Source organism: Triturus cristatus, chromosome 4_2 (assembly GCF_964204655.1).
Source record: "Triturus cristatus chromosome 4_2, aTriCri1.1, whole genome shotgun sequence".
Lineage (NCBI taxonomy): Eukaryota > Metazoa > Chordata > Amphibia > Caudata > Salamandridae > Triturus > Triturus cristatus.
The window spans coordinates 805,384,969-805,457,057 of record NC_140586.1 but is presented as its reverse complement, the minus strand read 5'-3'; positions in this window follow the sequence as shown (position 1 = coordinate 805,457,057).

The following is a 72,089-nucleotide window of genomic DNA, read 5'->3' as shown; positions in this document are numbered from 1 at the left end:
GAGACTAGCAGTGTTATGGTCCCTAGGGTCATTATACTCTACTCGTTACAAAGTTAGCCTGAGACATGCAACCATTTTAGCTTCATATCTTTTGCGCATGTTACCTCGCAGCTTGTTGTGCAGTAGACGCCTTTGAGCCCACATGAGCTCATACAGCTACTGTCTGAGCGTTGTGTACAAGAGGTCGAAAAACATGCCACTTTGTTATGGAGTACGGTTAGTCCGCATTGCTTAGCCATGTACATGTTACACTTTTTGGCATGACTGAGAAATGCTTGCATTATACTATCTAACACGCACCATTTTTCTCATAACAGGCGGAAGATTCCCTTCTACGAATCAAGAGATTTGCAGAGCTTATGATGCATGTAACCAGTACTTCTATGTTCTACAGTGAGGGGTCTCCCAGAATTCGCACAGATTTTTTGTCTTCTAGCATGCAATTGTAACAATGTTTATTGTTTTAATCTTATGCATTTTGCTGTTGGAGCTGGCTGAGGTACACTGAATTTTATAGAACAACGTACAGAGCTTGTTAGTTGAAGATAAACCTTTTGAACTTACACATAGACTCTGTGGTATTGGTGTGGTGGTGGACTTACACGAGTGAGTGAGTGAAAGGGTGTTATGTTCTGGGTTGTGTAATCATTGGGTATCTTCTGGTGGGGGTTCGGGGACCTAATGAGACACTATAGCTAGTCGGCCAGGGGATTGTGGGTTCTGACTGAGGTGTGAGGAAGGTCCAACCTCCCATCACCAACATCCTATTTTCTTGTGCATAGTTCTGTATGTGACTGTGCAGAATCCCCACAACAGTAGTAGTATGTACTATATCCTATCAAAAATAGTCAAATATCTGGTTGGGCATTTTGTTGGTTGGAATTGTCAAAGCCACAAGATTAAGAAGACTAGAAGAGGACAACCTAAAGGACTGGACTCAGTGGCTAGAGCTATTGGTCAATCTGAGTTTTATTCAAAACCTTAAATAAAGACTGGCCAACAACTGGGCAAGCTTAGCTACAGACAGGCTAATAGTAGTAGTGCAGAGAGTCATAGCAGAGGCAGTTAGAACTTAGAGAGGCAGGGATAACCAGAATTTAGAAACAGATAAGTCAAGAAGATCAAAGAAGCTTTTGTAAAAAATAGAATTAGGAAGTGGAACCAGAATTAATAGTTCGGAAAAAAAAAGTTGCAGTAAAAGTTAGGGAAATATAATTGTTAATATTAACCACTGGAGGACTTACTGGGGCCAGCAGCAGGACCCTCAGTAGAGGAGCGGTCCTCTGGTTGTCCCGCCGACTCGGACCCCGTCTTCTTGCCCCTGGGAGCTACTCATGTAAGATATAATAAAGAAAGAGACAAACATTAATGATTGCTGTGATTGTGAAACAAATAAATTATTTTAAAAAACGCTCAAAAAATATTTTAGGAAACAACAATTTCAATAAAATTGACCTATCTAATCAGATCGACTACTGGCTTGCGGGATTCCCAGACCGTTTACTTATTTATGAACACTAATCCAGTGTTCCATTCTGATTCCAGAATACTAACTAAGCCTAAGTACCACCTGACCTAGCCCACCTATTCCAGACGGGCCAAATGTTCACTAAGTCTGTATTTCCATTTTTTTTAACCCTCAAAAATGCATAGGTGAGATGGAGGACACATGCACATGCATACATTTGTGCATACACCAAATTGTTGGTTGGTTGCATCTGATGTTCTGCTACTGACTGACACTGCTAAGCCTACCACTCACTAAACAAACTCCAATAGGTTCTACTAAGGACTGGGGTAAGCAGCACTCAGTGACAGAGGATGCGTCACGCAGACCGCTAAAACATTATCAACTAATACTAACTAAACCTAGTATCAATCCATCCTCCACTTTTTGACATGAGGACAACGGAAGGACAAGAGAGTCTCTCTAGCCCAAGCGAGCGCACCTGTGTCCTACAATCACAGAAGAATTTGAAATGTAATTTACCTGCAATGTAAGCAGCAGTATTCTTGTTATTCGTAAAAAAAATTATACACAATACTTATACTACTATATATTAGCTACTCCCCAAGCCCCACGACCTCGACACCTAGCAGGTCCAACAGGTCCTGCTCCCGGTCCAGGATCTCTGACCACCGGTGGGCCAGCTGGTTATGGGTGTGCCGGACCCCTGAGCAGCGAAACACTGCCCGGCGCACCTTCGCCCACTGGCGGTGATGCTCCTGGGTAGGGTACCCTTAGCCTGGCCTGCCGCCTGCTGCCAAGGTCAAGGGGAGGTGGCGCTGCACAAAAAAAACAAGGGTGGCTACCTCCGCCTCGCCAAAAAGCGGACAGGCATGCACCCCTGCAGGGCACAGTCTGACGCAAGGCAGTCGGCTCTTGGGCGCAGGCGACTTGCCCTTGGAGCCGCTAGTGCTGCTGCTACCCTTCGCCATCGTTCTGGGGTGTGTGGGAGGCGTAAAAGAAAAGTTAGAAGGAAAATATAAAGTTAGGGGAAGAAGTAGGAGCTTAAAGAAGAAAGTAATATAAAAAAGTACAAAAGTAAAAAAAAACACAGTAAAAGTAGAAATAAAATGCAAAATATAGACTTAGGGACAGAGAGAGATAGATAATAAATTTTAAAAAATAAGAAAAACAGTGTAAAAAACTAAGGATTGCAAAGATTGAGGGAGGATAGAAAAGCAGGCCCAGAACCATAGCATAGAATGAAAAACAGGATGGCTATGCCCATCGCGACCGCGTGGGTAAGTTTGCGCGATATTTTCACCCGAGCACGCAAAAGCCGACGCAAACAAGTAAAACACGCTCCCGAACATGAAATGCACATTGCGAACACGCTATACATGACCCGGAACAGAAAATAAGGCATCGCGAACGGGCGGGACAATTGAAAAATAAGATGGCTGCGCCCATAGACGACCGCATGGGCAAATTCGCGAGATACTATCCCCCAAGCACGCAAACAGAGTCCCGAACATGCACAACGCGTTCCCGAACAAGAAAAAAGCAGTGCGAACGGGCGCGACAAGCAACTACGCACGCTCGCTTTGCGTAGCTTTCCGTAGCGCAACTACGCGAACTACGCCCAGGGTTAGTCCATAGTGTGCATGTTCAATAGGACGGCGATATACAGACGGCCAATCTGACATGCTCGCTGGCAGGGGAGCTGTCATCCTGCAATCGCAGGATTAAGTCCCGCCCCCACCCTCGCGCTGCACAGTGTGAGACGGTGGTAAAATAAAATGCCGTTGACGTGCCATTTTATTTATTTGTGTTTGACTGCTGTGCTCGCAGGAGGAGGGGCGACGCTCCTCCGCCCTTTTGGAGGAGCTGCCTCTGAACTCCACCTACTGTTAACCATTTTCACATTTATCTCCCTCCCCCTTTTCCCCACTCACCTTTACTTCTCAAATAAAGACCTCGGCATGCAGAGTTCTCCACATTTCCAGCAGAGAACTCCACACATAATATACATAGGACCATCATAGGCAAAGATCTATTGCCAGAGATTTGTGAACAGAATTTGTGAATATAAAACAGAATACCACTCTATATATTCAAAAATGTTTTATGAGCAGGCCCCTAAGTGATTATTTTGCCTGGAGGGCAGTCTTGTGCTGCCTTTTCTAAACATAAATGCAGGGTGGACACTTTTCATGATTTCCCTCTGTTGGTGGCCCCACCAGTTTTATATGGGGCCCTTTTATGCCCAATTTACAAACCATTTCTAGTGAAACCACTAATGTTATCACTGGGAAACACCATATCGCAAATTAAAATTCCACCAAGAACTTTTACTGCTGGCACTACACAACCGCAGAGAGAGAAATGTCTCCACCATGACCAGCCGATACCACTAGTGAACTCAGATAAAGCTGACACCACAATGCTTCGGCAATTCAGACTTTTATCCTACAGTGCCATTTCCGGCAATTTAAAGGACACTGATGCCAAATCTGAGCCATATACCTTCATGGCATGCATAGAAACTTGCAAGACAAGTCTACTTAACATTGTGCTTGAAAGTACCATATCAGAGATAAAACCAAGGCGCCAGAGATTATCACTCAACTGAGAAATTAATAAAAAGGTATTGTTTGTGTACCAGCAATAACAGGCAAGTAGGAAGAAATGTGCGCCTCATGAAAAGAAAAAAATCTCCTTCATTATTGGATAACGATACAAAATGAATAAAATCATAGCATTATATTATGATTTAGCCTTGTGGGGCTAATTTAATCATCACAAAAGGAATATGAGAGTACTGAAAGCTGAAGTGAAAGAAAGGTTATATGGCATCTAGCAAATTGGCAGATGTAGTATGGACTATGATGGAGCACAATGCAGAGCATTATTCATAATTATCAGAGTGTGCTGAGGGGATGCTGTGTGTGTGTCTGTAGCTGTGACCCCACTCTGACTCCTGCGAGCTCTCTGGGGCCCTGACCCGCCCACAATAAGGAATCTGATTTACAGTGAGATCCTTGGCAGCGGCAGCTGTGAAAACACTGGAGCAGGAATCATCTAGGGACATCTATGAGGCAACTCTGTCTTCGTGAAAAAGAACAAATGCGATGACTGTCTGCCCCCGTGTGGCAATGGACAGAACTGCGTCCCCAAGCCCGTTTTTCAGGCTCGTCATTTTTTTATTTCGAAAGTTTTATAGAGCGCAAACGTGACCCAGGCAGGTATCAGAGCGCTTTACAGTTGATGGGGCATATTAGCATGGGCGTCGTCGCCGCTTTAGCGCCACTTTTTGCCGTTAAAGCGGAGATATTTTCATCGCCCTATCAGCAAGCTGTCACTGACAGCTTCCTGGGGAAAGTGACCGGTTTGGGTGCCGCTTTGCATGTCAGTGATATTTGTCGCTAATGACGTGAAAAGTAGGCGTTCCCAACTTCAAGGCAACTGAAAGCAGTCGCTAACTCACCTTCCCCCTATTACCAATGGCTGTGAAGCGATGAAGTAACTTGCGCTAACCGCGATTATCGCTGCTTCCTAATGCATTATAGAAACCTGACTTAGCCATTTTTCCAATAGGAGATGGATTGTCAGGCTGAGACCACCTCGGCTTATTACCAAGGATTTCACTATCGCAGGAATTTCACCGCTGGATTTCCAGCAATAGGCATTTTGCCGCTATCGCTGGATTTCTGATCACCTTGGAGATACGCGTTGCTGATAACGCGCTTTCTCCGCTATGAAAACCAGCAATAGCCGGCATTAATAAAATGAGCGCTAAGCGCGCTTTGCAATATTTATCACAAAGCGTTGCTAATATGCCCCAGGATAGGTGGGGTGTGGAGGTGGGAAGGACTCAGCATAAAGCATCCATACATAAAGCATTACATACAATACTACATTGCACAGTGTTACCCCTTGCACGTAATTTACACAGTGGCATCTCTAGAAATTATTTTAAAGGGGGGGCCCACTATTTATTTATTTATGCATTTTTATATAGCGCGAGCTTTACCCAGAGGTGTCAGAGCGCTTTACAAAAGAACGAAAGGGCATATCAACAAGGGCCTTATCTCCGCTTTTTTGGCTTTAAAAGCCAAAAAGGAGAGATAAAACTATTGCCCTATTTACAAGTGGGTGCTAACATGCATTAGTGCATGTTAGCACCCGTTTTCCAAATGCCTCACTTTGCATCTCTAATGAGATGCAAAGTGGGCGTCACTGGGCAGTACTGCTTGTAAATTATCGCTGATGTGTACATCGCGATATTTACAAGGAGGCCCACGCATTTTAGCAGATGTTAGTTTTTGGTGAAAAACTAACGTCTGCTAAAATGCTGACTTACCTATACTTTACATTGGGGTGAATTATGCTGATACGACCGCAGGGTCGTATCAGCAAGGTCATCGCCGTTTTCCATGGAACATCGCTGAAAAACCAGCGATGTTCCATGGAAAACACCGCTATCGGTGGAATAATTATCGCCATTGCGCTATGCATTGTTAATACAGCGCCTGCGTGGCGATAATTTCCAACGATAGCCAGCGATGAAAAATCTCACGCTAAGCGCAGCCAGCGATAATTATCGCTGCCGCTTGATAATATGCCCCCATGTACATTACATAAGGAATGAGAGTAGCATGAAAGTAGGTGTGACTACTTATAGGTACTCGTGGTGAAAGTTACATAAGAGCCAAAAATACATTGTCCGATTCACTCTCTCTTTTTTCCCTTTTCTATCATTTACCTTATCAACCTTTCCTGTCTTCATTATTTTTTTAAATTTGCTATCATATCTCCATTTTCTTTACATATAGCATGGTTTTTTCCCCGTCTACAGCCCTGCCTTCTCCTGCAGGCTTATTTTGAGTCCTGATTTCTCTTAAAATGTCGCTTGCTTTGCCCAATAATCTTAGTGGTGGTCCACCGGTGGGTGGTGGTAGGGGAGGCCATCCTCTGGCCCAGGGCCGGCTTTAGCACTTGTGGCACCCGGTGCGACAATCACTTTTGGCGCCCCCACATCCCTTGACCGCCTCCGCGAATTCTCTCACTATCATGCAAAAGTGTCCATCATCCCTCATATCATAAGATATTGCAAAACATAGCGCCCCCCTGAGGTCACAGCGCCCCCTCCACAGGTCAGCGCCCAGTGCGGCCGCACCAGTCGCACTGCCCTAAAGCCGGCCCTGCTCTGGCCCTGTCCCAGCAAGCAGAGTTAGATTTGAGCCGGTGATTGTCAGTGGGTGCCACAGGCACTCATTTTTGGGGACCGAAACGTATTTTTGCGCATCAGTCATCAACTAAAGAGCAAGAGGGGGGGAAAAACACAAAGTGGGTAGATGGAGGAAGGGAAAGATGATAAAACCATCCCAAACGGGGAGAGAAGGAGCCTACAAGAGTGAGATAAAGTGGCAGGGAGTGCCTATTAGCGCATTAAAGCAGCATCAGGTAGTTTTAGGCTACGCAGCCTTGTATTCCATGCACTGATATTTCATTGCACCGGCCGCAGGCTTCTGAGTAGAGCTTCAGGCACCAGCACTCTTTCCTTTACAAATTAAGCACTGCAGTAACAGTAAGCCCTTGATAAAGGGGAACATCCTTTACATCGCGGTTAGTACACCGCGATGCGGTTACATCGCAATCGTTACAACGAACGCGATGTAACCACGCTATGCCATTACAACGCAAGTCTTTACATCGACTTGCGCTAGATGGCGTGCTAACATTACAAATAGTGTAGTTTACTATAACAACACCTTCCCTACTGTTAAGTGGACTGGAGTTGGAATAGTAAATTACACTTTACTAATGTTAGCACGCCATCTAGCGCAAGTCGATGTAAAGACTTGCGTTGTAATGGCATAGCGTAGTAACATCGCAGTCGTTGTAACGACCGCGATGTAACGGCACGCGTTGTACTCACTCGCGTTGTAACATCATACATCCCTTGATAAATGTCCAGGGTGGCTGGGCAGCTTCAATGTCTGGCTGCAAACATTGATGGCAGCATTCAAAGGGCTCCAATGGGTTTTCAGGTCCAAGGTAGGGTGCTAAAAAGAAGTTATGAGTCGGAGAGGCGCTCAGTGAGCCTGCAGCCTAATCCATACTGGGCTTGGCCACGCCCCCCCCACCCCCCGATTTTTTTTTCTAAATACAGTTTGCAGTTTGCAAGTAAGCAGGTTCCTGAATTGATTATGGTGGGTATAATTAACATTTGTTACATAGCAAGTGTAGAGAGAGCAGTCTGCCACCATTTGGAAAATATGAAGGATATTTATGACCCTCATTCAACTGCGTTTAAGCGGAAGACATTGGTGAAAAGGTCAAATAAAATGATTTGTGGATTAAAAAACATTGGGGGTCTTCCACCTACAGTGAAAGTGCTGGTTTGCTTGTGAACACTTTGGGGCAAATTTACAAGCCCCTTACGCCAGATTTGCATCGCCGTTGCGTCACTTTTGTGACGCAGCGGCGGCGCAAAGCCAGCGCCATGCTGTGGGCTATTTACAATGTGATGCATCTAGGGAGATGCGTCACGTTGTAAAGCCCTGCGCCACATGTGGGTGTTCCTGCATGGGGGGACGCGTTCCAGCGCAGTAACACCTCCGAAAAGTGGCTGAGTGAAATCTACAGTCACTTTTACGGCCATGCTGCGTCAAAACTCTGCGCCTGCTTGAAGCATGCATAAGGATTGACGCAGCTGTTGCAGGGATTCTGCTTATACACAGAACTATGCGTAGAACCCCAGGACCTCAGTGAGTTGTGGTGTACCAGAAACTCACCTCAGAACCCAGAACCCAGTATCCGACTAGCATAAGTGTCCCATTCGTTATCCGAGATTCGGCTCAGAGATCCCAATGAAAAGACAACCCAGAACAAGCGACTCAGTACATACTCAGGAATGGTGGGAATCGGAAATACCTGTTCGTATATTATTCTCACATCAGTCCACAACAAGAATCAACAGAGACACGGTGAAAATAAAAAGAGTTTAATTTTATAGACCACGTGTCCTAAGATGCAGTACTTTGGCTAATACAAGCAGACAAATGATTAAAATCAAAACCATCAGCATAGTTACAATTCCATAGAATATAAAAGGGGTGATCATGTTATAATGACAGTGGATACTACCACCTTCCCTTTACCAAGAAGCTAATATTATTATTAGACTAACAGAAGGTCTCTTAGGCTTGAATAGCAATGACATGTGAACGCAGTGTCGTGTGCAAAAGCAGCAAGATGGCTTTCTAACTTCTAACGTGGTTATGCTAACTTAACAATGTATGTACGTATTAAGGGAGACCTTACTACATGCCCCCTTGATCGAAGCACTACTTAGTATGCAAGAAACAGAGAACGCAGAGTTCAAGCGCGACAGAGCAGAACAAGGCGTATCCAATTTAAAAAACACTGATCAGTTCAGGTAAAGTCCGAATAGGAAAAAACCAAAAATGGAAGGAAAAAACAAAAAAACCTCAAACGTGTCGTGGGGGGTGAAAAAATGAAAAAACGCCTCCCCGGGCAGAAGTGCAGACGGACAGGGATAGTTCAAGACACGTGAGGAAAACACAGTGGACGATAGTTCACTCAATCCATGAAAGTATATGCAGCATACGTGGCCACCGCTTCCAGCAGAAAATCATTGGCACGGCCACTGAAGGTTTCAGCCATCCAGTTAAGTAAAGAAAAGGAACATACGTGTTCTTCTATTAGCGGAGCCTCTAGCACCATCAGAGGGCAACCAGCGTGTACTTCCAAATAACTCATATCCAAGAAGTCATATGCCGCTCTCACGATGTCCCAATTACCCAGGATACCATGCGCCGCACCGCAGGCCATAATCCGAACACCAGAACAGGCAGACTCGTGAGACACTAAGGGCCTCATCAGTCGATCATAATCCGGGTCCGGAGACACCATGTTGGATAAGCACAAATCCATAGGCCATTCAAAGGGACAATCTAGGCAGTGGAAGACAGGTTGCACGCAGGTGAAGTAGGAATACCGGAAGGATAATCCATATGCCAGGCTCAAATTCGCCAACGGCAGGACACCATAGTAATCAAGCATCCTGTCACGAAGAAGCTGCAGGCGGGACAGGCTGTTGTGTGGCACAGAAAGAGCAGCCATTCCGCAAGATGAAAAGTAAAAGCAGCACACCTGCCACTAGCGCCAGAATTAACGGGACACCTCCAAAGACGCTTGAGAAAATAGAATGAAAAAATGCCGGAATCACACCAAAAATAGTTTGGAAAGAGGTCACGAGGCCCGAGCCCACAAGTTTAAAAAAATGAGCCAGGCCAGTCGTGGACGAGGCATTGAAAATTGTTTGGATCAAAGCTCCAAAATGCAGGGGGAGGTCAGTATTCAAAAGCGCCTGTACCTCAGTGCGCGTATTCGCTACGTGAAGGACAAATGTTTCCCGGGAGGTAGTCAATGGCACCTCCTTTTGGGACAATAGCGCTCTTATTCTGCTCATCGTGTTGAACTCTGCTTTCAAGGTTGGAATCGAAGGCCAGATGGAAGCATCCAGCCTCCCATGCGGTGGTGGAAACAGGACGTTATTGCAGCAGACAACCCTCTGTGATACAGTTACTATATACGGGATCCCTACTAACATCCCGCAGCAAGCTTCATTGTTTAAAATTAAATAACTACCGTTTGCAAGCAGCGTGAAAGATGGCGTAATCACTGGTACCGGGATACCTTTGAGGACGCAGGCCAAATTCGGAGCGTGTACATTACAAGCGCCGTGTAATTGAATGTGCCTACATACAACAGAATGATCAGGTGACGTTGTACATTCTTCACCCTTCAGATAAACCTCAGTACCGTCCCTTGTACATCTATACGTAAAGGGGAGGGACCAGACTTCATGTATGAAAGCGGTACCCAGCTGTTCATATCTACCCAGAGCATAGTGTTTCATACAAGAGGTAAACTTAAAAAGTGCGAACGGTAGAGTTATCAATCCGTGTAAGAGCCACACAGCGGAGTCGACTTCCGCTACAGAGAAAGGTAACGGCTCCAATTTTTCAATATGTAGCAAGGAATATGTAGCATCCTTCATGGACATGAACTGCTGTTTGTCAGTAAGGTTAAAGGGAAGAAATAACGATGTTGTATTCAGATAGTCCCAAGGGACCTTCCCTGCCTTCAATGTTTGTAATGTCCATGCAAACTGCATAACAGAACGCAACTGGTTTTGACCATGATACAACACAGACATATCATCCTGCACAATATCCACAATTGAAGAAACAATATTATCTAATGTATAAATGCGAGAAGAAAGAGTGTTAATGCTGTTATCAATAACTGCTAATACTTTTTCCATATTAGCCTGATCAATAGCTCTCAATCTTGAAGCTGCCTCAATTTGCGACAGTTTCCATACTTCGTTGTAAATAGCATACGCCCATCTCCTGGATCTGCCACCCACAGGACCTTTAACAAAATCATTCAAATCAATTCTGTCATGTAACTTTGATAAATGAACTTTGACAGATGCCAAGGTGGAATGTCGCAGCCAGGACTGACATAATTTCCCTACAGAGTATGTAGTTACTGTATGTGACGACTCAAACCGGGGGTCCACGCGATCTTGAGTATACCCCGGTTTCAGTCCTAGAAAACGACGTTGACAGGTATCAGAACTGCTTTGCCAAATTAACCATCCCTCACTATTAAATTTCGAAATATTGAAAGATGAATTAGAAACTAACAACTGCAAAGCAGGAAGGGACAGATCTGTGTGATTATTCCAATTTGGGTAAGCACCCAGATCCGGCACAGAAGGCGAATTTAGTTTTTTAGAAGTGGCCAATCCGAAACAGGTGGTTTGGAAGATGGTTGCATTTAAAAACAACATATGATTTGGTACTAGACAGGCACGGTGTAAAGCTTCAGTTCCCTGAACCTGCCACGGTTTGGAACCCCAAACCGACTTAAGATCAATAGTAGCCTTCCATAGATCATAACCTTTGATTGACAACTCATCCATAAAGGACTTAGAATATAGCAATTTGGTGTGTGTCAGTCTAACCTTGGAGGCAGACTCAGGCTTAACTTTAAAATAAAAGGATGCCGGGGCTGAAACACCGAAATCAGTAAAATAAGTAAACTTATCAACTAATGTATGTGAACTGCCAAACGAGGGGGTGGGACAATGTTCCCACTGGGTAAAATTCACAAAATTTCTAAACAAATTCGATTTATGCAGGAAATGATTGCCATAATGTTGAAAACAATACTGTTCCGCATAATTAGCCGCATTTTCATACAAATCCTCAGCATCAAAGGCGGCATAATATTTCAAATCTGAAAACAGTGCTTCAATGGCGTGTACATCCCAATCATCAGAACGTATGTTCTGTTTAACTACATCACCCATAGAAACACGAAATACATTAGGCACATTAATGACCTCTGTAGGCCCCTGAATTTGAAATTTAACTGCATCCCATGCGATTCCATCCATGACGGGCCAGGCAGTAATATTCACAAAAGTCTGGTCCCTTTTCATGATGTGGGATGAGGAGTGGGGGGCCAAAGTTCCATTGATAAGTCTAATTGTCGATCTCTCTTTGAGATAATGGCCATCCACCAAACGGAAGAAAACTACAACAAATCCAATGGACATGAACAAAAAAATACCAAAAAGCATCAACCAGATGTATGTCCAAGGGGCTATCAAAAATGTTTCTTAAACCAACTTACAAAAACAGCAATGTTTGATGGGGAGTTGAGGGCAAAGAGTTAGTGTCAAAGGAAAAACGGGACTGGCCAAGCGCTGTAGATTGTAAAACAGGCGAGGGTCCACGTGTAGGATAAGCATACTCAGTCTCTTCGGGCAAACCACCAGCCGGTGGTATCAGCAAGGGATCAGTAACTGAATGCATCTCGATGGCAACATCAGACAAGGTGGTAGAAGCAGGAACCAACATTGAATTTCTTTGCATTGTCTGGCATGAAACTGCCGGAGTCATACTAAGAAGTATCGGCCACTCGCTGAAGTTTGACATTGTCAATAGAGATGTACCTGTTTTCTTTGCGACCAGGAAGTGGAGGTAAAATGACTGTTCTTGTACCCTGCACTCCAAGCACTGGAACTGGTGCACGATAAGAGGGGCCGAACTCCTTCTTGTTCTCCACCTTCTCACGGACCAGATCTCCAACTCGGGGTAGCCAGCCGACTACCGGAATCTGAACCTCAGCTTCAGATGTGGAGGGCAAATGTTCTTTCGAAAGAGAGTCTCTGGCTTCTTGTAGAGTCTGCAAAACAGCACAGTGATCATCTACGTCAAAGGGTGCGGTCGACGCCGCAATGTCTAGACCATCAAGGTCTGGAACAAACATTCTGATTCCGAAGAGCATCATGTACGGGGTCCGCCCACCCAGAGACCTTCTAGGGAGATTATTAAGTGCACGTTGGACGTTATACAAATGGGCTAGCCAGTTCCGGCCTGTGCCTAAAACACGTGCTGTCAATGATTGCTTTAAGTCATGGTTCATTCGCTCCACCACACTATTACCCTCAGGTCGGTAGGGAGACGAAAATTTGACAAGGACCCCCAAATTTTTCATAGCCTCCTTGTAAGCCTTAGAGGCGAACGCAGGGCCCTGATCAGAATGGAAGGTACCACACGCAAAAGTTCCCACAAAGACACGCAAATCCCTGATGACAGTCCGCGAGTCAGCACTCCTTTGTGGCCATACCCATAGAAAACGTGTGCACGAATCCACTGCAACCAAGATGTACTTGTACGCAGTATCAGAAGAAAAAGGACCGCAGTGATCTAAATAAACACAACCAAATGGCTTATTAGAGATGTACAGCTGTGTCTGTGGTGGGCGCGCAACAGTAGAAGGTTTAATCTGTTGGCAAATGTCACAATCAAGAACATAAGTGCGCGCTTGTTTATATAAACCAAACCACCAGTAACGTTGTTGTAGCAGAGATATTGTAGCTGACACACCGGCGTGGGCTGACGCCAACCCCTCGTGCGCAGCTAGGATCAGTGCTGGTCTGCAGTCCGCGTTGGGAATAATTCTGTCACCAACGTCATTAATCCTCACTAATGGGACGTTATCAGGACTTAAATGATAAATATAACGAGAGGGAAAACCCTTCGGGTAATCACCTCCCTTCTCTGTAGCAGCAATAGCTGCCAAGATGTCATCATCAATCTTACTTTTGGATCGTGTAACTGCTGCCACTAAGTATGTAGCCACTGCTGTTTTCGCTGCCTCGTCAGCCAAGCTGTTGCCGACAGCATGGACACCAAGTCGTTGGTGACCCAGAGTGTGAATAACACTCACGAGAGGGAGACGTTCTTTAAAGTCTGCCACTCGAACCCAAAGCGTTTTATGCTTAATTGTGCTACCTTTAGTGTCTCGATACTCATTCTGAGACCAGAAGTGTAAATTGTCATTGTAGGACTGGACACAGTAGAAGGAGTCACTCACTATAAGAGTAGTGACTCGGGGATCAGAAAACTCCAGTGCAAGCACCAGAGCCCGGAGCTCCGCTAATTGCACGGTACAATCACCCAATGACTGCGTATGCACTGCATCAGATGGGAATTCACCATTTACGAATGTACCTACGACAATTGCGCAAGCCGCTGAATAAGCGTGCTTCGATCCAATAGCGGGTTGCGCAGACCCGTCAGTGTATATGACACAATGGTACTCTTCGAGCGGGCGCAAAGACAGAGGTGCTGGATGAACGAATTCATACTGCAAGTACTCTTGAGTCTGTAATGAGGCATCAAAGATGTAAGTGACATCTGGCGACGTCAGTGTTGTGGCCCATTGTATCCACCGTGGATGCAAAGCTTTAGAATTCGGTACACTTGCTTTAGTCACTGCCTCTAAAGCAGGATATGGTGTTACCACCAGAATCTGTTTCCCATGCGACAGTGCGCGTTCCTTGAGGATCGCCATCTGCACAGCAGTCAGAACTTTTTCGACCGTGGAAAAACGTAATTCAGCAGAGGTGTACAAGTGGGATTTGTACGCAATGGGGACTGTGTCGCCCTCATTAAACGTCAAATACGTGAACCCCACGGCGCCTGGTACAATTCTTATTACCAGGTTAGTGCGGTTATCACGTGTCAGCAAGTATTGTGAAGCAAGAAGGTCAGCCTGTAAAGACTGTAAAATTGCAGAGTGTTCTAGCTTCCAGCTAGACTTCGAAAATGAAGGTTGCACCAAGGCGTAAAGCGGCTTGATACGCTGGGCATAATCAGGAATGTACGTACGGCCGAAATTCAGAAAACCCAGCAGAGATTGTAATTTCTTCAGTGTCGTAGGAGCACTTAAGCGTGCACACTTTTCCAGAAAGTGGGGGGCTAACCCCTTACCTTCATTGTTGAGCTCGTAGCCCAAAAACAACACCGTATATTCTGCGATGTGTGACTTCGCAAAATTGAATTTGTAGCCATAGTCAGCAAAACTCACGATAATATTATCGACTCGAGACAGATGCGGCATCAGCTCATCATCCGTAAGATAGATATCGTCAACATAGGAGTATGCGTCGGGGTCTATTCTTTCTAATAGAGAAACCACGCGAGCAGAAAAGACGCCAGGGCTATTTTTATAACCCATGGCTAATCTTGTAAACTGTTTTTGTTTGCCGCCCGAAGTAAACGCTGTCCACTGGCTACTCAGTGTGGACAGGTTGTGGCTAAAAAAGCCATTGGAAATGTCAAGTGTCGTTTAAAATCTTTTACGCACGAGACTGTCGACCAAATCCGAGCTATGTGTATTTTGTACCGCGCAGGTCCGGCAATGGGAGTTTAGGTGCCGGTAATCCAAAACTAAACGGTACGAGCCGTCAGGCTTCGTTACAGTGAATAAAGGGTTATTCATAGGGGACACACAAGTTTCAATAACACCCTGATATTCCAATTGTTCAAGGATTGCCGCGACGTGGGGTCTCGCTTCACGACGCATAGGATATTGAGGTTGAGGCTGGGGCATAGACCGCAATGGAATCTCATGGCAGGGGGACAATCTGTCCCATCCCACCTGAGTACGATACACCGCCGGCGCAAGCGCAAGCGCCCACTCCCCAGCATACACTTCAGCTTGGTCCTTAGGCACTGTGTGCGCAAAGGACGGGAGGATTACTTCCTCCCCTCTAGGAGCCTCCAAAATGAAAGCTGGGGGCCAATCTGCCTCCGCTAGGAGGATATCATAGGTGGTGGTCAGATTATCCCAAAAAATCCCTTTTATTGTACGTTGTATGTCACCCTCAATTAATAAGACTATTTCATAAAGTCTGTCAGGGGGAGCCACTCTGGTGTCAGCTGTTTCAACAGTAACCGATATATCAGTTGCTGTCACCGCCAGAAATGGACGCAGAGCTTGACGGACTATGGTAATTTCCGCTGCGCTGTCCAGGAGCGTCAGCGCCCATGTCCGGTTCTGAAGCTGTGTCCGCACTATCTGAGGCATATCTTGCCGTCAGAGCCGCCACTTTCTTCTTCTGAAACGGGGGTCTTTGTCGTGCAAATTCGTCCTGCTTGCCTTTACCCTCAGTCTGTCGGGGTTGGTCACGCTGTTGTGGAGCACCCCGACCTTTGCCACCGCCTCCGCCACCGGACTGTGTAGCCGATGTTTCCTGTGAAGAACGAGGAGAGCGTTGTTCAGAAACCTGAAATCTATCAGGAGACTTTATAGTAGCACGATCGCGCAGATCATAAGTGCGTTCACTACTTGACTGTACGGGAGAGGCAGGCCGAGAGCCCTGTTTCTGTTGCTGCTGCTTTCCCTGTTGTTTAAACTGCCATTTTTGTTTTGGAAAAATGGGTCGTTCGTCCTTACCAGACGCTTCTGCCTTACCCTGTTGTTTTAGATCGGGATTCTTTATGACAGGCTTAACTCCTAAAGAGCTACGACCCAAATCCCGATATGCTTCTGCGATTATCTTCGCAAATTCCTGCGGTTTGTCCTCCTCAGCAACTCGCTTTAGTTCATTACGAACCTGGAAATGCATCACCCTTTAGGTTTCCAATTATCATGGTAGCCACCAGGTCAAATTGACCGAGGAGCCGCATCCCTAACTCTATCGCAGACTCCGCACCATGGTTCTCTTGAACTCTTTTGATAACGGAGGGCAGCTGCAACATAGACGGAGTGCCAAAGCACTGCGCGTACGTCGCTGCAAAGACCTTGCCCCAATTTACACAATCATCTATGTGGGGGACCAAGTCTTTAGGCAAACTAATGGTGAGGATCCTGTGTTTCTCCACAGGAGTAGTATTCGGGTAAACCGCTTCTATTTGGTCAAATTTTTCAGCAAGCCAAAAGGGGAAATCATCCCTATTTTGGGGGCGCTTGCCCATAACAGAATTAACCATAACAGGACTAATGACCACCGCGTGATGATCAGTAGGCTGCCCCGCAACAGCAGGTGCCCCCGCCTGCATATTGTGCGACACGTACTGCACCAACGCCCTATATACCGTAATTAGGGCAGTGTGTAGTACACGCAACTCAGCTACCGTCACCGTGAGGTAACGGGGATGAGGCGTAAATCCGGCTAGTACCGGCCAAGTGGCCCCCGCAATTGATAAAGGGCCCATTCTCGGCGGTATAACCACATGGGGAAGGGCGCCATTAAACCAAATAAGATGCTGCCAAGCAGATATTGGTATTTCCTGTGTCCTATACGGCGTATAGTTCGCTGGCACGGCAGCGGCAGTGTAAGAATGAAAGGTGTTATCATCCCCTACCGCCGGAATCGTCACCCAAGAGTAGAACAACTCATAGGGATGAGCCGCATCGGCTCCCACCACAAAGATGACGTCCATACCAGTGTCCGGCACCCCATACTGCGTCAAATGATGTTTCAGAGCTGCACGGCTATGCGCCGCAATATCCACCGACATTAGGACAACACACACTTGAAACTATCAGTAGCACAAGGGTTCAATAACCTTTTTAATTATCAAGCTTGAAAGAACCTATATCAATAGACCTAGGTAGGTTTTAAATCCGTCAGACTTGTTATCCGGAAACAAGAATGAGGGTGTTGTGGACAAACGCGAGCACTACTAAGGCGTTTCAACTCATAGACCAAACGTTAGGTGCGCCATGTTGCAGGGATTCTGCTTATACACAGAACTATGCGTAGAACCCCAGGACCTCAGTGAGTTGTGGTGTACCAGAAACTCACCTCAGAACCCAGAACCCAGTATCCGACTAGCATAAGTGTCCCATTCGTTATCCGAGATTCGGCTCAGAGATCCCAATGAAAAGACAACCCAGAACAAGCGACTCAGTACATACTCAGGAATGGTGGGAATCGGAAATACCTGTTCGTATATTATTCTCACATCAGTCCACAACAAGAATCAACAGAGACACGGTGAAAATAAAAAGAGTTTATTTTTATAGACCACGTGTCCTAAGATGCAGTACTTTGGCTAATACAAGCAGACAAATGATTAAAATCAAAACCATCAGCATAGTTACAATTCCATAGAATATAAAAGGGGTGATCATGTTATAATGACAGTGGATACTACCACCTTCCCTTTACCAAGAAGCTAATATTATTATTAGACTAACAGAAGGTCTCTTAGGCTTGAATAGGGGACCCCATACCTCAAAGATCAGCTTAGTGAAATCACATCACAGGAGCATCAGGAGTCTTCTCGCAGGAAGGCTCGTCTTCGGTCTGAATAATAAACATGATGTCCGTGATATTAAAAGCACCAACTTTCAGGTATGTGCAGCTGCTCGTGTGTTATGACTAAATAGTGGGTCGATCAACCTAGAGTGGAAAACATGCATTGTCTAACAACTCAGACTGTTTGTCACATCATGTGCAGACCAAGGTCGCTTCGCAGAGCTCGGGATGGTAACAACAGATTGCTCTCGTGTGAGGCAAAACTCGAGTCAGCAGTTTGTTTAAGCAATGACATGTGAACGCAGTGTCGTGTGCAAAAGCAGCAAGATGGCTTTCTAACCCCTAACGTGGTTATGCTAACTTAACAATGTATGTACGTATTAAGGGAGACCTTACTACACAGCATGTTAGGGATAGGGGCACCCCGAGCCTTGCTGGAGCTGCGGCGCGCTTGTGACGCAACTCCAGCATTGCACCGCCTTTCCGCGGGGAGGATGCGACACGCATCTGCCCATCCGTGCGCCACAGTGCGCCGCATTGTAAATGCGGCACATCAGTGGTGGCACAGGGATGGGCAGATGCGTCGCAACTCTTCTGGCTCATCCCTGCTGATTAGCAGAGATGCACCAGAAGTAGTAAATCTGCTCCTTAATTTACTAGTGGCCTCCAAGCTGCTGCAAAGAGGCATGTGAACACATAGAGGGAAGAAAGATGAGCCTTGTGATATACTGGTGACAATGAGAAACAATAATGTTCTCACTGGTCTGCAATGTACGAGAATGTATGAGTGGGAGGTATGAGCTCATTGTGCCAGGCAGGCCATCTCATGCGAAGTACATGATTATAAATGCTGCTAGAAATTGGGACCCAGGTTTACTAACTTTTTGCTACAGGTTTGCGTCACTTTTGTGACGCATGCCCGGCGCAAAGCGATGGGGTGGGGTTTATTGTTCAACGCAATACACCATTTGTGTTGGTAAGTATCCTAAAGTGATGGAAAGTTGCACTATGTTCTACTCCGTGCTATTTTGCATCCTGGTGGTGTACTATGAGAGGTATTTGGGTGTTTCCATGCAACAACCCATGAGTTTTGACTTACCTCCCCATCTACTAGCATTCATAGACAAGAACTTGCACCAAATCCTCATCCGTCTTCGAGGCAGGCGTAACACTTTCAGCGCCTGCATAAGTTTATTTATTTCTGTCAGTTGTAGGTTTTACAATGAAGTACTCACCTTGTAAGTTGGATAATTCACAGTTATCCATTCTGTCACTAGCCCTGTCATCACATGCCAAATAATCAACATTTTTGGTAACTGCAGACAGTTGTCACGGCTTTAAAGAGAGTCTTTTTCCCATTTTCTCCTGTCATTAGTGGGCTACATTTTGATGGTCAGATTTGATATACCAAGCTTTGCTTTGTCCCTCTAGGAGTGGTTTAGTTGCTGCCTCCCCTGTTATCTGGCACTTTTTCAGTAGTTACCTGGGCTATATTTGTTTCCTGAGACACAAAGGCAGGTGGGCTTTCCACCTTGAATTTTTTGGTGACTGAACACCTTTGTACATCAGTAGACATTTTTAAATAACAGCTAAAATCAATCCTCATATCTTAAAAAACAGCCGCTAGGTGATTTCCAGACTCAGTGCACATAGGCCCTCTTCAGTGTTTAGCTTCAGAAGAGCTGTGCACCACGACTATATTTTGGTTTCCTAAAGCAAGCTCCATCATGAGATGAATGTGGCCTAGCAACACAGCACACAAAATAAAGGGGAAAGAGGTGCCTCTCCTAAACCATCCTCCTAACTGCATAGCCTCTAACACACACAGGGGAAACGGAGGAAAAAAGAATAGGTCCGGATGTGCGTGAAGCAGACAAAACACAAGGTTTGTTAAAAGTGCCCTCACCCACTAACAGTGGCATGCTTCATCATTGAGCTTGCTACCAACATTCCAGTGCAGACCAACATCTTGGATGGAGCAAAACGGAGAGGAGGACAGTACAAACATAGAAGTCTAAGGGATCTCATTGGGCAGAAACTCAGTGTAACTATCATTAAAACTGCCTCGGTATTATCCCCAGCAGCATTTTATTCTTGGATTTCCTAGCCAGGATTAAAAGTTCTCTAAAGGACAGTGATGATAGGGAAAGTTATAATCCCTGCATCCCTCCTAGCTGAAAAATTGTTGACATGTTTCAGCTGCTATAGCTTGCCCATAAGGGACAGTCGGCCTTCATCAGGACTGCAGATCCAACAATGTCCCTATTTTCCCTACCTGCAATGGTCGGTTGAGAGAGGTCTGACTCAATGTGGTCATTAAGATGTCATCACACTGCAGTAGTTCAGAGTTTCATCAATTCATCCTCTGAAACAGGTGTGTGAGTTGGAGTGTCTCCCTATAGTCACACAGTCTTCAAGATCAAGACTCCGCCACCATCAGCCGCTTGCCTCAGCATGTAGCAGCTCTAGTGCCTGTCCTTTGGAACCTGAGGATCCAGTTTTAAATCCTGGCCTCAGTGCTTGCCTTACCATTGTGTGATTCTGGCAAAATCACTTAATCTCCTCATTGTTCCTAAAAAAATGTGCAATGTAATGCGTGAATTGTATTTGTGTAATCTCCACTTGATGTACACGATCTTGTAGAGTGTCTTCCATTCCCCCATGTAACGTTTAGTACTCTTTTGCCAGGTTTGTGCAATGTAAATAACAATAAAAACAGTCCTTTTTTTTTAGCTGATGATCTTTCCTGTTTCTTGTCTTGTAAATGAGACATTATATATGGACTTCTTGCAGCAGTATCGTCCTCTTATTTCTTGAAGATAGTCTCATACAACTCCCCACCTCCTCTTCTTCTGCAAGCTCTCATAAACACTCTTTCTCCTTCCATCCCCAAATTGTGCAGAAGGACATGCTATTTCATTAGCAGTGAGGACCTCTCACCTTCTATTGCAATTAAGTATGATTCAGATAGTTTTATCCATTAGTTCCACAGTGAATTAGGTTCTCCAATTTCATTCAAAAACAAATGTGGTTCTGACATGCTGGCAGCTGCACTCAGAAGCAACTAGTACCAAGAGTAAAATAAGCGGCGGAGACTGGAGGAACCGTCAAGTTTTCACACAGCGCTCTGACAATGGACCTGTGAGTATTTCTGGTAAGAATTTGTCATATTGCTTGCTTACTTGCCCAAACCTTAGTGTAAACAGCCTAGTGGTGGTATTTAAATACAGCGTTTCTGGGTGGCATGCTACTACTGGTGATCAGGTTTAGGGAAGTCACTAACAACCCCTCGTTTGTACAGTACCATGCTGGGATTGGTGTGGAATCCCCATGTGACTGGACGATGCTATTGCAGATGTGTGATGACCGTGTCCTGCACGTTTGTATTTTAACTCTCTTTACTGCATGTTTTTGAAACTGACTCGGTGGAACAGGAAGAGGTGGAGATACATGGCAGCCTAGTGTGGTCTTACCTGACCCTAACAGGCGATGTTATGAAGGGAGATGGTTAGATCCGAGGGAGAGGCTTATTTCTTCACTAAGACCTATATTTCCAGGAAGGGTAGTTTTTTCAGGGGACAGTGTTTTGCATTAGGTCTTTTTCTTGACCAGGCTGGTAGTGGGAGGCGGCGTTTACTTGCTAATATATAGAGGAGTTGATGCAAGTGAGCGGAGGATTATATATTCCATATACACAATGTGGATCCCTACTGCAAAGGTTGCCACACATGGCAGGAAAGGTAAAGTTTATCAAGTGGAAGGTACATGGCTTCAATAATTATACAAAGAGACAAAGGGGCACTTTTATTCCCTAAGAGACACTGGGTTGGGATTGCTTTTCTCTAGAAAACCTACATCCCGACAACCTATCTAAGATTGGGAGTGGCACCTGTATTCTTCCTCTTGCACTACAGTCTCTAGGGGAGTGGCCATAGGGATAGATGCAGGGATCCCATTTGGGTTGTCTATAGAGAAGGTCCCACAAGGATGGAATGTACTGTAGAGCGGAGTCCGAGATACACAAGACTTATGCTTGCTAAATATACATGCCTGTACCTTCTTTCCAAAGGTTACTTGATGTAGTGCCACCATGGATTGACACTGAGAAGATTTGGGTTGGAGATTTCAGAACACCAGTTAGTATAATTGTTTGAAGTCTGGAGTGCCAGATAGATCCCTGCCTATTATAGGACCTATAAACAGACTCGCTGAGAAATTGACAGATTTTTTTCACGTTCTTGGCCTGACTGATGTATTGTGGGAGTATTGGTATTCTCCTTTTATTCACCTCCCACACCTCGCATTGTTATATTACACATTACTGTGTGATAGGTGTTCAGCGACGCAGTATATGGGAAGGGTTCTATCTGGCACCTCCTATCATAGTTCAACAAAGCCTGTCTTTGATAGAGACCTTGTATCCCAACATGTGACCTGAGGGCTGAAATGGTAGCTGGCACTGTTTTTCACAGGCCTTTGCAGAAGGATTGAGTAACTATTCTGTTACTAAATGGAGCACTGCCTTCCCATGCAATGGAATGGGATGCAGTTAAAGTGATAATGAGGAGTGTATGTACCGTAAGGATATGCATAGTGTTTCAGCGATTGAAATGAGATATTTATAAGCCTGAGGTTGATATTGCTTAAAGGGAAGGTGAGATTGTGCAGAGGTCAGAGTTGCTTGGTAAGGTTGTGAGTGTAAACGTCGGTATGCTAAGCTACATACCTACTTAGGCAATTTCTTGTACAAGTCCCATAGACAGAGACTTCATAGAAAAGAAGAGTGATCAGGGCGAATGTTAGCTTGTTTCCTGGAATGTGAAATATAGAGAACCCCCATATTGCAAATTATGGATGGAAATGCAATAACAAAATGTACCAAAATAGTAATAAATCAAGTTTTAAATGACATGGGGACTCCCCATATACAGAAGGCACTAAATCTATAGAGACGATCTGTGCTTAACTGGATAAAGCATCATTACAGAGTCTTGCTGCAGAGCATATAATGAAGCAGGATGGTGCCCTGAGTTGAGAAGGACCATAGCATGGAGCAGGACGATACCTTGCGTAGAGAAAGGAAAAGGCACACAGATGATGGACAGAATGCAGAGAAAATCAAACATTCACCCCCAGTCAATAGATATGGGGTAAAATCATTGTTCTTTTGCTCACCATGCCACCCCCAGTTTACACCCAGTAATATGCGAATCAGTCTTGATCATGTGTCTCATGGGAACAATCCAGACCGAACTGTCAAGCCGGGTCCTCCCTGGACAGGAAACAAGCATTCTGGGACCAGTTTCGGGGCAACACCCCTCATCAGCCAGGCCAGTTTGAATCCAGTGGCACAGTGAGCCCGGGACCAACATCTGGGCATGCCCAGTGCACTTAGGGCGAGGAAGCAAAAGACACACCGATGATGGACAGAATACCACCCCAGTTTAGACCCAGCCATATGCTTGGCAGTTCGGGCTGGACTGTTCCCATGAGGCACAGGGTCAAGACTGATTTGCATATGGCCAGGTCTAAACTGGGGTAGCATGGTGAGCAAAAGAATGATGGATTTAACCCAGATCTCTTGAATGGGGGTGAATATTTTGATTTGTTCTGCATTACGTCCATCAATTGTGTGTCTTTTGCTTCCTCGCCCTAAGTGTGCCGGGTATGCCCAGAGGTGGGTCCCGGGCTCACTGTGCCACTGGATTCAAGCTATCCTGGCTGATGAGGGGTGAAACCCAGAAACCGGTCCTAGGATGCTTGTTTCTGGCCCAGGGAGGACCTGGCTTAGCAGTTTGGGCTGGGCTGTTTCCATGAGGCACAGGGTTAAGACTGATTTGCATTTGGCCAGGTCTTACCTGGGGTGGCATGGTAAGAAAAAGAATGATGGATTTAACCCAGATCTCTTGATTGGGGGTGAACAATTTGATTAGGTTTCACCTGCCTTCAAGTTGGTAGATGAAAGGCCAAATCAGCCCTGCCATGATCTGTATTGCCCATTCACCTTCCTTCAAGTTCAAGTTAGAAGATGAAAGGCATAGTCAGCCCTGCCTTACTTCATATGTGTATTGCCCACTCACCTACCTTACGCTACTTTAAAGTTGGTAGATGAAAGGCAGAGTCAGCCCTGCCATACTTCAGACCTGTATTGCCAACTCACCTACCTTACGTGATACCATAAAGTTGGTAGATGAAAGGCCAAGTCTGCCCTGCCATAATATGGATCTTTATTACCCACTCATCTGCCTTACGCTATACCTTAATATTGGTAGATGAAAGGCCGAATCAGCCCTGTCATATTTTGGATCTGCATTGCCCTCTCACCTGCCTTACGCGATACCTTAAAGTTGGAAGATAAAAGGCTGAGTCAACCCTCCCATGATCTGTATTGCCTTCGCACCTGCTCTACGTGATGCCTTCACGTTAGTAGATGAACTGCTGAGTCAGCCCTGCCATACTTTGGATCTGTATTGTTCACTCAGTTGCCTCACACAATACCTTAAAGTTGGTTGATGAAAGGCCGAGTCAGCCCTGCCATACTTTGAATCTGTGTTGCCCAATCACCTGCTTACGTAATGCCTTAAAGTTGGTAGATAAAAGGCTGAGTCAGCCCTGCCATGCTTTGCATCTGTATTGTCCACTCAGCTGCCTTACACAATACCGTAAAGTTGGTTGATGGAAGGCCGAGTCAGCCCTGCCATACTTTGAATCTGTGTTGCCCACTCACCTGCCTTACATGATGCCTTAAATTTGGTAAACATCATGATGTCACCTCCAGGAAGACAGGCAAATTTCACCATGCACTGGTTGATAAATCACCTGCGGTAACTGTGCTGTTACTGGGGATGCCATCATTTGGGGTATAATGTGCCAATAACAAGAGCCCCCCTCCTCCTTTGCAGGAAAGGGGGTCCAGCTGAAGCGGTGTCTCCTATATTCCGGCGGCCACACCTTTAAACATTGTGTACACCCCTAGGGCTGCGTTCAGTTCTAGCAGCATCGATCCGGAGTACCGTGTCTAGACTAGGGACACTGGAATTATGCGGCTGGGGAGGACGAAATTATGCGGCAAGTCCAAGGTCAGGATGGGACTGAAAACACGCTGGGGCACCACAACCGAAAAGGCCCCCATTTAAAGCTAAACCAGTGGCCCCCGTTCTGCACCTCAGGCAGTTTAAAATTGTAAGTACACATGGTACAGGTTTTTTGCATGGTTTAGGAGAATGAATGCAGGTGTGCTTGCTGCATGCGGTGTTTGTGGTAATATCAGGGAAATCAACAGTAAAAGTCGCTCCACCAGATTAACAAACAGGTCCAGAAACTGCCAAAAACACACATGCACTGACCTGTGGCCAGATTGCCTAATACGCCAGTCCGACCTTGGAAAGTGTTGACTCAACTATGCAGCAAGAAAAGGTAAATTATGAGGAGTAATGCACCACATTTTGTGTGTGCGTATTACCTTGTTATTTTGTGTTTTTTATCCATGTTAATACTGCTTTAGCAAATGTTTCACCTTATTAGTACAACCCTAACCTTTAAATACAGCAATAAGCTACTGAATATTGACTGTTAACCTCCATGTAGGGCCTTCCACTGCCCAGCAGCACACATTGCTTTGTTTATGGCAACCTTCGATCTGGTTGAGATAGATACATAACATTGTTTTCTAAAAATCTGCAAATTATGCAGCAGATGAAGGATGATGTGGCAAATATGGCAAGTTCATAATTACGTGAAAAACAGCAGGAAAGCACAAACGTACAAGACCAGTGGCCTGGCCTAGTCATAGAGGCCTTGTCTGAAGTATTGTGCCCAGCACTGTGCACCGCATCCAGAGTATTGTGTCCAATTCTGACAATTTCATTTGTATTTGTATTTGTATTGTGTCTAGTCCCACAGGCTTTGTCTGAAGTATTGTGCCCAGCACTGTGCACCACATCCAGAGTACTGTGCCCAATTCTGGCAGCATCAATCTGGAGTATTTGGCATTGTAAATGACAATGCCTTTAATTTATGTTTTAAAAACGTAAACAAAAACAAAGGGGATTGTTATTTGCAATGTAAATAGCTGAAACTTGCGTAAATGCGAGACCTATTGCATTGCAAATGCTTGTTTATGGCTAGGGTGAGCCCATGCAGTATGGCGGGTCGCTGGCCTGAGAGCTCTTGACTGGCATGGAGAATGGGGGGCCCCCTCCATGTACTTTGCAGGGAGGCCCTCTCAAGTTTCGTTACGACACTGGTGGCATGGTAAGCAAAAGAATGATGGATTTAACCCAGATCTCTTGACTGGGGGGGGGGGATGTTATGATTTTGTGTCTTTTGCTTCCTCACCCTAAGTGCGCTGGGTATGCCCAGACGCTGTGCCATTGGATTCAAGCTATCCTGGTTGATGAGGGGTGAAACCCCAAAACCGGTCCTGGGATGCTTGTTTATGGCCCAGGGAGGACGTGGCTTGGCAGTTTGTGCTGGACTGTTCCGAAGAGGCACAGGGTCAAGACTGATTTGCATATGGGCAGGTCTGAACTGGGGTGGCATGGTAAGCAAAAGAATGATGGATTTAACCCAGATCTCTTGACTGGAGGTGAATGTTTTGATTTGTTCTGCATTCCGTCCATCAATTGTGTGTCTTTTGCTTGAGTTGAGAAGGAGCACAGTGCCTTGAGTTGAGAGGGAGCATAGCATAGAGCAGGACGATGCCTTGAGTTGCGAAGGAGTATAGCATGGAGCAGGACGGTGCCTTGAGTTGAGAAGAGACGGTGGCCGGACTGGAGAAGACAACCCCAGGCACTGACAGGCTCCTGGTGGAGTTCTACAGCTCCATGCCCCAACTCCTTCCTCTTCAAGGTGCATAAAGAGGTCCATGCAAGAGATTAGCTTCCTGACTCAGTGAATGAAACTAAAGTAGCAGTGAGCCCAAAACCTACAAAATATCCATTGGTACTCAGATCACATCGTTCCCAAATGATGTTGAATGCTGTGTGAAAATATTTAGAGGGGTGGTTACGAAGAGGGTATCACAGGTAATATTGCAGATACTACATTCGACTGGTTAGATTTGTTCTTCATCAGAATACCATCATGAAGTTGCAGAGAGTGGGCAATATCAAATACTTCTTTGGTTCAGACAAAGGTGAACATTACAAGCCTGAATGCCCAGTGGGGATTTGACAGTAGTAATTGATGCTTGGTGGCTTTCCCTGTCCTGGTGGCGTATTTCTCTGTCCAGGGTGGCAAAGAACCACCGCTGAGAGACCACACCTGTAGAACTAGTGTATTTCATACACGCCCTTCTCTTTCCATAAACTACATAGCACCTTTTGAATAGACACAAGGAAAGGAACCCATTGTCCCAAGGAATGATCAAGAATATTTATGCTTTTCCGAGAGGGTGGTTTAGAAACATGTAGCGTAACTAAAGAGATGAAGTGTTTCTAATACCCCTCTTACTGGTGACACTATAATAGCAGACAATTAAAGTATAAATAACCTACTGATAGACATTTTTAACAGTTGAATGATGAAAGATTCTTGAAAAAGGATCAGTTTCTCTACTCTAATTAGGCCACGTCTACAAGAGCTCCAGGAGAAGTGAATAAGACAAAAGATCTTGGTGTCATCCACCATGTATGTGAGAACAGGCTCTAATTAGATGTATACATGTTAAACGCTGTAAACAGGCACACAGGACATCCGCCAAAATAAAGCATAGGTCCTGCATCAGTCTAAAGACTAAGGGGCATATTATCGAGAACGGCGTTAAAGTTATCGCCGCATTAGCGGCAGGAAACTGCCGCTAAAGCAGCGATAAGGGGCTTGATAATATGCCCTAGAGAATTCCAATAGAAGCCTAGGTTTGACGTCCTTCACACCAGAACCTGGGCTTCCATTGGAATTCTCTAGGGCACATTATCAAGCCCCTTATCGTGCTTAAGCGGCAGTTTCCTGCCACTAAAACGGCGTTACTCTTATCGCCGTTCTTGATAATATGGCCCTAGGAGTTTTGCTGAGTAATCACTTAAAAAAAGCTCAAATATTCCTGAGCACCCAAGTGGTCTCCTCTGCAGCATCACTAGGAGTGGCATATTTACTGCTTGAAATGTCAGCAGTCCGCACGCAGCTGTCCCTTCACTCCTGGGCAGTTTATGGAACAACGTTATTCCCTTTACAGGAGCAATTCTGCTGTCTGTGGCTTTGCAAGTAATTGGTTATTAGTTGATGGGAGTAGGGATAATAACCGAGCAATCACAATCCATGATAGGTTGAACTACTAAAGTAACTAAATAAACCTGAGAGCAAACCCTGGTAGCTATGACGCAGAGAGGCTTAACTGAGAGGCAATGTGCAGTACTAAACAGTAAGAAACAATATGAATCCCAAAATGAACGAAAAAAATAGATTAACAATTAACACCAAAATCACAAAAATCCAATAAGGGGAACCAGAGAAATAACTTTTTTAAGTTTTGAGAAGAAATAGTGCCAAGGAGCTTAAAGTGCCAATGATAGTTAATGGCCATGGTAGAACAGGACCTAGGAGTAATTTGATGGTGACTGCATTGTAGTGCGGGTTGCAAGCACTAACCAGGTTTGTCCTGTTCAAAGATTTTACCTTCTTGTTTTAGTCCTTTACATCCCATTCCACCAGAGTAATACATTTCTAATGCCCCACAGGTCCTCATTTAGAGACTCACAGGGTGGCAGGCAGAGGCCAACTGGAGAGTCCAGTCGAGGTCTAGATGCCACTGGTCAGCTGGGGGGGTTTCAGGAAAATGCCTTTTGTTCCTTGTTGTGTCAATGCGGTTTTAAAAGGAAGTCAGCCTTATGATCTTTGCGGTCAGCCTTATGATCTTTGCTGCCCACTCCCTTCTTCCTGAGCACAAGATGGGGAGCAGTTCCAGTCCTCTAGGCAATTATGAGTTCTCATATAGAAGGTTCAGTCCTGTTCTGATTATCCACAGGTCCAGTAGTGCTCCTAAGTGGGTGCTTGGAAATGTCACGTTTATGCCTTGCACGAGATTGTGGGCCATCCCCGCCCACAATCTTGTGGGTGACAATGGCCCCTGGGGACACCATAACCAATGGAGTAAAGGTTCCCCGGGCTACCCCTACCCACTTTTGTCTTTTTCAAGATGGCTGAAGCCTTCATTCACACTAAATGTGCTAAGGGTATGTGTGGGGAGTGTACTATGTTAATCCTAGTGTGCTCGCACATTTAACACCAAATCCCAGTTTGTGGCAGCCCTTGTACCCACATCGAACTCAGAGACAGACGCCGGATAGAACAAAGCTACGTTTTCAGCAACCAGACATGGGATACACACACTGGGGCAGATTTATGACGTCTGGCGCACCTCTGCTAATCAGCAGAGATGCGCCAGAAGAGTTGCGACGCATCTGCCCACCCGTGCGCCACCATTGATGCGCCGCATTTACAATGTGGCGCACCGTGGCACTCGGATGGGCAGATGCGTGATGCATATCCTGTCGGAAAGGCGGCGCATTGCTGGAGTTGCGTCGCAAGCACGACGCAGCTCCAGCAAGGCTCGGGGGTGCCCTATCCCTTACATGCTGTGTCAATCCTTACGCCTGCTTCAAGCAGGCGCAGGGTTTTGACGCAGCATGGCCTTAAAAGTGACTGAGTGAAATCTTGTAGATTTCACTCAGCCACTTTTAGGAGGCGTTGCTGCGCAGGAACGCCCCCCCCCCTGCTCCAGAACGCCTACATGTGGCGCAGGGCTTTACAACGGGACGCATCTACCAGATGTGTCACGTTGTAAATACCCCGCAGCATGGCGCAGGATTTGCGCCACCGCTGCGTCACAACAGTGACGCAACGGCGGCGTAAATGAGGCGCAAGGGGCTCATAAATCTGCCCCAAATTGCTTTGGCATCTTGCCTTCATGCTTTACAGCACACTCCAAATGTTAAATGTAAATTCAGCAGACCTGTCAAAAAGTCTGTGACATTGTAATGTCAAAAAGAGTCCCACTGTGTATGGGATCTGACTAGCTGTACTGAAAGGCCCTGCCCAGGTGTCAGCTAACATATGTCCATGACTGGTGAGGCCAGTTTTAAGTGCATGTGAAGTGTCATATGACAAAACCCAGCAGATCTGTCAAACAGGATGTGACATTGAAGCAGAACTTGACATTTTAATTTCAAAACAATCCTCTCAGCACCCCTTCTATATTCTGTCCAGTTCAGAAGAGTAATCTCTGCCCATTCCTGTCAGCCTATTGTTTGCTCCTGGGAGCTAGTTCGCAGCTCATTCACACCCATTTAAATGCCAATTACTCACTGGCTGAAGTGGGAGAGCAAAATTCAGATGTTTACAGGGACTTCAGGCAGGGCAAAGGTAACTTTCTAAAATTGTTTTTTATCTCTATTAAAATTAGTTGTTTAATTATGTTTCTAGCTGGTCTCGTTTAATATAGCATCCCAGTGTTTTCCTATGGAACAGCCTTGAGATGCTAGTCATTAAAAGGAGACAATCAACATCAAACTTTTCCATGTCCTACTTTTAAAATACCATGGGTAATATGACCTACTTATAGGTAACTTCTGACTATTTCAAAGGAAGGTTTAGGCCTGTGAAAATGGGTCATTTTGACAGGGCAAATTTGCAGTTTTAAAACTGCACAGCCAGGCTTCAATGTTGTGTCTGGAGATAGGGTTTACAGTGCCTCTGCAGTGGATGGCACGAGTGCTTCAGCCACGGGTACAATTTAATTTACAGGCCCTGGGTACACTTGGTATGATATACTAGGGACTGATGAGTACATTAAATGTGCCAAACAGGAGTATAACAGTTTCACCAAGTTGAAAGGAGGAGCACAAGCACTTTACCTCTGGTTAGCAGAGGTAAAGTGCATAGAGTTCTATGGCCAGCAAAATTAAGATGGGAAAAATTCCGAGGTGACCCTGCAAAAACGAAAACATTTCCAACAGACCTTTTTGCTTGTGCCTCCCACAACACATCCATGTAGGGCCAAACTGCAATGTTTTTGTGGTGTTGGTAGAGGCTGGACAAGGACTAACTTGCATCTTCTTTATCTTTTAAGAACTGCATCTGTCATGATGACCAACTCTTTCAACACCAGATGACTGAGCTGTTGAGTGATTTCAAATGTGAATGTTGCTTAAAATAAGCAGTAGCTGGAGAGGGCTGGTACTGCACCTCTCTATGCATAATATGCTGTGCACCGATGCAATATATGAATAACACTTTCCAACAAGTAGTGGCTGAAGGGGGCTAATACAAAATCTTTATCCATGCATATTACTTTTTACTCATGACAGAGGCTACACCTAAAAAATAGCAAAATGTGCATACTGAAGGTGTAATATTATCAGTAACTGTACTGTCCATTTTTCCAAATTATTTTGTGATTGTGCTTTACATTCTGAAATCAAACCATGTATACTGAATATTGAAATGTTAATACTACCTTGTTGTACTATTCTAATATTTAGTACCCACCATTAAATGAAAACCTTGTAATTATGAACCCCTGATATTGTTCTCTATTAAAATCAAACATGGCCACTGAGCTTTACCAAGATGGAGACTCAACTTCAAACCTACATTGAGGCCAATCCCTCCTTTGTGATGGCCAAGTGGGGTGGATCATTGACAATGGCAATATTCTCATATGATATCAATGATTTGATGGAAGTGAATCAAAAAAATCTTTTGTTAGCACCATCCTTGGTTACTTAATGCATCGGGTCCTCTAAGGCGTAGTTTCTTAAATGTAATCTCTATCCACTAGGGGATTTGCTGATATTGACATTTTCATCTGTGTAAACGACACCCCTTATTGCTAGAAAGCAGTGAATGTTCTTAAAGGAATGTAAATGATCTGATGAACACAAAACTGCGAAAAAAAAGTTTTTAATCTACCTATGAGGTTATGAACTGCTTCTTTGTTCATGATTGTTGGAAGGTGGTTTATCAGTAGGTGTTGGTATGTACCTACCACTAGTAATAAGGCCCCAATCACAATATAAGGACTAGTCGTGGTCTCAATAAATGTTTCCCTTGCTAAACCATTGGTAGCTGGCTGCGAGCAGGCAGGCTTGACTTAGGAGACAGGTGTGTAAAGCATTTAAAAACACCAATACAAAGTCAAGAGTTCAGGCCACCCACGATGTAACACTTTTACACTTACTTCCAGAAGTGTTTCTTGATGCTGGAAAGTGGTCCACATCACCAGCCCAGGGTTTAGAAGCTCTGGTTTGCCTTTTGGGGTCTGGGATTACAACTCCCACATTGCACCTGGTCCATCTGAGTAAGATCCAGGTGATAGAGGTATACGCTGAGGCCCTTGAGAAGCAGAAGCTACCCTCTACCTTCTGCGGGGCAGTCATCATACTCTTGCCCAAACCCGGCAGAGACCCGACATTGTGTGGCTCGTACCACCCCATCTTTACTAAACTTGGACTACAAAATTTTGGCCAAAATTCTCGCCATGCGTCTATCTCAATTGATGGAATTCATAATTTCCCCTGCTCAATCGGGCTTTGTTCCCCATCGTTCCACCACACTGAATCTCCGGGCGCTTTTCTCGACCTTGCACAGGATGAACCCAGAAACCCCAGCCGCTGCTATTTTGTTAGACACTGAGAAAGCGTTCGATACTCTAGAGTGGCCCTTCTTTATATCCATCATGCGCCGCATGGGCATGCCAATGGGATTTATCACTACCACCATTTTGTCTTCTACAATCACCCTACAGCGCGAATCCATCTGAACGGCACGCTATCTTGGCCGTTTTCATTATCTTGTGGCACCCGACAGGGCTGCCCCTGTATCCGCTTTTATTTATTCTCGCGATGGACCCGTTAATCAGGCACTTCCAGGAGAAGCATCTACACAGGGGCCTCCAGTTTAATACTGGACCGCTATTGGTCTCTCTATATGCGGATGATATAATCTTTTATGTTAGGGAACTAGGCTCCAATTTGGAGCACCTCATAAGGGAATTAATACGATTCGGACAACATTCGGGTTTAAGCATCAACTGGCGTAAGTCCGTCATTTTCCCCCTCACAACATGCACAACACAATTGGACTGTGAATTCCCCTTGGAATGGTGCACCAACTCTGTCAAATATCTGGGCATTCATATTCACCTGGACACGGCCCACATCCTCCGTCTACATTAAGGTTGGGCGATCACCGCTCTGCAATCATAAGTGGAGTGTTGGTTGCGACTCCCACTGTCTATCGCTGGCAGAGTTGCTATAATAAAGATGATTGTGCTCCCTACATTTTTATATCTTTTCAACAACATGATACTAACAAAGGATTACAAAATAAAGAATGAAAGAACCCTTCTGAGTGGTTGGAATCCCATCAAACACAGGAACTTGATCAAACTTATCATCTGGGTTTCCATTTTTCCATCCACATACCCTCTTGATCATAGAGGGATCAACCAGTGGAATACGTCAGGAAGGGGGTCTAAAGATTAGACCTAGAAAGAGTTACAGATGTAATAGGCCCGTTACATAACCCGCTATTTAGTAGTTCTATCTGACGTCATTTTGTAGTCTATTATGACGTGTGTCACACTCGAGGGGTCTCAATAGATACAAGGATTATAAAAACGATCATGTAAGACGCAGCTTACAAGGGTGACTCCTAAAAGACATTACAGAGTCTCCCATTTCTTACCTCTCCGTCGTTGCCCCACGCCGTGCCTGAGCTGTGGATGGAGGTAAAGGCAAACGCGGACGGCAGTACTTTTATAGTTGCAAACCGCTGTCAGCTGAAGGCTATCGAGCGTGTCAACGGAGCGTATGACACACGTCATAATAGACTACAAAATGACGTCAGATAGAACTACTAAATGGCGGGTTATGTAACGGGCCTATTACATTTGTTAGTATCTGTTGATTTGTAGTTTCTTCATTATTTTTGGACTATTTTGAGATGAGTAGTGGTTGTACAGACCTTTGGGTTTTTTGGTTAATGTAATTGTCGAGCCTGGGGACTTAACCCTTACAAGGTCTTTAATTCCCTTAGACCCTATATTTGAGTTTTTTTTTTTTCAACAACATACCTGTCCCACTCACCAACAGTTTTTTTTACCATTGGGATCGCATTTCATACGGCTGGTATGGGGCAGCAAACAACCCCGGGTGCGCTGGCAAGTACTGATTCGGAGTCCCTGACCTCAAATTGTACTACTTAGTGGCCCAATCCAGTTACGCCTTTGCTTGGTACCACCCGGATGCCAGGATTCCCTACCTCCGCCCAGAGTCCGATTTCGTGTTGCCCGAGAAATTATCCACAGTACTGCCCAAAGGCGTTCCGAGAGATCCCACTGACTTACAGACGGTCTCGACCACCAGCTGGGCCTGGGACAAGCTGAGGCGGACAACGGGCATGCCCACTCTTTATTCATCAGCACTCCCGCTCCCTAACGCGCTCTTGCTCCCCATCACAGGAGAAAAATTGGTGCAATGTACTTTACCTAAATTGGCCATCAACAAAATGGGAGACCTATTCCCCGGCGGTCACGTCTTTGCAGTTGCAGAAGAAGACTACTTTCGCAAAGCCACATTTATGGATCTCTTTATTCTTAGACGTATTAGCTCAGGACTATGGGCCTCCTTACCCAGCTTTCCGGTTGAGCTGGATTTGTTCACCCCGTTCCTTGATCATTGAATCAGAAAGCAGGCTACATCTAATATCCAAAGTGTACAAGGCCTGTTCTGATCTCATTGCAGTACCAGATGACAAAATTCGTAAGGCTTGGGAGGATGACATAGGAGATCCCATCACAGACGACAAATGGGTCGCATGATGCACGATGACGAAGGAGGTCTCCATAACTGACTACTCCATTTTAAATTTATACAACGGGTATACATCACTCCAGCTAAATCCCACAGACTTGACCACTCTAGACCCCACTCTTGTCGCAAATGCAATGCTCCTCACGCTGACTTCGCTCACCTCACGTGGACATGCCCCAAACTACAGTCTTACTGGGAGTCGATTCGCAAGACGCTAGGAGACATGACTGGCCTGACTCTCGCTCACATTCCAGAGATTGCATTACTGGGATATGTGATAAATTTCCGCAAGAAAATCTGTAGGTTTGGCACTATTAGCTTTTTACTGGCCAAATGAGAAATCGCATTACACTGGAGTCGGAAATCAGCCCCTACTTTACAAAGATAGCTGCATAGCTTAGCATACTACAACACAAACAGCGAAGCATACTCTACTACATTATGCCGTTCCTTCCGCTCTAAAGACATCTGGGGGCCATTCAGGGCGTACACGGAGGCCATCCGACATGCCAGTGCAACACAACTAGAACACGGTATAGTCCCAGTTGGGGTTGGATAAGCACCATCGGCACCATAATTGTTGCTCCGGAATGAGGTACACACTTCTCATTATGCAGTCTCTTATGGAGTGAGTACATATAACGATAAATGACCCTCTTTATAGTAATAAGGGACGTTGGACTGCCGGAGAAATGTCTTCAGCAACTACATCAGGGCATAGTGAATATGTGTTCACCAATTAGCCACTGTACTTTTTATTTTGTATTACTTGGCAATGTGACGTTGAAATGGTCAACTTACCTGTGACAAGACTTTAGATGTGTTATTGACAATGAGTTCATTTGTTTGTACTGCAATTTTATTCTAAAATAATAAATAAAGATTTTTAAAAAAAAATAATAATAATATCCAGGTGAAACTTGTCAACTGTAGCTGTCCTCTTTTTTGATGCTGAAGGTAGCTCTTCCAGCACTTTTCTACCTGTTGCTGATCAGGGCGTCCACTCCTTTTCCTTGAAGACAGACAAAGTCATTTTGCTGTAACGCCTTGTGAGTGTAGTAGGTACAGTCCTCTCTAGTGCAGTCCGAAGGTCCAGCAGGGCAGTCCTTCTCCAGACATTTCTTTTGGGACTTTGAAGGTCCACTACACCAACCCAAGGTTCTATAATCTCTGAGTTGCTCCTTGGGAAGGTGGGACTACATGACCCACAATGCACCTGGCCAAACCCTTAAAAATCCACTGAACGCTATCCAACTGGGTTCTTCTCGATGGAAATGATGCAGGTGGCACTCTTTTAACCTGTTGCTGTCAGGAAGTCCACTCCTTCAACTTTCAGAGCAAGGCAAAGTCCTTTTTGGACTGAAGACAAACGTGTGCAGCAGGTGCAGTCCTTTTGAATGCGGGCATCTCTTGTGCATTCCAAGGGTCCATCAGGGCAGAATCCAAAATGGAGAAACTCTCTCCTGGAGATTAAGATCTGGCTAAGCCAACCCACTGGTGTGGCTAACTTTCCCTAACTCTCCCCTTCCAGCTCCTCTGCTAATTCAATTACTGGGGTTCCAGTCTGGCTGGGGGTGCAAGAAGTTGGGGTGAGCCTGTGTCCTTTTCTGTCATCCCCTCCTTGTAGACTAGTTTGGCTACTCTACCACCATCCTGCCTTTTGTTCTGCAGCTGCAGCTCTCCTCCCACCAGATGTCCTTTGTCTCTATGCGGGCCACTTCACACCTTGTCAGAGCTGTTTGGCTCAGCCTGTCAATCGGGAGAGGCTGCTAGGAGGCGGGATTTTGGCACATCAGAAAAGCAAGTTTTATAACTTATTTTCTGTAATAGTTACAATACATCTAACCTTGGCAAGTTGTTGGATTTATCATAACTATTCTTTTAAGTCTTTGAATTATTATTTTAGCCCACTGCTGTCAATAGTTATACTTTATTACAGTATTCCCATGGTAGCCTATGCAACAAATGTACTACAATGGCGAAAGACAAAATTGGCAGTTTTTCCCTCACCAGGGCATATAAAACATCTTCTGATTAGCAGAGCCTACGGCACAATCAGAGTCAGAAAATCAGCATTTAGTAGTTAAAAAGGGGACATAATAGTGGGGGTACAAAGCTGGACTACAGTTACAACTGTTTAGGCTGTATTAACTTTAGAAGCGCAGGCTGTGAATAAGAAAGGGCCATTGGGAGTGTGTGCATGCCCTTCCATGATCCCTCCCTAGCGCTCCCTTAACCCCTCCTTACTCATCCTACCTATTTAGTCCAAAATAAATTAAACATACCCTACTTTCCAGCCACTATCCACTGTCCCTCCCATGTTTACTACTAAAATGTTTGCGTATGTGTGTGGAGATCTCTGCAGTCAAAGCAGAGATCTCCACGCAGAAAACATGGGAGAGGCGGAGACGTACACTTCCACATGTAGGTTTGTGAATAGCATTTTGAGGTATGGGTGAGCAGTACTACTGTAGTACAGATAAACAAACTACAAAATGCAGTTGGTGAATAGGCCCTGCAGTTTTGCAGGGTGGTAAAACTTGAATCTTTAATTCTCACACTTCTGTTGGGTTTGCCTATTGCGGTCACATCTGCACAGTTTCCTCGGTCACATATGTCTTAAAGTGATCCTGAGTTCAAATCAGCCACTTCTGTGACAATCACTGTGCTGCACATGCATATTACATGTAAGGGAAAAGCATCCGATGGGGAAGACATCCTCGGCCATGAAGGCATAGATACGAAGGGGGCCTATCTCACGTATGGTTCCTTCAACCACGCCTGGCTTTTAGCCACCAAAACTTTGCATTTTGGGACTTGTAGTTTGATTTTTAACATAGTAAGCTTTGGATGAAATTCCAGAATGGAAAATGTTGCTCTCATAAATGTGGGGAATGGTTGAAGTGCCACACATGTCATGGATCCACAATGGCCCATCTCTGGCAGGAGTTATACAAGATTCTTAGAAGCAGAAAACGTTTCCACACCCTAGGAACAATCATAGCATATTAGGTGAAAGTGGCAGATAAGGATGGCACGTTCTAGTGCCCCTACAGGGCAGTGATCAGAATTTTGCACTCAGTGGAGCTCTGTAACTTGTAGAGAGATTGGAAACCAGGGAACCCTGCAAAAGAAGCAGAGACAGGGTCCAGGCAGCCAGGGCAGAGGACTGAATTCAGACACTCTGTATTTCATGCAGGGTTGGGCTTCTGATTGTCATGGGCCATGCTCCCTTATAATGGTATAGCTGCATTGTCAGCCATCCAGTTAAAAAACAGGGCAGTGGCGGCGGAAGGTTTAGGAGGGTGGGGGCAGATGGGACGCACATGCACACGCACACATACACACTCACAGCCATGCTTTCACACGCGCACACACACACACAAAGGCAGCAGTCCCAACGTATTCACAGAGTGGGATGTGGTCAGTGAGACTGCTGACCCCACCCCACTCTGTGATGAAGTGTCACTGATTGACACTCGACCCTGGGCGCTTCTGCGCTTAAAACTGAAGCACCCAGGTGCGAGGCAATCAATGATGTTACCCCTCATCACTGAGGGGAGGGCCTCAGGGACCTTTGCTGAGATGAGGAGGTCACGCTCACAGGAGCTGTAACTTCCTCAGCCCAGCAAAGTTCAGCGGAGGCAGCAGGGAGCCTGCGCATTTAGCGCATGTCTAGCTCCTGGCTGCCTGACCTGAAAATGAACAGTGTCTGCCAGGCTGACCTTTGCTCAGCCTGACAGACACTGTTCGTGAGGGGCAAAAGGTGGGGGGCGTGGCCCATCAGCCCGCATAGAAATAGGTGCTGCAGGGATTGCTGGTGGCAGGCCAGCATGGGCACCAATGTGCAGAAGTGATTAGCAGGGCAGAGCTTTGAATGGGATTAGCCCTGCCAGTGTTCACTATCAGCAGTAATTAAAAACTGACTTATGAAATATATCCTTACCAGGCACAATTTTCATCTCCCTAACATTTCAAGTGAAAACACCAATCGATTTCCCCGAAATTAGGGGCCTATTTACAAATATGTCACGCAGCTAAGCAAGTCACCTTGCTGTGCTGCGTGACGGGTAAAGGGCAGAAATGCACCGTATATAACATAATACAGAGCATTCCTGCCTTTTCTGGCACACAATGTGCTGCCTAGCGTCAATGCAGGCACCCTTGCACCATGCAGAATTGTTTTTGTGGAGAAACTAGAAACTTCCTGCACAAAAACTATCCCCTGAGGGATTTTCCTCTTTCTGTGCAGGCTGAAAAATGCAGCACGCATAAAAAGAGGAAAAACAAGGATAATAAACATATTTCTCCTCGTTAAGCCTCACCTGGGAAGGCATTGCAGTTTTGGTGCATTGCCAGGTCTACCACTTATGGTAACTCTAGGACTGCATCAAAATACATGGGTTTTACGAGGGAACTCTCACCCACCACCCATGGAATGCTTCTTTGGAGCAGAGTAACGCAGCGATTTGTACTGTGTTGCGTTACTCTGGAATTATTAAGCCACTCAGACTTGATAATCACATTTAAGGGTTGTATCATGCATGCACCCAATTGTGTGGTGCAAAAGCGACACAACCCTTTCATAAATATGGCCCGTAGTGTGCAAACCCTTAAGGAGGTAACCCTTGCCAGTTATGCAATCCTGATGTTTACTTCAGATGTTTTACTTCATCTTGAATTGCCTACGATGTGTTTCTTTTTCCATATGTTGATTTGTGCAGTCTCGTTTTCATCCACTCCCGTACAGTGCATACTGATAACTGTTGCCTCTATGTGTCTGGGAGGATTCAGTTTGTGGACGGGTGTTCTCAATGGGGCACAATTGAGAGCTCTAGAGTTGAGGATGGAAGTAGGGTGCATTTCTCATGGTGCTTGTCAATGGGTCCTAAGGTGTTCAGAAAATACTTGTCCAATCCTTGACGTCTCTGCAGAAAGCACAGAACAGTGGTCATTTGTGTGCCAATTGCAATCAGCATTCTATAGGGAAGTGAGTAAAGGAGGAATCCACAGCTGTTGAAACACTAAAAGTATCAAAAGAAAAGAAAATGATGTGATTGTATGTGTCAGAGGCATGGCTATGGATGTGCAGTGGAACCAGGGCTAAGAGGTGAGCTGTGGCACTGAGGGCTTCAGTTCATTTATGCCAGCCCAACCTTTATTGGGCAGATTTACAATAACTGGCGCATCCCTGCATATCGGCAGGGATGCGCCAGTTATTGTGTGTCACGGCTCCGCCACCATGGATGCGCCGCATTTACAATGCGGCGCACCATGGGGCAAAAATGGACAGATGCGTGACGCATCTGTGCTGTAAAGGCAGCGCATTGCTGGAGTTGTGTCGCAAGTGCGACGCAGCACCAGCAAGGCTCTGGGGTGCCCTATCTTTACAATGCTTACGCCTGCTTCAAGCAGGCGCAGGGTTTTGATGCAGCATGGGCTCAAAAGTGACTGAGTGAAATCTTGTAGATTTCACACAGCCACTTTTAGGAGGTGTTCCTGCGACGGAACGCCCCCCCCCCCCTGCTCAGGAACGCCTACTTCTGGCGCAGGGCTTTACAACGTGACGCAGCTCCCAGATGCGTCACGTTGTACATACCCCGCAGCATGGCGCTGGTTTTGCGCCGCCGCTGCATCACAAAAGTGATGCAATGGCGCCTTAAAAGAGGCGCAAGGGGCTTGTAAATCTGCCCCTATGTTTTTTACTATCCCTTGCCTGGGGTTTGGACCTCCTTACTCTTGCCGGAGTTAGTGTTGGGTCGAGCAAGACACAGAGGATCAGGTGCAGTTTCTGAGGCTGTGCATGTGGGGCTGGCTGCTGCTGTAGGGTACTTAGCTGTTTCATGATTAAATGTCTTAAGTATCAGTCTAATTAGAAAGCAGCTCAGCCCTAGGCGAGCATGCACAGAGAGGCACCAAGGTGGAAAACTGCCAGCTCATGTGAGTGAGACTCTGGCCGCTACTCCTGCAGCAAAATCTATCTAAACACACAATGAGTTCAGGAAACAGCTTCTACTGAAGTTTGAAAAACAGATATTTTGACAGAATATTTTGGCCAGGAGAAGCATTCTGTTCTGTTGAGTTTCATTGAATTTCGTGACAATGTTAGACCTAGAAAGTGACGTTTGCTGATATAAGAGCCCAGTTTTCATACTGAGCCTAGGAGGGCCATAGCCTTTTTCTGGCAAGCCATTGCTATCTCGCGGCAAGACTGTCCTGCAAGATCTCTGCATTCGGCAGGGACAGCTTTGGTGGTAGTGCCACGTATAAGGCACACAAGGAAAGGAGGGAATCCCTTCATATTTCTAGCTGCTAAGGCTTGGAACCAGCTCCTCTTTGAACTACAGACGTTGGCTTCGGAATCTGCTTTCCATCGGAGACTGAGAACTTGGCTTTTTAATTCTGCTTATCGTTTGATGTCCAGGCATTCCTTTCTGTTCTTTTTGCATCATATCCTCAGCTCATCGTGCTGGGAAACTCTTTGGAGTAGTTGCACGCTCTACAAAACCCCTTCCTGGATTCATTCAGTTATAGTGTAGCAGGAACAGTGGCACCGGGGGCCGTGGTCCATTGATTCCAAATTATAACTATTTGTTACTTTCCATCCAATATCCATTGAGGCCAATTTTCTTAACTTGCACCAGGGACCGTGATACCCTTTCTTTGCCACAGTGTGCAGAGGCCCTGTGCTGCAGCGCTTCATTCGGATCCTAGGGAAGTAATGAAGGGTTTGTCCATAGGTCTTGAGTGCAGTCATTTTCCATGGTCTGCTGGCAGGTCTGTGGTGCAGCGGGTCATGGTACCGTAGTTGTGCCAGTGCTTGAAGCTTTGAGCCGGGTTGTAGACGACAAGGGTTGATGTGTAGGTTTCGGGTATACATGGAGATTGGCGATCCGTCTTTCCGTGGCTTGGAATGTCGGTGCCATTTGTAGTTAACATTTGGCAGTGCTTCCTGTAGGCAACTCTCTCCCTTCAAGCCTTGTTGTCTGCGCTCAGTGCATTTTAGCATCCTAGTGAAGAACTTCTGCTATGCCTAGAGGGTAGGGGGATCACCGCATTAGGTCCCGGGAACAATCTGTCACGCTAGCTTATTATGGAGGTCCTGAAAAATCTCTTGCCTGGAAGATCTGGAAAACATACCATTACATATGTCCTTTGGGTCAATACATAGGTCTCAGGGACTCCCTGTAGTGACAGCTGCGTATGGAGAATATGGGAGACATCATAACAAAGGTTCTGGGTTAAATCTGCATGCAAGCATGAATGCGCTTCAAAGGGATTTTTTGTATGAACACCAAACCAACATTTCAAGTGGTCTTTGAAACCTATCATCTTTTCAGCAACGTGATGGATGTTTTCTATTTTAAAATAAGCCTACAGGGAGACTCCTCCAAGCTCCCTGTAGCATTTGTCTTTAAAGCCTATGCACTTTGGACTGATATAATCTAATTAACAAATGCACCATTTGAACCTCAATCATTAATATTCCCTTTTCAGGTAAGAACCCTAGAATATTCCATAAAACTGCATTCAAAGCAATACATATTGGAACAACGTGTAGGATGATTGGTGCTTACATCTTAATAGTGGCAAGCATCTTAAATAGATTTCCTATCAAGCTTTTAACTTTTATTCAAACAGGATCAGGAGAGTGCACACACGTTTTATGTGTGGTTTATAATTTGCTTTAGTAGTTTATCCATGTCATTAACCTTGAGTGGTATTGCAATATCAATGCAGCCATCTGTCAAATCCTAAAAGATACAGTTTAGCCCCTTGGGAAATTTTTTGAGTACCACTGTATGCATACATAATATATAAGCATGAACAAAGGAACAAGTGCAAAGGCCAATGTGCAGCATCCCCAAATGATACTTAACCACCACAGAGACTTATGATTATTGCATAAAGCTCTAGAGCTTAAGAATCAATGAGAGATGGAACTGAGAAGAGCCGTTCTTTTTCCCTTTGGCCACTCTTAAATAATATTACATTGGATGCAGAATGTTTGTATGCTGGTACACTGGTTGCTGCTCTATGGTTGATACAACATATCTTGAAGTAGAGATTTGCCTGAAGGAGCATCCAGTGCATGTCAATGAGGGTGACAAGAGATATAGTTGCCATTGTTAAGTTTTGGACTAAGATGAGTTGTGGCATTTGGGATGCCTTTCCAAAGGGTCAGGATGGCAGCAGGCTTGCCAGCAATGAGAGCACTGAATCGGTGCTCTAACAGTCTTAAGGAAGTGGTGCCTCAATTTCAATAACAGAGTGAGCTACACCTATGATATTTTACTCTTCTTGACACAGAGTGTCATAAAGAAGAGTTTTGTTTTGAGACTGAATGCAAGTAATTTGGCTTTAGTAGCAAACTGAGGTGTGAATCCATCCTCCTTCATGCTATATTGCTGATCTTGGTCCTGCATATGTCTGTTGTTGTTTGCAAAGGTAAGAAATTCCATTTTGGTGGCGGGTTGAGTTTCAGATATGTATGTGACATCCAGTTTTAATAAGCATGGGAGGACTAGCGTTGTTCCATGTTGTTGGTGGTTGAGGCGTTGCAATTAATTTGTATGTCATTGGCTTACTGATGTATTTTGATGTTCATAATAGGTAGGGGGTTCCACAGAGTGTCATATATAGGTGGAAGATAACAGGAGAAAGAATGGAATTTGGGATACTAGGCAGTTGACTGATAGCTTTTCAGATCTTGAGATGTCCACTTAGGTAAATTAATCTATGACAGTTTGAATAAAGTGTGGTGTACTACTGAAGTACAGAGAATTCCCTGAGTCTACATCATGTGTGAGGCTTTCTCACCAGGCCCTGATGTAGTGAGTGGTTACTTGACAGAGCCCATGGATGGGTACTGTTGTTTCCGATTGGTGTTGCAGAACCTTTCAACTCATTGTATTCTCATTGAATCACAAAGTTACACCTTTAGTACACTTGACTCTTCAATGACAGGAAGCAGTCAAGACATACTCCTGGAAGTGGTATATAGGTTGGAACTCAGATACTACACAACAGAAGTAATTCCACGAAATAAATTCAATATCAAGTCAAAGCTATCACCATTTAAAAAGAATAGATCTTAATTTACAAGTGGGAAAGGAAGATTGGTTAAAATTGTCAGTGTCTTTGATCCTTAGACTCAGCACAAACTTTTCAAAGATCAACCTCCTGGCATCACCAATTCTTCCTGCTATAATGACACAGACTGTTGAAGTGGCCAGGTGAAGAAAAGGGTTGGGAGAAGGGAAGTGCAGGGAAGGAGACCTGAAAAAAGAAAAACATGTTATTTTGAATGCATAACAACCCCTAAATCATCCAAGTCATAACCCATTTCGTCTCTTCTTTACATTTACTTGGATTGTTGGAGTTTAAAGACCCTGACTTATTTGCTCTCGTCTTCCTATCTTGACTGAGATGTAGTCATGGGTCGGTGGTTTTGGTGTAAAAGTGTCAGGTTGGTTTTCCATCAGGTAACTCCTTTTCAAAATGATGTATTAGATTATGAAACTAATAACATACTGCAGGCAGTGACGTCTTGAATCCTCAGCACGTGGACTGGATCAAAAGCAGCCGCCGCACCCTCCTTGGAACAGATGATTAGAATGTTGCAAGCTGCTTTCACAGTTTGTAGAAAAGTTCTGGAGTTAAAATCCATCAACAGTCTAATCTGTGGGAATTCGTCCTATTAAGACTTTCCCAGTTCTTCATTCAACTCATACGAACAGTGTGTCGTTCAAATTAAAGTTATTGTTTAACGTGAACCTGTTAGTAACTTAGTTCCACATAAAGAAAATATGTTTCGCTGACTAGAATAGCAACATCTGTACACGTTGGTCCAAGGGCATATGTTTACTGAAATTCCGTATGTGCATATATATGCAATATGTTTACTACAAATGCCAATAAAAAGAATTTTCAAAAAAATAAAGAAAATATGTTTCATAGATTTACATATCGGAAATTCATCTTTAATTGTTAAATGGTAGCGGCAGTTGATAACCTTTCAAGTATTGCCCGGCGGTAATCGCCTTTTATACCATTCGATGACTAACCAACAAAAAGAGGCAGGCGCCGGAGACTGGAAGGCAGGAAACAAGTTTTATTCTCTCCGGAGGAGAACACATCAGATCAGACAGCAAGGTATCGTCACGAGGTGCTCTAACTGCATCTCTGAGGCCTGGCCTCTTATACACAGGTTTATTGTTTTATTATCGGTTTACAGCACATGGCACATTCTTGAGATTGTTTTGGTACATGAAAGAGCATCCTCGGAATCCCCGGCTTAGATCCGCTCCCACACATAACTACAGTGAAAGTCCCCACCCCACCCACAGTAGGAGATGGCTATCACACGGCTGGGCATTCCATCTATTCCCGGGGGGTGAGTGCGACTGGTCAGGTCACAAGGGTTAGGGGCCTTGATCTACTGCGATCCCTTAGATGTGAGGTGTTTCTTTTACAGTAGGGGCAATAAACTGTGTCCGCAGGGCTAGGTGATGGCCTGGGATTAGTTCGGACGATCAGGCATGGAGGAAGGGGTTACCGAAAGGATGTATGACCATGTATGGGATGAGAAAAAGGGGGGTGTTGGTCAGGCGCGGGAGGTGGTTCCATGGCAGGGTCGCGCAGAAGGAGAGGGTTTATGGCCCATGAATGAGAGAGCGGGGGTGGCCGGCGCGAGGGGGGGGGTGTTTGCAGCGCCTAGGGAACGCGCTGGTGATCGGCGAGGGGCAGAGGGGCCATGGCGCTTTCAAAAATGGCTACTGCTTGAGGGAGCATGCGGGTCTGAGAGGGGACAAGATGGCGCCGATTATGTTGACATCGCAAACCAGATTTTTAACAGTCCTCCCTTTTCAACATATCTAGCCAGCTTGTCTGGCCGACATTCACCTTCGTTAACCTTTTAGCCATAATATCGTAAATGTTTTCATGCGTTCCTGTTTTAAAAGTACAGAGTCTTAGGACGGGCGGGAGCAATCTATTTGGGAAAAAGGGGGTGGTGATGGACAGAGTTTCTGAATGATGCAGAATACTCTTACCAAGTCAAGAGATCATGGTTTTAATCCATCACCGTTTTTTAGCTCACTGCACCATCCCAGCTCAGAACCTGGCTACATGCAAATTAGTCTGTACCTGTCCCAGTGCATGATGGGAACAGGGCAAACCAAACTACCAAGCCAATTCTTATACTGGGAAGGAAACAAGCTTCCGGGGACCGGTTTCTGGCATCACAGCCTTCGTCGGCCCGGCTTGCCTGAATCCTGATGGTGCAATGAGCAAGGGACTCACGTCTGAGCATACCCTCCCACACAAAGTGTGGATAAAATCGATTTGGGAAAAAGGGGGTGGTGATGGACAGAGTTTCTGAATGATGCAGAATACTCTTACCAAGTCAAGAGATCATGGTTTTAATCCATCACCGTTTTTTAGCTCACTGCACCATCCCAGCTCAGAACCTGGCTACGTGCAAATTAGTCTGTACCTGTCCCAGTGCATGATGGGAACAGGGCAAACCAAACTACCAAGCCAATTCTTATACTGGGAAGGAAACAAGCTTCCGGGGACCGGTTTCTGGCATCACAGCCTTCGTCGGCCCGGCTTGCCTGAATCCTGATGGTGCAATGAGCAAGGGGCGGGAGCAATCTGACACAATTGTACATAGTTACATGTGGTTGACGTGACAGTCGAGGAGGTAGCGTATACAGAATTACATCAGCTGCGTCATAGATCAGACACGGAGATAGGTGGAGGGAAACTTGCTTGAACACAAACTCGATACTTGAAAAAGGTTCGGTAAAACAAGGGATAATTACGCTCATTACTTAAGGCCTAGACTTCGCGTGGATCAAGCTAAACAGCATAGTCATGTGTACGGTTGATGCTATACAATTGTCATTTATAATAAGCTAATGTTTCCTCATTTATTTAGTGTGCAGTTGGAAGCGACCGATAAAAGATCTTGGAAACTTGATTGGGAGATAGTCAAATCAAAAAGTGGTTGGGAGAGGAATACAACTCAACATGAGTTACAGTCAGGGGGGGGGTTTCTTCTTTCCAGTGTCTTATTGCAGTGAGCCATCACTGGTAAGCTCGCTCTTCTTCTTTCGTTGGCACTGTTGAGCACCGGCGGTGGAGCTAAGGTCCAGCTCAAATCCAGATTTTTCGCGTTGCAGGGTGTGATCATCCTTTGCTCTTGGATCACAGTCCAGTTCTGTCCTGTCCCTTGACTGGTCTTGTCATAGGTACCTTGAGACGGGGTACCCGCTTCTCATTTTTCTTTTGTAAAGTCAATATCAAAAATAGGGGTGCTTTGGGAGGCCGAGGGAAGAGGGGGTGGAGTGGGATCGGATCAAAAGTGGACCAAGGAGAGCAGAATCTTTCAGCACTGGGCCCACCAATTGGGCCCGGCGGGTTGGGACTTCAGGCACGAGCTGATCAGCGAGCAGGGGGCTTCGGGATAGCCCTTCGTTCTATTGCTTTCTATGCTGAGAATGGTGCCTCGTCCCGCATCCTTTTGCTTCGTGGCTCCCCCTTGGTCGATGCCATAGATGTTCCATGGTCCGCAGCCAGGCTGTGCGTCACGTCCGACCCCTCTCTTCCGATGACCGCATGTTATCTTTGAATGAGCACAAGAAAAACAAAATCTTAGAGAGTTGGTAGGGAAGACATTTACACACTTCGTTCTCTCTCCCAACCACCGAGTAGTCGGGGAAATGCTTTTATCGGTCGCTGTATCATTGATGTCTATTAACTCTTATGTCGGTGTGTGTTACTAATTTATTAATCATTGCTGTGGTGCAGGTTTCTGTGGGTGTTCCTGTAAATTTCCATCGTCTGGCCTGCTAGGTGTCGATTCCTGTACCCTATAATCGTGGCAGGAAGCCTGACATCTGTTAACTTTCTAGTCTATCAAAATTCGAACCGGCTTCTCCGGCAGAGACTCGTTCTTCTTAACACAAGTTCTGTTAATACACATTTTCCTCCGAGGACTGCTAAGTTTATGAAAAAGTGCGAGGTGCTACTGTCATGGATTCACAGATATCTATTTCGGAGAGGGACACAAGCTAAACATTTTTCTTGCTGGAGACAATAGGTAACCCTCATCAGCTTAGGCGATGTACCTTTAGAAAATAAAGTCATCAGCTGTTTTGTTCGAAATACTCTGGGACGGCTAGTACAGAGCTGGGGTGATTCTGGGAGGACGGGGTGCTTAGACATTCTAGTTCGGAGCAATTGGGCGGGGGCAATTCTGGGCGGTGGAGATGGTGTCGTTAGAGCTCTAAAAACGAAAACCACTGACATATAGTCCCCGTGATGAGGGCCAGATTAGGAGACATCAGTCGTCTTACCTGTCCTTTCTTTCTCAGACAATTAAGTTCAACATTTTGCAGAAAGGAGAGGTAGTAACGTGGTAAAGTACGGTCGTTTTTGTTTCTGTCAATTTGTTCGAACACCGCCGTGTTTTAGGCCAATTATACACATTCTGAGGAGGTATAGGGTCGTTAATTTATTCAAAAAGAGGGCAAGAGAGCCTTCAGCGAGGGGGGAGAGAGAGAGAGAGAGTGAGAGAGAGAGAGAGAGAGAGCGAGAGAGAGAGAGAGAGAGAGTGCATCAAGTAGGCTATTTGGTATACGTACGACATAAAACGAGAGAGAGATGTGTACGATAATAGGCTACTTGGTGTACACACAACATGGAGTAGCATGGGTCAGTTCTTCATAAGAAAACACAAGCGGGGAAAAACATGAATTCAGCGTTCACGTACACACAAATACCGGATAGGGCGTAACAGTACATGCAACAAGCGCAGAAACTTAAGACGGAGACACAGGGCTACGTTGAGTAAGGGGACCTCTCCTTTCCTGTCCTCTTTCCTATGCATGCTGCGTATTTTTAGTATTTTCCGTAATTCATTTTGGGGGGGGTGTCGGACTTTTTACTCCCCTCCCTTTGATCGATAGACAAGCACTTCAGTCATACGATGACATTCTCTTCCAGCGACCCAAGCATGTGTAATGCATACACATTCATACCGTACAATCAGGGCACATACGCACAGTCATACCATACAGTTTTTCACGTTCCCAGTGGTGGTCTGTGCTTCACGCACCATCCCACAACGTTTGTCTATGTTTTTCCCTACATTGAGCACGGTGCGGTCCATGTTCACTCCATTCTCCAGTCGGAATTCCGATGTGACCTATAGGGAAGAGAAGAAGGGGGGGGGGGGGGGGGTGCGTAGCATTCAAAGTATATTAGCGCGCGTAGACACGAAAAAGTTCTACTTACCACGTACCAGGCTAGCCGCAGGAGTGGGTAATACCACAGACCTATTATTCCCTGGTCGTGCATTTATTTCTCAATCGGTCGTATATTATGGTGCAAGATACCGTACCTTGCATTCGGCATATACCTTAAGCTACAGTCGACCATTTTCTGACAACTCTTGGAAAAAGACAGGCGTGACGGGTACAAATTCCGTCAATCAAAAAAAATTCAGGCAAAAAGGGTCTGCATTATCTGCTGTCTATTGCTTGGGAGTAACAATCATTTATTCAAAACCTTTACCAACCTAGATGATCAGTTATGACGCTAATTCCGTAATTCCTTCAAAAACCCCTTTATTGAAAACAATGTCAGTATACAAATACGGGCCTACAACCGTTCAGGCCGGCCACGGTGTGAGAGGCGTCGAGTATCATGAGCAAAACTACCTTAACACGAAAAATGAAAATAATCAGAAAATGGGAAGACCAGCATCAATAAAGTTGTTCGTATGCCCGATCAGTACCCTCCCCGTCCCTCCGTCCGTCATGTGCGAAAACATTGCATTGATATCCTTTTAACATAAATGTCAAATAACTGAGACGCCATAAGGAGTTGTAGGCCCTTCCTACATCGGCACCATTTTGGGGCGAGGTCGGGCCAGTGTACAGTCTAAGTCTTTCCATGAATTAGCTGTCGGACCAGAATCCCTTTCGGCAGTTCGAGAACTGTTGTTGGCATCAATGGGAAAGAACAGACCGCATAAATCGTGATTCGGGGATGGGGGGGGCACAGTTTTTGTTCCTACCGGGTCATGTTTGAGGTTCCACTGGAACCGATGCGAGCGGATAGGCTACAGTGTCTTCTGATAATTCAAATAGGAGCTTGCGTCAGCATGACGTCACCACGGTCTCGCAGCGATGCCGTGATCCGTCCTCAGGGCGGGACAGCAGGCGGGTCTCGCTGCCGACGCCTTGAATCAGTCTCTTTCACTGCATCAGGCAGAGGCAAGGTGGCTGTCGCCCGGGGCAAAGACAAGTTAATGTGGAATAATCGAACAATAGCGGCGGTTTGCCCTCACCGGAAGTCCGCGCCACGCCCGAGCAGGCAAGCTTCCGAGGTTCAAAGTAGCCCAGAGCCGTCTTTTTAGTGGGCCAGGCCTGAATCTGAAGAGCCAACCGCCATTTCGAGAGTCCAGTGGCAGCAGCAGCAGCAGCTGTTCGTTACAGCCACCGGGGTGGGTCCCCCGATCACTCGTCTGCGGGGGCCCACTTCTTGCGTCAAACGCTAATGGCAATCTTAGTGAACCCGCGCCTGAGTGGTTGTCCGGCAGGCAAGATGTAAATGGCGGTCCTGCTGCAGCTGGCCGGTGAGTGAAACAGCAGGGGTGCCCTCTCAGCTGGCGAGCCTCCACCTGGGGAGGCCCGTCCGCGTCGCCTCCCCCGCCAGGGCACCCTTCGCTGTCGATCGAAGCAGAGAATGGGAAGACCAGTACAACGTGGTGGACTCCACCTCGGCGCTGCCGGGGCCTCGGCGCTGCGTGTAGCCTCCGGCCTATTCGCACAATCGTCCGCCACTGATGCCGCCTGTTCTGCTCGATTTTCCTGGCCTTCTTGTGTTAACAAGTGATTGAATGTGACTTCAGTCTCTTACCATTCAAGCCTAAGGGTTAGAGTAGTGGATGGAGCCTATTTATTAGGCACTTCGACATGATTCTGTGCTCTTCCCCATAGATCAGGGCTTGCACACATAGCCTAGGGGATAGATTCGTTAGTATTAGGGATAACCTGTCCTGTAGTGAGGGTATTTCATGGAGCCGTGCTGAATGCAGGCCTGGTAGGCCTCAAACGGGAGAGACTCCATCTTTCTTTCTGCTCCGGTAGCTTGGGATTCTTCTAGGTCAAATGCAATGTTTTAGTTATGAGGTGTTATTCGCTTGGAGAGAACCGGTTCAGGCCGGCCCTTATCGAAGGATTGTATTTTTCTTCATGCCGAAGACACTACATCAGGCCGGCCGGCTGGGAACGTGTCCTTGGTACGGGGAGGTACAAGAATTTGGTGGGCGGCAGGTTACGGGCCGGAATTTTCCATGAGGAAATGCACCTCTATATTAGTGAAAGTTTGAGGCAGTTACATGTTCAGTCCGTAGGCGGCATCTAGCCGTTAGCAGTAGAGCTACTACTTATTCCAGGGAAGACAGACGCCATCTTGAAGGCGGAGAAGAACTGAGAGACAGATGCTTTCCTAACAGAATAATCAGAGAGGAGAGAGTAGCCGATAAGGAAGAGGTCCCAGTGACTCGGAGAAGGGTGATTCCAGGCGAGCCGAGGCACAGACGAGAAGGGAGCCTAGATGACCACTGAGTGCAGGCTACATACTACTAAGGTGATGTCGACCCTTTCTTATTAGAGTGTACAACTTAATCTTTCACTTTTCTTTGCAGGTTATGTGTTATATCGTAATGTTATGTGATTGTATGTGTAATGAGTAATAAAGTATCCAGTTTGTAGTGAACCAACATATGCTGTGTGTTCTTGTATAAGAGGGTAGCCTATTCTTCTAGTCAGCTGCGGCTACATGAACAGATGTTAACCCTGATCAGGTAAGTGGTAACTGAATAAGGGAAAGAGGAGCCCCTCAAACCTGAGAACAGGCTATGCCCGAACTGGCAATCCTTGTGTGATCTGATGAACAGTGAGACTGATTCCCTTTTTGTATGTTATGGTGATCATAGGATGAACTGTCGTATGAGACTGCCGTCTAGGTAGAGAGGTCTGGGTTCGTATGGGACCGCGAGGCCGCCACTTGTGATACTGTCGTATGGGCAGAGAGGTCTGGATCCGTATGGGATCGCGAGGCCGCCGATTGTGCTGAGACTGCCGTCTGGGTAGAGAGGTCTGGGTTCGTATGGGACCGCGAGGCCGCCACTTGTGATACTGTCGTATGGGCAGAGAGGTCTGGATCCGTATGGGATCGCGAGGCCGCCGATTGTGCCGAGACTGCCGTCTGGGTAGAGAGGTCTGGGTTCGTATGGGACCGCGAGGCCGCCACTTGTGATACTGTCGTATGGGCAGAGAGGTCTGGATCCGTATGGGATCGCGAGGCCGCCGATTGTGCTGAGACTGCCGTCTGGGTAGAGAGGTCTGGGTTCGTATGGGACCGCGAGGCCGCCACTTGTGATACTGTCGTATGGGCAGAGAGGTCTGGGTTCGTATGGGACCGCGAGGCCGCCACTTATGAGATCTTGGTATGCATAGTAGGAATCCCCTGTCCTTAGGTGATAGATATATGTGGTTGTAGGATTGTAAATAGGTTCTAGGGAGGGGGTAACGTTCTGGCTGGGTTAGTGAGGCTCTGATGAGCGGGTTCTATCTGATCCGAAAACCCAAGCAGAACATTTGGCGTCACGAACCGTTTACGAAACCTGTGTGCGTTGTGGTTGTATTGTGTTTGCCTTTGGCGCGTGCATGGTTTTGTTTGTATATTATTTGTATCTACCTGCGTATAATTTTCTTTTCTCTTTCTTCTTTTTCTTTTTCTCTTTTTCTTTCTTTTCAAGGATGTTTTCTAGAAAGTCGAAATTTACTTTTAAGTTGCCCGTTGATATTCCCGGTTGGGATTCAACGCCTTATGAAGCCTTAGCCCGTGAGTGGGCTGATTCTACTGGTTTGAGTGAGAATTGGAATTCTTTTTTGGAGCTGGCGGAGCCGGCTAATGTGATTACTTGCTTACAGAAGGCGCCGGTATCTAAGGGTGATGAGCTTCCCGTTTTAGGGCGCAGAGGTTGGATTGTTCTGTCTGCGTACAGGCTTCTCCATGAGAGGTTGTTGAAGTTGCAGAACTTGCATAAGGATTTAGAAGCGAACTTTGTTGAGATTCAGAATGCTCATACTTTGTTACGGTGTCAAAATAAGTTGCTTGCTGACAAACTTGAGACGTACCAAACTATTGCCGAGACAGCGGCTGTGCGAATTGCTCGTTATAAATACAAGAATCGGCGTGGTCGAGTTTCGACGCGGAAGGTGCGTCTGGTCGTGGCGAAAGCCGGACTGGATTGGAATCCTGATGAATGGGATGGTAATATCTGGAACTCGAGTGATTCTCCTTCCTCGGGTGAGGAGTCTGCCAAGCGCGAGTCCTCTCGCTCCGGCCGTGCTTGTAAATCTGCTTCTTGTGCCTCTGATGGTGCACCCCGTGATTGCGCTCGTCCTTCGAGCGGGGTCGACGCTTCTTCCACTGATTGTTCCTCTACGTGTACTGGTCGAGCTCCTTGTGATGCTCATCCCGCGGTCTCGGCGCATCCAGTTTTTCGACGGAAGGTGCAGCAGGCTCCCGGTGCTCCGAATGGTATTGCTTTAGACTAAGGGTGGGCGTAGTTCGCGAAGTAGCACTTCGCGAAGCTACGCAAAGTGAAGTTCGCACTACGCGAGCTACGCGTAGCACTTCGCGAACTGCGAAGTAACATGTTCGCACTGTGCAAGATGTTGTTTTCAATGATTGCACAGTGCGGACAAGCAACCGGTGAAGGACTGGGTTATTCTTAAGACCCAGCGGTGCCAGGGAACAACACCTGAAACCTTCGCGGGTTACCTGTTCTGGCGTACTAAACACAGAGACACGGGACACTTCCAGCGACGTCAGAGATCAGCGTTTATTTACTGCAGGGATACAGAGGTCACAAGAAGTACACAACGTGTAGGTTCTCGGAGACTGCTTCAAATTCGTAGAAGTGGATCGCTCCTTTTATACAGGTTTCGGCCATAGCACAGTATGGTGAACAAAGGTTACAACTCAGTTCCCACAATAAACTGCAAAAGGGTCGCATTCATGTTTCAAGAGGCCGGAACATAATTACAACAGTCTTGCCGGTTCCCAACTGTAAAAACATATCCCCTCCGCGATAAACACATTCCATCCTAACCATAAACGCATTAAGAGGAAAGACGGAAAACAGATGTAAGGAAAGGACAAGGATGCACAACAGGTTAGAAAAGAGGGTTGGGGCAATAAAGGAAACTCGATAGAGGGGTCAAAGACCTCGTGTCTAATGTATGCGTGGCTAAAACAATAGACCGGAGCGGCAAGATGAGCCTCGAGCGGGGCCATCTGCTTTAGTCGCGTCATTCCCCTCATCATAAAAGTCACCTCAAAGGAACACGTGTCCTTCGCGTAAGCTTGAGAGTTCCAGGGTCACGAAGCGGACAAGAAGCCCGTTCGCTGGCTACCTGAGGGCAAGAAACAAAATGGACGCTGTATCTAAAATGGAACCCAAGGGCTCGGATGAACGAACCCAAAAATGAGGCGAACCATACGTGGCTGCATAGCGAAACTTCGTACACCCACTATACTCGTCATTTGCGGTTCATAGATACCAAACTCATCCATATTCGTCACCACTCAGAAAGTGGCGTCCCGTCTCGCACGGAACCTCAGACGCTCCTTTTGCCCTCACGTAGGCAAGCACTAGTCAAGATCGGAATCTATATCAATATTCATCAGATCGTTCAGCTGCTGCTGGAACATCATTCTATCCATCAATGTCTCCTTGGTAACAGATGGCCGCCCTATACACGTCGTAGCACATAGGCCACATAAGGCAGGACCACACTGCACACAAAGACAACACGTGAACAGAAATGCTACAACAGCCCCTACGATCATTAGAATCTTCCAACCCCAGGTTGACATCAAGCCCCAAAACCATCCTAGGAGCGTCCAATTACCTTCGTCCACGTGTATGGACTCGGAAATCTTGTGCAACTTCGAGATGGCTTGATAAACAGTTGGAGCATTGTCAGGAATAAAAATGCAACAACTTGAATGGATAATTTTACACACGCCCCCTCTATCTGCAAGAACAACGTCTAGAACCATACGGTTCTGCAACGTCATGAGTCTATCCGCCTGTAGTTCAGCTGTTAGATTACCAAGGGCATTTGCAGTAATATTAGCAGTCGACTCTACCACACGGGTCAACTGTCTTAGGTTCCTACTATTAACCATAGGTCCCCAAAACGGCAAGAAACCCTTAAAGAAGTCTCCTGCTTCTTGACCAGCAGTATCCTCTTTGCTAATAACGCCTCTCATGACTCTAGTTTTGTGGTAGTCCGAAGCAACTGTGAAGGTTGGAGGCAAAAGATTCGCAATATAACAGGTACCCGAAAAATCGCGGGGTAACCATGTATATGCGCGTTCATAACACACAAAATAGGTGCCCTTAGCAGTCAGAAAAACAGGGGAGGAGAGCATCGGTAGGACGTACGTTTCAGTGCAAGCACTGTTCCCAAGTTGTGCTCTCGGATTTCGACCCAAACCCTGCAAACAGAAATTTCCAAGGTGCGGTACAATCCATATTGGGGACGAGCTCTTAAGTTGTCTATCACCCACTGACGTACTATACTCAGTCTCGCTCAGATCCTTATAGGCCTGCACTTCTTCATCTGGAATGAGTGATGCATCAAAAACATCTCTATCCAGATCTGCTATGGCTATCGCCAAAGGCTTGTGGTACGGCCCAGGACCAAAGTTGACAGACCGTGGCTCTCGACTGGGGTAGGAATCTAGTGCACTGCGAAACATAGTTTGGAATGCTCGAGCTGAACCCTGGGAGCTGTATGGAAGGACCAAATACGGAATACCCCTATCCATAGTGTGTGGCATTAACCCACACACCCAACAATTGGTAGTATTCACCACCAACTGATGCTGATGTAGGAGTTGAATAAAGGAATTATTCATAAATTCCGCACGTCTAACCTGCTCATGTTGAGGCAAAGGATGAAAGGAATGTGGGGAAACAGTGGTGAGGGAACTTAGGTTAAGAGCAGAGGTAGGTGAAACAGAAGGCAAGAACAACGATACTCCGAAATACACTCCACCCACCAATAACATAGATACAGTTAGAAACAATAGAAACACCTGAAACAGAAAACATTTTGTTTGTACAACCCTCCATAACTCTGATCTCTGCGCTGACACCCTTTCTTCGTCCACTAGCTTAGAGAATGCCATCCTCTACAAACCGTCCGTGACGTACTTGACGCACTTCGTTCTGAGTGGCGATTATCAATCCCCAGGAGTTCCCAGAGATCGACAAAAGTAACCAACCTAACGTCAGAAACCTGCTAAACAGAAAGAAGTACCCGCACGGCCCTACGGTGACCCGGATGGCGAGGTTTCCTCGATTTATTACAAGTCTCTTAGCAGTGGAAAGCACAAAAAAAACTCAGAAAGAAAGGATGTAATTGTTCATAATATTCGTAACGTTAAAGACCACTATACTGTCAATTTTTATTAGTCCTTGAACGAAGAAAGTATCGACTTCTTCCAGGTCGAGTTTGCTCTACGAACAATTGTTCAGATGGCGCAACAGTGTTCAATGAAACAGATGACGAGTCAGACCTTGGGTTCTCTGATACTAATGACTCCACCTGTGGATCTGACAATGACGAATCCTCCTCCACAGGGTGAGCGTCGCTAAATGGCACAAAGCGCAAAAGGAGTCTCAGTTTCTGCGGTCGAAATCCCAGTTCTCACCCAACAGTCGGTTGGTAAGGGGATCGGTACCTTCTTTGTGTGGCTGGCATGAACCCAATTTTTCCGGCCCGCCAGTCGAACCGCTGTCCTCGTCGTCAACAAGACTTGGTGGGGTCCGACAAATCTTGGCTCCAAATTACGCTTTCGACCAAAGTTTCGGGTAACCACCCAATCTCCTGGCCGAAGCTGGTGTCCAGGACCCTCTGTCTGCGCTGCTAGTGCTTCAAAGACCTGTTGGTGAATTAACCGTAGTTTAGTGGTCAAATCATGCAAGTAATCGATCAACATTGGATATTCAAGACTATCAAAAGCCCTAGGTCTCGGGACTCCCCAAATATTCGCAGGGCGACCGAACACAATCTCATATGGGCTAAGCCCTACTCGAGAGTGTACGGTTGCTCTGGTCGATAGGAGAGCCAGAGGCAAGGCATCAGGCCATGACAGACCAGTCGTAGCTTGAATCTTGGCAAGTTTCAGCTTCAGGGTACCATTGTACCCTTCAACCAAACCCGCTGCCTGAGGATGATTAGCACTGTGGAATTTCTGACGAATTCCAAGGCCCTTACACACACTCTGCATTACACTTCCCACAAACTCACTCCCATTATCCGACCATACAATCCGGGGCATTCCGTACCGAGGAAAATATTCCTTCAGCAGGATTTTTGCTGTGGACAGGGCAGTATTATCCTTAAGAGGATAGGCCTCAATCCATCTGGAGAACGCGCAAACCACAACCAAAACATACTTCAGATTATTGCATCTCTCCATATGGATGAAGTCCAGCTGGATAACCTCAAAGGGACAGGCAGGAGGAGCGAAATGACCAGGTGGAGTGGGGGTGCCTTTTCCGGGATTATGCATCAAACACACCATACAATTCTTAACCACTCTTTCGGCACACTTAGCGATACCATCATTCCTCCATACAGGAGACAAGAACTTACATATTCCTTTCGCACTAATATGTGACAACCCATGAGCCATCGTCACAACAGCTAATACATATGCGTCTGGTAACATCCACCTCTGGCATTCCGTCAGGTCAACCCAACATCCATGCATATCCAATTTCCCTGTACTTTCTTTCCACTTGGTCTTTTCAGCTTCCGTAGCTTCGTTCTGAATTGCTTTCACACTTTCAACAGTATTTTCACACATACCAGTCTCCGCCGGCCACCTCACTAAACTCGTGACATACATTCGAGTCACAAGATTCTTAGCCGTTTCTTTAGCAATCTCATCCGCAAATGCATTACCACGACCGACATCATCCGTCACTTTCCGATGTGCACTACATTTGACGATCGCCACTTGTTTAGGCAATGTGAGTGCATCCAAAAGATCATTCACGAGATGCCCATGCTGGATCTTTGTACCATGCGATGTCATAAATCCTCTTTCTCTCCACAATCTTCCAAAATTGTGCGCAACACCAAACGCGTACTGACTGTCAGTAAATACATTCACTCGCTTTCCCTTCGACAAAACACACGCTCTTGTCAATGCAATTAACTCTGCCGCTTGCGCGGAATTCTGGTTCAATCTTGCAGTTTCCACAACCGTACTCAACGTCACTACAGCATACGCAGTCGTCACATCACCATTCGGCAACTTGAAGCAAGAGCCATCCACATACAAAGTACCATCGGGATCTGACAAAGGAGTGTTTTTCAGGTCCACACGACCTTTTGTTTCTTCCTCAGTCCGTAAATAACAATCATGTGGTAGCACATCATCTGATTCCATATTAATCGGCAACAATGTCGCCGGATTCAGTACATTACAACGCTTGATCTGTACGTGACTTGCCAAAAGGGTCAGCTCGTACCCAGACAACCTTGCACTCGTCAGATGTTGAGTCTTTGTCCGATTCAAGAGAGTATCAACTGCATGCGGAACCATTACTATGAGCATATTGTCCATGACCAGACCTGCGGACTGCCGAATAGACGCCGCAGCTGCCGCTGTCGCCCTCAAGCAACTTGGCAACGCTCTAGCCACCGGGTCTAAGGTCGAGGAAAAATATGCACACGGACGCTGCTTATCACCAAATTGTTGCGTTAGAACACTCAACGCACAACCGTCCCTCTCATGGACGTATAACGTGAAAGACTTGCTGTAATCAGGAGTACCTAACACAGGAGCCGAACACAATGAATCACGTAATTCAGAAAAACTTTTCTGACATTCCTCCGTCCAAGGCAAAGGAGTCGAAACGTCCTTGCACGTGAGAGCTACCAATGGCTTCGCTAACAGTGAAAAATTCGGGATCCACTGTCTGCAGTATGACGTGATACCTAAAAAGGCACGCACATCTCTCTGAGTTGCTGGCACAGGCATTCGAGCAATTGCTGCAATTCGTTCAGGGGTCAACCTTCTTCCCGCCTTCGACAATAAGTGACCGAGATAGGTAACTTCTTGACAACAATATTGTAGTTTGGAAGGTGACACTTTATGATGTAAAGCACAGAGATGCTGTAACAAAGACACTGTAGCGGCTCTACAGAGCTGTTCAGTGTCAGCAACAACTAACAGATCATCAACGTACTGAATCAAGGCTGCACCAGCCGGTAACACAAACGCATCAAGCTGACTCTTAAGAGCTTGACTGTAGATTGATGGACTCTCACAGTAGCCCTGTGGAGCGCGTTTGAATCTGAAGCTACGACCACCTAATGGGAAACCAAACAAATCTCTGCTTTCCTCAGCAATTGGAATGCTAAAAAACGCATTCTTCAGATCGATGACCGAGAACCATGATGCAGTGGCTGGAATCAGAGTCAGTAAAGCTGTAATATCTGGCACCACAGGAAATTGCGGAACAACTACTTTATTCACCTCCCGTAAGTCGATAACTAGACGATACACGGGAGGTTTGGAGGGATCCGTTCGTTTCAGAATAGGCAACACGGGACTATTGCACACATTACCTCGTGTCTCCTCAATAACATCCTTGCCGATCAAATCATAAATGATCGCTAATAGTGCCCTTTCACCATCAAGGGAAATACGATACTGAGGTATACGTGGCAAACGCGCACCAACTTTCAGTTGGACAACATAAGGTGGTATATCCAACAGGCCCACGTCATTGGGACCTGTCGCCCACAAGGAGTCTGGAAGAGATCTCAATTCCAATGGGAGCTTGTCGATCGATAAATACATAGGGGAAATCACGCTCTTGCCCAACGTAAGCTCAACACCCGTAGGAGAACAGTACAAAGTCGCATGTAACCTTTTCAACAAATCTAAACCCAAAAGATTCTCACCACAACCAGTAGTCAAGATCAAAGGAGCTTCCAGCTCATGAGACCCGATTGTAAGGGGCAAAGGGCTAGAAACTGGATTACTAACGGGGGCGCCAGAAAATCCAACGGAAACATTCGTTAAGCCAGACAAAGGCGCGCCAGGGAGTTTTGAATGCATGATGGAACTTTTTGCCGCACCAGTGTCCAACAGAAAAGGCTCAACAACGCCCATAGTGGCTACTGCAACATATGGCCCTCTCTGATCAACCGGAACTGATACTTCTCCCTTCCTTTGTCTATGGCTGTCCTAGTAGATACCGTCCGCATCAACATCACACTCAACATAACAATCATCTACATGATACTGTGTAGACCGGCCGGACGGCAGGTCGCGGCGATCGAAACAATTTTGCGAATCCGAAGACGTCGCAAAGCGTTCGGCCTGATTCTGGGTAACTCCGCGACCTCTACCACGAGAAACCTGTTGAGGGCCACTACGTCCTCCTCGAGCCGACACACCATTGTTCCTATCACGGAGAACCGGACAGTCAAACTTCAAATGGCCCTCCCCACGGCAATATGCACATTGATTATAGCCCAGCACAAGGCGAGGCGCAGGCGAAACATTTCGCGGCTGTGATCTAGAGAACTGTGATTGCGATCTGTTTGGCTGCTGTGTATCACTGAAATTCGGACGCGGTGGGTAGGCTTGCTGCAACAAGACCTTAGTTTTGAGATCCTTCGTTTTCTTTTCTGCACGCTCACTTTCCTCCTTTTCTCTATTCTCGTAATATTGGGCCGTAGCCAATATTTGGGCAGTGGTAGAAACAGCCCACGCACTCTCAGAATTCTTCAACTTGTTGCTAAGGTCGGGCAACAAATTCGATACAAACTTATCAACGAACAGCCGCTGACCACCCTCGGAACCCATGTCCTGACCGCTATGGTCAATGAACGCTTCCTCAAATCTCGTAAAGAAATCGGAAACACTTTCATCTCTCTTTTGCCTGCACGCCGATAATTTGTCCCAATTGACGCGCATCGCAGGCATAAGCGTTTTCATGAGGGTAATTATCCTCTGGGGCAAAGCCACAATAATCTGTTCGGGTTTAGCCCCACCGACCTGCCGGGCATCTGCCGCTGTAAGGGCAGCCCAGTCACCGCCTAACTCGGCTGCGTGATTCTCGTGACGAATTTTCGCCCAAATCGGCTGAGGCACCACATTGCCAAACAACATATCAACATCGGCTAGGTTCATAACAGTAGCATCCACCAATTGGGACAGTTCTTTATAGTACCCTGCAGGATTCTTACGGGGATCAGGTAGGGATTGCTTCACTTGCAAAACTTCCGATCGCTTCCAAGGGAGGTGTATCCACACCCTCTGGAAATGGCCTGGGACAGGAGGGTTAGCAGCAGCGTCACCTGGCATCCATACCGGGGGAACTTCCCGCATGGGATATTGGCCAGGTTGTGCCATCCATTCCGCGGTCGCGTCCTTAAACAGCGCACGCGGTTGCACTGTACATCGAAAGGATAACAAGCGTTCCAGAGCCTCTCGAACTTTGTCACCTATAATGACACCCGTGGCAAACCGAAGCTGTAGCTCGGAAACCTCAGGTGGTATATCATCAGCTATATCATCGTCCCACTCCTCTTTCAATGACTTACACAATTCTTCGAACACAAACCGTTGCGTGGGCACATTAAACTGAGAAAACGTTTCGAACACTACACGTGGGGTGTATTTAACAGGGTTGCGAATCCATCTACGTGCAGTTTTCACCAACGATTCACGTTCCCTACCATCAGGAAGCTGACTGCGTCTTTGAGCAATATCTGAAAGAGTCGAGCCAAGTATCGGCCCAAAAAGCGGAGAATAAAGAGAAGAAACAGCAGTCAAAAGACGACTACGAACAGAAGGAGAAGAAGACGAAGATGCAGGCGTAGCAGCCATAGGGGTGGAAACGGTAGAAGTAGACGCAGCAGCAGGAGTAGCGGGAACGACAGGCTGAGGAGGAACTTGGAAAGGCGCAGTAGGGAGAGAAGCCGGGACAAGAGGATGTACGATCTGTGGCCCAAGGGGATTCGGGAGTACGGGAGGAACGGCGGGCTGACCAGCAGCCGCCAAACCAGCGGGTTGAGGAAGAGGTGGACGAACAGGACCCATAACATCAGGAGCATAGGGAGGTGGCGATTTCATCAGATAAGACAAAAGCGAATCTTCCACCGATTCCTCTCCTGCCTTATCGGTCGTAGAAGGTAGCGCCGGATAACATTTGTCCACTGCCATGTGGTGAAGCCGAGCACTAACTTCCTGCTCTTTCTCATCTTTATCTAACTGATATTGTTCTGCATTGCGCATCACCGTAATAACACCTTCTCGTTTATTTTTCTTATTCTGTTTGATTTCTTTCTGTTTGGCCTCCTTCCGCCATAACCGGAAGGAATCAAACATGGCCGGCCTAGCTTTCTTTTTAAATAATTTAGCTTCCAAGTTATCTAAAATGGCAGTCTCGAAACTACCATGAGGTGGCCAACTAAGGACACCATCCTTTTTAGTGTAACGAACCCAATATGCATTATATACGATAGGACCCACGCCATGGCGACTATAGAGGTCGTAAAGCGGAGTTCCAGCCGAAGGTATCGGACATGAATCCTCCAGCCGGGAATCCATGCTGCAACATTTAAGAAACCCAAACAAAGTACTACAGCCAGGCATCGTGCACACTAACCGAGTATACAAACTTCAAGGGCTATCGGATTACGATGTCCTCGCAAAAATGCAAGACCCTCGGTTTTTGGCAATTGCAATCGTCAAATAAAACCCAACAACTAAGAACCACGAATGCTATGGAACCATGCAAACAACAAAGCAACACTGGGAGCGACCCACAAATACTTAACTGAAAGAACAATGGCGTCACCAGGAAGGCCCGTTGATCGTCTCGCCGTTCAGAGGAATACGCCAGGCGCCAAAACAGGCCGACAGTCAGGGCATCGGTCCGTCGCAGCCGTCAGGAGGCGGGGATCTTCGCGGGAAAAGACGTCGGGCCACTTATTTCGACAACTGGATCGATGAAGCGGGGTGCACCTTCCCTCGGAGATTTCACACGAAGTTCCTCACGATCGTCGGGCTTTGGACCGGTACCGTTGATGTCGCCCCACGTTGGGCGCCAACTGAAGGACTGGGTTATTCTTAAGACCCAGCGGTGCCAGGGAACAACACCTGAAACCTTCGCGGGTTACCTGTTCTGGCGTACTAAACACAGAGACACGGGACACTTCCAGCGACGTCAGAGATCAGCGTTTATTTACTGCAGGGATACAGAGGTCACAAGAAGTACACAACGTGTAGGTTCTCGGAGACTGCTTCAAATTCGTAGAAGTGGATCGCTCCTTTTATACAGGTTTCGGCCATAGCACAGTATGGTGAACAAAGGTTACAACTCAGTTCCCACAATAAACTGCAAAAGGGTCGCATTCATGTTTCAAGAGGCCGGAACATAATTACAACAGTCTTGCCGGTTCCCAACTGTAAAAACATATCCCCTCCGCGATAAACACATTCCATCCTAACCATAAACGCATTAAGAGGAAAGACGGAAAACAGATGTAAGGAAAGGACAAGGATGCACAACAGGTTAGAAAAGAGGGTTGGGGCAATAAAGGAAACTCGATAGAGGGGTCAAAGACCTCGTGTCTAATGTATGCGTGGCTAAAACAATAGACCGGAGCGGCAAGATGAGCCTCGAGCGGGGCCATCTGCTTTAGTCGCGTCATTCCCCTCATCATAAAAGTCACCTCAAAGGAACACGTGTCCTTCGCGTAAGCTTGAGAGTTCCAGGGTCACGAAGCGGACAAGAAGCCCGTTCGCTGGCTACCTGAGGGCAAGAAACAAAATGGACGCTGTATCTAAAATGGAACCCAAGGGCTCGGATGAACGAACCCAAAAATGAGGCGAACCATACGTGGCTGCATAGCGAAACTTCGTACACCCACTATACTCGTCATTTGCGGTTCATAGATACCAAACTCATCCATATTCGTCACCACTCAGAAAGTGGCGTCCCGTCTCGCACGGAACCTCACCGGCACTGTGCAATCATTGAAAATGGCATCTTGCACAGTGCGAGCTGTAGTTTTCTGCTGCTCGAGTAGATTTTTCCTCGAGCTGCAGCTTTCTCAACGCGAACTGGTAGTTTCTCATCGCGAGCGGTCGCGAGCATACGCGACCCCTCGCAATGAGAAACCTGACCTTCTCGCGTTGTGAATCTCGCCGGGAGGTTTATTTTCCATGCTCGCGATCGCGAACAAGGAAAAAGTCTCGCCAGGATGTCATTTTGCTTGCTCGCGGTCGCCAACTTGACGTTGAGGACCGCGAGCAAGCAAAAAATGACCGCAGCACTACGCAACACTACGCTACGCGTGTTCGCACTGTGCTACGTGCAGTTCGCGTAGTGCGAAGTAGCGCGAACTTCGCAAACTACGCGAGCGTAGCGTAGTGCTTCGCCCAGGCCTACTTTAGACTCTTTGGAGGATTTTACTCAACAAGAAATTAGTGATATTTTGCAGCGATTTCGGCAACGAGTTGGTGAGCCCTTGCTCACATGGATGGTGCGCCTTTATGAACTGGGCGCTGCTGGCATTATGTTGGATGCTGGCGATTGTTTGAAGTTTTGTTCCTTGAGTTCGGATTCTACTGTACAGGATCATTTTCGTAACTTTAATGGTGGTGGTCAAATTTCTTTGCTTCAATTGGCGACTGAGGGTTGTAATCAAAAATATCCTACTGAGTCTGACTGGCCTGTGAATGACAAACCGTGGTATACTTTGCGCGATGCTGCGCAACGTCTCAAAGAGGAGGTGATGAAAACGGCAATTTTTCTGAATACTGCTGACCGGTTGCTTGATGCTTTCTTGACATCTTCTGTGCGGAATCGTATTATTCGTTCTTCCCCTGTTGCTTATAAGCAGGTCATGATGACTTTATTGATTAATCAGACTGGTAACATGTTATCTGTGGTGCTGGAATCGGTACGCCAACTCGGTGAGTTGGGTGAGTGGTTTAAACCTGAACGGCAGTCCCGGCCTGACACTCGTACTCCTGGTGAAAATAAATTTACTAGACGTGATATGTTTCTTGCTCTTCTGGCTGATGGTGTGCGTAAGGAGGACATTGATGGTGAGACTACTTCTCGTTTGTGGGAAATGTTTCGCAAACGTGGCTTGGATCGAAAGGAGGGTGCCCGGCGTGTTCAGACGACTGAGTGTGATCGTGGTTTTTCTGACGGTAGCGGTGATGACGACCGCCGTGGGCGCTCTGATCGTCGTGATGATCGACGTTATGCGCGTGATTTGTCCCCCCGTCGTGAGAGAGACAGGGAGAGAGAGGGGGAAAGAGAGAGGGGGAGAGATGATTATGTTAACAGCAGACGTAGAGATGATAGGGATCAATCCCCTGAGTTGAGAAGGAGAGAGGATCGACACATATTGGCCGATCGAAACCCGCAGTACAATGCAGGGAACAGTAATCCATTTCATAATGGAGATGGATATGAACAGGAGGTATCGATACCTAGGAACCGTGAGAGTCTTTATCCTGATTTATCCTGGTACACAGAACACAATAAAAAGGACTAGGAAATAGGTCAAGCTCCAGTACACAGATGGGCTCACAGAGATAATAGACCCTATGTAGATATTGATATTTATTGGAGACATCGTAATATCCAAAGGGCCCGAGCATTGGTAGATACAGGAGCGGAGGCCACTCTTATTCATGGAAAATCAAAGAAGTTTAAAGGTCAGCCTTTTACAATTACCGGATTAGGTGGAAAGGAAACTCCCGCAGTTCAAACCTTACTTGAAATGAGAATAGGTAGAATTCCTAGAAAAGAATACTCTGTATTAGTGGTGCCACTCTTAGAATTCATAATTGGAATTGATATTTTGAAAGGAATGACTTTGCACTTAGATGATGGATGTTACCAATTTGGAACTAAACATTATATATCGTCCAGGCCTGTACGGGTTGGTCGTTTAAGAATGCCCCCCATAAAAGTTCCTCAGGCGACAAAAGTGGTTCGTCAGAAGCAGTATCGTATTCCAGGTGGTCATGAAGAGATAAGTACCACTATTCAGGAGTTGGTGGATGCAGGAGTTATAACCCCAGTTACTTCTGCTTGGAATAATCCTGTTTGGCCTGTACGTAAGAGTGATAATTCTTGGCGCATGACTGTTGATTATCGAGAATTGAATAGACACACACCCCCTTTGACTGTTGCAGTACCGGATGTTATTACCCTAATTGAAAGAATCCAAAAACATCCAGGTACATGGTATGCGTCCATTGATATTGCTAATGCTTTCTTTTCGATTCCGATTGCCCCTGAGTGTCAGGAACAATTCAGTTTTACGTGGAACGGGCGTCAAATGACGTTTAGAAGTCTTCCTCAGGGCTATGTGCACAGTCCTACGATATGTCACCGGCTGGTGGCAGAGCATCTGGCTGAGGTACCAGTTCATCCACAAATTCAGATATGTCACTATATTGATGATATTTTGATCCAAGGTGAATCACAAGAGGAAGTTCAGACCCAATTGGATAGAGTCATTGAGTGCTTGCGTGAGAAAGGTTGGGAAATCAACCCGGATAAATTACAAGGTCCGTCCCAGGCTGTGAAATTTTTGGGTATTAATTGGCATGAAGGGCACCGAGAAGTGATCCCTCAGGTTAAACAGAAAATTTTTGATTTTGCAGTTCCGAGAAATAGGAAAGAAGCCCAAAGCTTCATTGGTTTGTTTGGATTTTGGCGCCAGCATATTCCTCATTTGAGTCAAATATTGGCCCCTTTGTACCAGGTCACTCGTAAAAAGAATGCATTTGAATGGGGTAAACCACAGCAAGATGCGTTCAGTCTGGCAAAAGAAGCAATTCAGCATGCTCTGGATTTGTGGCCTGTATGTGATGGTGATGTGGATTTGAATGTGTCTGTACAATGCCTTTATGCGAATTGGAGTTTGTGGCAGAAACAAGGCAAGAGTAGAGTACCGTTAGGTTTCTGGACCAAAAAGTTACCTGATGCTGGTGAGCGTTATACACCTTTTGAGAAACAGTTACTTGCATGTTATTGGGCTCTGGTGGATACCGAGCAATTGACTTTGGGACATGATATAGTTTTGCGACCTGAAATTCCTATCATGCAGTGGGTTATGAGTTCGCCGAAAACTCACCGAATTGGACACGCTCAAGAGGCGAGTGTGATTAAATGGAAATGGTATATACAAGACAGGGCACGTGTGGGACAAAAAGGAGTTGCATCTTTGCATGAGCAGGTGGCACGGGCGCCATCAACTGAAACTGAGAGTGAATGTTCCGTACCCTTAGTACAGGAGTCTCCTGTTAAGTGGGGTAAACCTTTTGATGATTTGTCTGCAGAGGACAGAAACCATGTCTGGTTTACGGATGGTTCAGCAAGGTTCATAGGGACGAAACGGCATTGGAAAGCAGTGTCCTATAATCCGATCACACAAAAATTGCTGAGTACAACTGGTGAGGGTAAGAGCAGTCAATTTGCTGAACTCTATGCTGTTTATCAAGTTCTGAAACAAGAGTTACCTGGCACATGTCATATTTTTACCGATTCTTGGTCTACTGCCAATGGACTGGCAGTTTGGTTACCGACTTGGCATTCCCATAGTTGGAAAATCCATTCCAAGGAATTGTGGGGAAAAGAATTATGGCAGGAGATTTGGGAAATGCTCCCACAGAGTACTGTTACAATCTTCCATGTGGATGCTCATACCCCAATAGACTCTCTTGACAAATTCTTTCATAATATTGCAGATGAGAAATCTAAAATTGCTGAGGCAGTGGTGGACACGCAAGATTCTGATATTGCGGGATTGGCGAAATGGGCCCACCAGAAAGCAGGACACTTTGGAGAGAAAGCCACTAGCAGGTGGGCTGCTGATCGAGGAATTTATATTCCCCTAGATTTAATTAAAATTTTATTCTACATTGTCCCATTTGTCAGCATATCAGGCAGCGCAAAGTGCCCCAAATTGTTAAAGGTCATTTACATCGCGGGAAATTGCCCGCTCAAATTTGGCAGATTGATTACATTGGTCCACTTCCTATGAGAAGGAATTGTCAATATGTTTGCACCATTGTTGATACATACAGTGGCCTGTTGGTGGCCCTTCCCTGTAAGCAAGCTACCCAATTGAATACTATTAAAACATTGGAATTGATTATGATGTATTATGGTGTGCCATTCCAAATTCAATCTGATAATGCATCCCATTTTCGTGGAAGATTGGTACAGGAATTCTGTGTGGAACAATATTGAATGGGTATTTCATATACCTTATTATCCACAGGCCTCGGGTCTTGTGGAGAGGTTGAATGGCCTGCTAAAAGACCAACTTCGCAAATTAACAGATGACAAGTATAAGAATTGGCGAGATTTTTTGCCTCAAGCGCTATTGATTTTGAATAACCGCCCTTTTCTAAATGCTGAATCCCCACTTATGCGTTTGTTTCCTCCGAATGTTGATGCTAAACCTAACGAGATCAGAGAGACTGTGATGTACTGGGAGATTACTCCCGGAGCTTTGGCTCCATGCAGAGCGACCCCAGGGTCGGCAGGTTTAGACTTGCATGCCATGGATGACACCATTATAAAAAGTGAAGATCGAGTCATCATTGAGACAGGTGTTGGTGTTAAGATACCACCTGGAAATTTCGGATTAATTGCCCCTAGATCGGGGCTGGCTGTAAAAGGCATTCAGGTGCTTGGAGGAATCATCGATAGTGATTATCAGGGAGAGATTAAGGTGCTCCTGCTGAATAGCAGTGAGGTTGACCTACTGATACATAAAACTGACCGAGTGGCTCAATTGCTAATAATGCCTGTCTTCAGTGGTGAGATGGTAAAAGGCACTGCCCCAACGTTGCTAACTGTACGAGGCCAGAAAGGTTTTGGCTCCACCGACAATCCTGGGGCCAGAGTTTGGGTGCAGTCGCCTAAGAATCCCCCTGAACAAGCAGAGGTCATTGCAACCGGTCAAGATAATACCATTTTAGTTATGAGACCAGGGAAAGATAGCTGGGAAGCAGTCCCGGCTGACAAATGTTACTTACGAGAATGAATAATGCCTGTATTTGATTCTCTTTCAGATCATTCTTTGGACTGTTGCTGCAGGATGTGTCGGCGTCGGACTGTTTTCGGGCTGGTGCGACGAGAGAGGAGGGATCCCATCAACCCGGGATGAGTTGAAAACCCGAGTGTCGCGTTCCTTTGCTGCGTGGGATTCGTCATCGAACTTTTGGACTTCACTAGCGAAACGGGTGACTAGCGCCCCTCATTTCTGCTTGACACCGATGAGATCAGTAAACGACATTTTGGCAACTTGTTTGGTTGCTGTCCCTGCATCGTAGGAGACTTTGACTCATATTTTCAATATATCAGCCGCTCGCCCCAATGTTCTTCTGGGCGATTTCGCTACCCATCAGTATTGCCCCTTGTGTACTGAACTGTCATCCAGTCCCAAATAGTTACTTATAATATCACACAAGGTGATTTGTGTTTCTTCCTTACGTGTAATCCTAGTGCAATTTCGGAATGTATGCGTTTAAAATTGAAAGGTGTCAGCTCATTCACCACTCATGAACGGACTTTGTGCTTTCAAAGGACACCGAAAATATGTACTTCTGTTCAGAATAACATGACTTGCAAGAGTATGGTAGTTGCCCCCAGTCATTATCGCACGATGTTACTACCTGCCGGATGGCTTTTCTCATGTGGTAATACTTCCTGGCCATATGTCCCCGCAAATATTTCTGGAGGCCCTTGTGCCATTACTAGATTGAGCCTACTCATGTTCTCGTCACATCCGAATGCCAACTCTCGTGTGATTCGAGATACAGTGAGGTTACAGGAGGATTGTGACTCATCTTTGCATTTATATTCTAAGTCCGAATACCTTAGCCTGGCTATTTCAATTATTGGTGTTCCTGCTTTGGCAGTTTATAATGCAAAATCTATTGAGAAAATGGCCTGCTGGATGGTGAAATCCATTAATAATACTTCTACAGTCCTGTCGGACATGCTATTAGACGCCCAGGGTGAACGAAGGGCTATCTTGCAAAATTGAGCGCCCACTGATTATCTTTTGCTTAAACATGGACACGATTGTTCTGATTTTGAGGGTCTTTGTTGTTTTAACTTGTCTGATCATACACAATCCATTCAAGCTCACATTAATAAGCTACATGACTTAACAGAAGAAGTTAGAAAACACATTGACCAGGGCTGGTTTGACTGGCTCTTTAATTGGTTACCTGATTTACATATGTTACGTCAAATATTAGGAGGTATTCTGATTACTATCGGCATTTTGATTTCCATCTGTTGCTTTATTCAGTGTATTCCTTCACTACTTCAATTCTGCACACCTGGTAATAGACATAGATCAGTTAGTTTTGTTTCATATTATTCTTCCACAGATGTTAGTTCTGTTTAATGAATGTATAATAGACTGAAGTCAAGGGTGAAATGTTCTGCTCGATTTTCCTGGCCTTCTTGTGTTAACAAGTGATTGAATGTGACTTCAGTCTCTTACCATTCAAGCCTACGGGTTAGAGTAGTGGATGGAGCCTATTTATTAGGCACTTCGACATGATTCTGTGCTCTTCCCCATAGATCAGGGCTTGCACACATAGCCTAGGGGATAGCTTCGTTAGTATTAGGGATAACCTGTCCTGTAGTGAGGGTATTTCATGGAGCCGTGCTGAATGCAGGCCTGGTAGGCCTCAAACGGGAGAGACTCCATCTTTCTTTCTGCTCCGGCAGCTTGGGATTCTTCTAGGTCAAATGCAATGTTTTAGTTATGAGGTGTTATTCGCTTGGAGAGAACCGGTTCAGGCCGGCCCTTATCGAAGGTTTGTATTTTTCTTCATGCCGAAGACACTACATCAGGCCGGCCGGCTGGGAACGTGTCCTTGGTACGGGGAGGTACAAGAATTTGGTGGGCGGCAGGTTACGGGCCGGAATTTTCCATGAGGAAATGCACCTCTATATTAGTGAAAGTTTGAGGCAGTTACATGTTCAGTCCGTAGGCGGCATCTAGCCGTTAGCAGTAGAGCTACTACTTATTCCAGGGAAGACAGACGCCATCTTGAAGGCGGAGAAGAACTGAGAGACAGATGCTTTCCTAACAGAATAATCAGAGAGGAGAGAGTAGCCGATAAGGAAGAGGTCCCAGTGACTCGGAGAAGGGTGATTCCAGGCGAGCCGAGGCACAGACGAGAAGGGAGCCTAGATGACCACTGAGTGCAGGCTACATACTACTAAGGTGATGTCGACCCTTTCTTATTAGAGTGTACAACTTAATCTTTCACTTTTCTTTGCAGGTTATGTGTTATATCGTAATGTTATGTGATTGTATGTGTAATGAGTAATAAAGTATCCAGTTTGTAGTGAACCAACATATGCTGTGTGTTCTTGTATAAGAGGGTAGCCTATTCTTCTAGTCAGCTGCGGCTACATGAACAGATGTTAACCCTGATCAGGTAAGTGGTAACTGAATAAGGGAAAGAGGAGCCCCTCAAACCTGAGAACAGGCTATGCCCGAACTGGCAATCCTTGTGTGATCTGATGAACAGTGAGACTGATTCCCTTTTTGTATGTTATGGTGATCATAGGATGAACTGTTGTATGAGACTGCCGTCTAGGTAGAGAGGTCTGGGTTCGTATGGGACCGCGAGGCCGCCACTTGTGATACTGTCGTATGGGCAGAGAGGTCTGGATCCGTATGGGATCGCGAGGCCGCCGATTGTGCTGAGACTGCCGTCTGGGTAGAGAGGTCTGGGTTCGTATGGGACCGCGAGGCCGCCACTTGTGATACTGTCGTATGGGCAGAGAGGTCTGGATCCGTATGGGATCGCGAGGCCGCCGATTGTGCTGAGACTGCCGTCTGGGTAGAGAGGTCTGGGTTCGTATGGGACCGCGAGGCCGCCACTTGTGATACTGTCGTATGGGCAGAGAGGTCTGGATCCGTATGGGATCGCGAGGCCGCCGATTGTGCTG